General features: G+C 37.2%; 6 protein-coding genes across 12 annotated transcripts in view; 3 read left to right on the top strand and 3 right to left on the bottom strand.

The window, feature by feature from the left end:
• LOC106095678 (uncharacterized) overlaps positions 1–2384 on the bottom strand; it is an 8723-nt gene extending 6339 nt beyond the window's left edge. The window contains exons 1-2 of the mRNA XM_013262970.2: positions 2209–2384; positions 1803–2011 (exon numbers count right to left, since the gene is read on the bottom strand). Of these exons, the coding sequence (XP_013118424.1) occupies positions 1803–2011; positions 2209–2287 (288 nt within the window). The 5' untranslated portion in view covers positions 2288–2384. The remainder of the gene's footprint in view (positions 1–1802; positions 2012–2208) is intronic.
• A 5155-nt stretch (positions 2385–7539) lies between these two features.
• On the top strand, positions 7540–12275 carry LOC106095643 (membrane metallo-endopeptidase-like 1). Its single transcript, XM_059367293.1, has 3 exons — positions 7540–8646; positions 11283–11428; positions 11510–12275. The coding sequence occupies exons 1-3, from the start codon at positions 7540–7542 to the stop codon at positions 12273–12275; spliced, it is 2019 nt and encodes a 672-aa protein (XP_059223276.1).
• Positions 12276–14702: 2427 nt separating this feature from the next.
• LOC106095674 (mpv17-like protein) lies at positions 14703–51572 on the bottom strand. Of its 6 annotated transcripts, none has more exons than XM_013262962.2 (5): positions 42989–44021; positions 17359–17506; positions 17218–17300; positions 14998–15180; positions 14703–14934 (listed from the first exon to the last, which is right to left on the bottom strand). In XM_013262962.2, the coding sequence occupies exons 1-5, from the start codon at positions 43181–43183 to the stop codon at positions 14740–14742; spliced, it is 804 nt and encodes a 267-aa protein (XP_013118416.2). In that variant the 5' UTR covers positions 43184–44021; the 3' UTR covers positions 14703–14739. The 6 variants fall into 6 exon arrangements, with proteins under 6 accessions (XP_013118416.2, XP_013118419.2, XP_013118418.2 ...); XM_013262965.2 differs by having other exon boundaries at positions 17359–17493; positions 42989–43076; XM_013262964.2 differs by having other exon boundaries at positions 17359–17530; positions 42989–43075.
• LOC106095640 (trypsin-1) lies at positions 17477–21670 on the top strand. Its single transcript, XM_013262919.2, has 4 exons — positions 17477–17779; positions 17851–18030; positions 18094–18447; positions 21226–21670. Exons 2-4 carry the CDS (start codon positions 17908–17910, stop codon positions 21634–21636), a joined length of 888 nt encoding a protein of 295 aa, XP_013118373.2. The 5' UTR covers positions 17477–17779; positions 17851–17907; the 3' UTR covers positions 21637–21670.
• LOC106095676 (mpv17-like protein) lies at positions 24234–28615 on the bottom strand. Of its 2 annotated transcripts, XM_059367621.1 has the most exons (5): positions 28562–28615; positions 26637–26801; positions 26446–26579; positions 26255–26386; positions 24234–24517 (listed from the first exon to the last, which is right to left on the bottom strand). In XM_059367621.1, the coding sequence occupies exons 2-5, from the start codon at positions 26779–26781 to the stop codon at positions 24311–24313; spliced, it is 618 nt and encodes a 205-aa protein (XP_059223604.1). In that variant the 5' UTR covers positions 26782–26801; positions 28562–28615; the 3' UTR covers positions 24234–24310. The 2 variants fall into 2 exon arrangements, with proteins under 2 accessions (XP_059223604.1, XP_013118422.2); XM_013262968.2 differs by lacking the exon at positions 28562–28615 and having other exon boundaries at positions 26637–26881.
• A 317-nt stretch (positions 51573–51889) lies between the features above and the next one.
• Positions 51890–52657, top strand: LOC106095650 (uncharacterized). Its single transcript, XM_013262932.2, has one exon. The coding sequence runs from the start codon at positions 52000–52002 to the stop codon at positions 52597–52599; it is 600 nt and encodes a 199-aa protein (XP_013118386.2). The 5' UTR covers positions 51890–51999; the 3' UTR covers positions 52600–52657.
• The last annotated feature ends 19044 nt before the right edge of the window (positions 52658–71701 follow it).

Raw genomic sequence — 71701 nt, 5'->3', positions numbered from 1 at the left:
TATCGCAGAAGCCATCCAAGTCATCATCTTGTGGATAGATATCCACCGCCCAGAAGCCTTAAGGTATATCTACATGATCTAGAGCGTGAGGTTCAGCGCTACAAGAGAGAACCTCTAGATCAAGCGGCATATCAAGCGGGTCTGAACAACATTCACGCAGACACGGTAGCAGACGCGGTAATTGGCTTCCGGGTGAACGTAGTCCTTGGAGAACGACCTCCACCCATTGCACCCGAAGAAATCGACCTCCCCCGGCAAACCAGAGTAGTTCTGGCTCAATTACGTTCCGGCAGCCGCCTCAATTCCCACAGAGCTAGGATTGATGCCGACGTGCAAGATGTATGTCCCGATTGTAACCAGGGACCGCACGATACACGTCACCTGTTTAACTGCCCGGCCAGACCCACTCGACTCAGACCCAGATCCCTGTGGACGCACCCCATCTTAGTCGCGGAGTTCCTGGGTCTTGACACTCAACAGAATCAAGCAGACGAAAGATAGAACACAATAAACTGCTACAACAACAACAACTAGGGGTGCTGACAAAGAAACCTTGATGACCAAAGCAATTGGCCGGTCTGTGATAAGTTTTGCAGCGCCAATGTCGTCTCTGTGACAAGCAGTGAAATAATATTAAAATCTGTCAGAATGCCGCTCTTCGAACTGCGACGAGATGTCTCCTCAGTTCTCAGGTTGACCACCTCCATCAGGAGACAAAGATCCTATCCGTGCGAAGACATAATTACATGCTGTCTAAGCAATATCTTTTGAGCAGTTATCACAGAGACCATCCTTATCATCATTTTGTAGATAGGAATCCATCGCCCAGAAGCCTTAAGGTAGATCTACATGATCTAGAGCGCTACAAAAGAGAACCTCTAGATCAAGCGGCATATCAAGTGGGTCTAGACAATATTCATGCCGATGCGGTAAATAGCTACGGGGTGAATGTGGTCCTTGGAGATCGCCCGCCTCTCATGCACTTGAAGAAATTGACACAACAAACTGCTACAACAACAACATCATAAACCACAGCCAAGAGTTTGCAATACTTGGAGGTTATCCAGCAACCATTACATGTCTGTAATAAGAGTTAGGATACACGTCAACTCCAACAAAACCTAGTCAACTCATAATCAGATGGCTAAGTTATTACAGTGTTCTTAGAACTGGATAAACATTTCTAGACCAGATAGCCACATTGTAATAACAAAAAGATGTTTGGTTGGTATACATTTTTAGTCAGTTGGGTGAATCTTATTTTAATGAAATTTTTAAAAGAAATCGTATTTGAAATTTATTAGAAGCTTTGAGCTTTCCTTTAGCTTTTTAGGCAACGAAAAGCACCCATTTTAGCCTCGAAACAGTAGTATTATTCCCAATTGGGGGAATACATACGCAAGGACTATGACCCATATCCACTTTAAAGCATTGTATGTATGTGCCAACAACTTATGGTGGTAGTATTTATTATCACAAACTAATTTCATTCTAACAAAACTTCACATATACCCTCCCCTAAAATGAACTAACACTTCAGCTCTACTACTAGCCATTAGAAATAGAGAGACAAAACTACGTCACACTTTAACTTAATAAGTAAGGGGTGTATCTAAATTTCCTTTCCCAAATATATGTCATGTATGTTAGATATTAAGCTTCTCTTGGAATAATAAAAACCATTAATTAGGAATTTTAAAATCCTATTAATTAATGCCAACACACATATGTGTATCTCCATTAATGCACTATGTAAATAAGATGTGGCGAAAGGTTGGGTGTGTGAGAGATCAACTACTTACATGACTGAAGATATTATGACAACCGGTAAACTTGCGTGGAAATTGATAATTTGGATAGGTAAAATCTTTAAAACAATATTGCCACAAGCCCATATTCTTGAAACTGCTACGCGACTCCTCATACGATTCTATCCAATAGGGAGAACAAAAAGACATCATCATAAAAAAATAACCCACAAAGGTTATGATTGCACCAAAGACCACTCCATCTAGAAGAAAATAAAGCAAAGATTTAATAAAAACAAAGGAATTTTAATTGAATTCCATTATAAAGGCCATGATCTCCACATCTCTGTAAAGGTGTCAGTCTTCCATCAATTGTTTTGTTTTGCCTCTGTTGCTGTTCCAACAACAATTTCTCCAGACTTTTGACTCACGGCCCAGGCATTTGTTTATTTGGACTTACTTGTGGCTCTAGGATAATCATTCTTTTCAACTCCAGTATCTGTAGTGTCCGTGGACTGCTGCTTTCGAAAATTATGCATTTTTTTGTAAATAAGCTTTTATTTCTTGCTCTAATTTTATTTAAATAATTCTAAGCAGCAGAAAAGCGTCGTGAAATGTGGAATGAAAGAAAAAAACAACACCCTAAAACAACGTTGCACAAACATGGAGGAGTTTTAGTACTTTTTTGTTTTAAGACAATACAACGCTGTTTTCAAATGGTATGGTGAAATCAGTACTTCTCAAACTGTAGAGATTATCGTTAATTGAAAATTAAACTGTTAAGAATTGCAATTCAAAACATAAGGGAAATAAAAGATCTTTTTTTTTTATAAAAATGAGAAGCTATGATTTTTCTGAAAGATTTCAATTCTAAAATGAATTGCATTTAAGTTAAGTTGCGCAATATAACCACAACACATTCTAAAAATAAAATTTTAACAAAATTTTCAAACGTAATAAATTTTTGTCGAAATTTTCATTAGAAATAATATGCACAAAATCCGCTAATGAATATAATTTTGACAAAATTTTCATTCAAACTAAAATTTTGACACAAGTTCACCTATAGAACGATAAATATTGGGTTGCCCAAAATGTAATTGCGGATTTTTCATATAGTCGGCGTTGACAAATTTTTTCACAGCTTGTGACTCTGTAATTGCATTCTTTCTTTTGTCAGTTATCAGCTGTTACTTTTAGCTTGCTTTAGAATAAAAGTGTAAAAAAGTATACTTGATTAAAGTTCATTCTAAGTTTTATTAAAAATGCATTTACTTTCTTTTAAAAAATCCGAAATTACTTTTTGGGCAACCCAATATATAGGTTGGAGCGTCGGGTTAGTAACCCATCACCCGGAAAACTTAAAGAAAATGCTTTGAAAAAACGGATTCTCCCTATGTTAACGATTCCCGCAAACATTTTAGGGACCATGATTTGCGTATATGCACCTGGAATGTTTGCTCTCTTTTTATATAGAGGTCACAGTAAACGCATTTGGCTGTGGATTTTGGGTTAGTCGGAGACTGAAACACATTGTCTCTAGGATTACTGAGAGGATGAGAGGCTAGCTACAATCCGTATAAAGGCCAAATTCTTCAACATCAGCCTTATTTGCGCCCATGCCCCGACAGAAGACATTGACGAACAAAACAAGGATATTTTCTACGAGCGTCTAGAAAGAGAATATAACCGCTGTCCCGACCTTGACATAAAAATCGATCTGGGAGATTTTAATGCGAATATAGGTAAGGAAAACACGGAAGTCAGCAGCACCAGATTCTAACATCGAAGGAATTACACGGCCCCATAGTTGACACCCAATCAAAATACAAGAAACCATATAGATCATGTTGTGATAGATGGAGGCAATTCAACCAGGGCGAACATCGATTCGGATCATTACCTTGATATAGCAAAGGTTCGTACTCGTCTTAAAGCCAAAACAGAATGCGCGTTAAGCGCGTTGTGCTCCGTTTTCGAGTGTTGCGTTGGAAAATGCAACTTTGCAAACATAATCCACAAAAGCAACTCTACGTCTACAGAATGACGCTCGATTTCAGTCGCAATAGTTGAAATTTCTTTAACTTGCGCGTTTATATGTGGTATTTGTTTGCAGAGTTGCATTTTTCAACGCTACGCTTAAAAAAAGCACAACGCGCTGATCCTGTTTTGGCCTTTAGTGTGGAGAGAAACGTACGATCTGAGAAAGCTTGGAAAGCTGAAAACGCAACAGGTGGCAACGATACGCTCCACTCGGCTGACCCAATTGGTTGAAGAAAGCACTCCCTGTCTCGATAGCATAGCAGCGCAATGGCAAACCGTTGCCCACTCCATGGAAAGGATCGCAACATCTAGACTTGGGTACCAAAAGCCTCCCCAAAAACCCATGGTACGACCATTAGTGCCAAATATGGGAGCCATATCAGGTTAAAGACCGGTTCGGACCGTACTTGTCACAGTTGTTGAAAGTCATAATAAAACACTATATGCTCAATTTCAGCCAAATCGTACAAAAATTACGGCTTGTAAGAAGTCAAGAAGTCAAATCGGGAGATAGGTTTATATGGAAGCTGTATCAGGTTATAGACCGATTTGGACTGTATGTGCACAGTTTTTAAAAGTCATAACAGTACACAAAATTACGGTTTCCAGGGGCTCTAGAAGTTAAATCTGGAGATCGATTTATATGGAAGCTATATCTAAATCTAAACCGATATGGCCCATTTGCAATTTTCGATGACCTACATCAATAAGAAGTATCTGTGCAAAATTTCAAGCGGCTAGCTTTACGCGTTCGACTGCTATCGTGATTTCAACAGACGGGCTGACGGACGGAGAATGCTTGATCAACTCAGAACGTCGAGACGATTAGGAATATAGTACTTTATGGGGTCTTAGGTCAATATTTCGGGGTGTTACAAATGGAATGACTAGATGAGTATGTCCCCATCCTATGGGGTGGGTATAAAAATGAAAAATCGTATAGCAAAAACGTAACCTACATACATTTCTAAGAAGTTTCTCCGAAGAAACCATGTATCTTAAATAAAATCCTAGTCCGCGCCTCTGGACTTCAACATTTTTATACCCTGCACCAAAGGATGGGGATATACTGATTTCGTCATTCCGTTTGTAACCACTCTAAATAGGGGTCTTAGACAAACCCCTTGACATTTTAAGTCCATCTAGCCATGTCCGTCCATCTGTCCGATCGTCTGTCGAAAGCACTCTAACTTGCGAAGGAGAAAAGCTAGGCGGGTTGGGGTTGTAAATGTGCCATATCGGTCCATGTTTTGGTACAACCGATCTGGGATATTGATTCTAAAGCCTCTAGAGGGCGCAAATCTTATCCGCTTTGGCTGGAATTTAGCATGAGGTGTTTTGTGCTGACTTCCAACAACTGTACCAAATATGGTTGAAATCGGTTCATAACATGATATAGCTGCCATATAAACCTTGATTTTCTTATGCCTCTAGAGGGCGCAATTCTCATCCTATTTAACTAAAATTCTGCGTGAAATGTTTTGTTATGACTTCCAACAACTGTGCTAAGCATGGTTCAAGTCGCTACATAACCTGATATAACTGTCATATAAACCGATCTTGGTCCTTGATTTTCTTAGGCCTCTAGAGGGCGCAATTCTTATCAGATTTGGCTGAAATTTAGCATGAACTGTTTTGTATCAAGTATGGTTCAAATCGGCACATATCAAAAGGTAGTTTTCCTGGCAAATCAAGTATGGTTCAAATCGGCACATAACCTATGGATCAAATCGGTTCCTAACATGATATAGCCACTATATAAACCGATCTGGGATCTTGATTTCTTGAGGCTCTAGAGGGCGTAATTCTCATCCGATTTGGCTAAAATTTAGCATGAAGTGTTTTGTTATGGCTTCCAACAACTGTGCCAAGTATGGTTCTTAACCTGATATAACTGTCATATAAACCGATCTGGGATCTTGATTTTCTTAGGCCTCTAGAGGACGCAATTCTTATCCGATTTAGCCTAAATTTTGCATGAGCTGTTTTGTTATGACTTTCAATAACTGTCTCAAGTATGGTTCACATCGGCACATAACCTGATATAGCTGTCATATAAACCGATCAGGGACCTGATTTTCTTGGGCCTCTAGTGGGCGTAATTCTTATCCGATTTAGCTGAAATTTTCCATGAAGTGTTTTGTTATGACTTCCAATAGCTGTGCTTAGTATGGATCAAATCCACACATAACTTGATATAGATGTCATATAAACCGATCTGGGGCCTTGATTTTCTTAGGCCTCTAGAGGGCGTAATTCTTATCCGATTTGGCGGAAATTTTGCATGAAGTGTTTTGTTATGACTTCCAACAACTGCGCCAAGTATGGTTTAAATCAGTTCATAACATGATATAGCCGCCACATAAACCGATCTTGGATCTTGATTTCTTGAGCCACTAGAGGCCGTAATTATCATCCGATTTGGTTAAAATTTTGCATTAAGTGTTTTGTTATGATTTTCAATAACTGTGCCAAGTATGGTTTAAATGGACACATAACCTGACATAGCTGTCATATAAACCGATCTGGCGCCTTGATTTTCTTAGGCCTCTAGAGGGCGCAATTTTTATCCGATTTGGCTGAAATTTAGCATGAAGTGTTTTGTTATGACTTCCAACAAATGTGCAAAGTATATTTCAAATCGGCGCATAACCTGATATAGCTGCCATATAAAGCAATCTTGGATCTTGATTTTCTAGAGGGTGTAATTCTTATCCGATTTGGCAAAAATTTTGTAGAGATCAGACCAAAATTATATATATGGGAACTATATCTAAATCTGAGCCGATTTTGTTCAAAATTAATTGCGTTCGTCCTTGGACCAAAAAAGTGACTTGTGCTAAATTTTACGATAATCGAACAACAAATGCGAACTGTACCCTGACCACAAAAATATCAAATATCAAAAGAACAGAGAAAATTTTGAAGTTGAGAGGCCCAGATTAGGATTTTATGTTAGATAGATGGTTTCTTCGGTCAAACTTCTTAGAATTGTATGTAGATTACGTTTTTGCTATACGATTTGTTTCGACCCGGCCTACTGTACCAACTTTACTTGAATGATGAATGCATGAACACCCACCCATTCATTGGTGATGGGTATAAAAAGTTCAACAATTTATTATTAAAAAATTTAAAATTTTCTATAGAAAAAAGTTTGATATGCTCTAAAAATTACTTTTACATAATGTGCGAATTACCCACATACGTTTTTTTGGTAGTTGGTAGTCAAATACTGGTCAAACATCCCCCATCTCTGCTGCTGCTCATCTTTGATATTTTAAATCGCTGTCATCTTTTTTCAAACGTTCTAGCCGATTAAAAAAAAATGCTGCGAAGTCTAGGGAGGTGCTTCGCTGGCTGATGGTAAAGTTTTTAAATTCCTCAATGGTTGAATATTTGAAGACAAGTTTTTATTTCTTTATAATGTGATAGCAACTTTAATGTTTATTTATGAGGAACATATAATTTCGTTAGCATTGGCAAATGCAAGTCTCATCCGCAGTTCAATTTGAACTTTAAAATGCGACAGATCAAATCTTAAGAAGTACGGGTGAAGAGACAATTTGCATTTTATGATAGGCAATTACAATGTGATAAAAGCTAAGCCACAAAAAAAAAACCAAGAATAATTAAATTGCATAGCTATTATGGAATTTTCAAAACAAATCAAGGGTATTGTGTAAAAAAATACCCAGAGTGCACAAATGTGAATATCTATTTAACAGTTTACTGATCGTGTTGTATTATGGAGCAATTTGTACTCTCTTTACTGATCCTTCATTGTGCTTGTTCGCCGCGTACTACGTCTGCCATCCCTAAATCATTGCCTCTCACCATACCAGTTAGGGATGCCAACTATAGATTTAAATACGCCCAGCAAATGGTGTCATATATGAATCTAACGGTAAATCCCTGTGAAGATTTTTACGAATATGCCTGTGGCAATTGGAAGAACACTATCCCCGAAAGGCATAGCGAAAGCAAACGAGTCAATGTTTTGGATATTGGATTTGAATTAAATAAAATAATTGAAATTATACTCCAAAAGAAAGCCATAGTGCAACTTGTACCCGAATATGCTGAGGAGCTGAAATTGGCCAGAAAATTTTATGAAAATTGTCGGCAAACTCAGCTATACCCCATGCGTAAAACATCTAAACATTTGGAAATTCTGCAAAAAATTGGAGGATTTCCGGCTTGGGATGATAAATGGAATGCAGCCCAATTTAATTGGTTAACCATGAGTTCCCATATGAGTGAATTCGGCATAGAGACTTTGATAAAAGAAGACATTTTTTCCGAATATCCTTTCATGCCTTACTTTTTAATGCCCAGCTTTGGTTTCGACATCAAGCTGAGTTACGACAATCTTCACAATAAATCCTCAATGGCATATCTAACAAATCGACAATGCATGTATGAAATTTTAACACTATATGGCATTGGTGCAAATAAAAGTGAGATGGTCCTGGAAAAAATCTTTGACTTCCTAGCCGAAGTCCTTGTGGTTGTGAATGGTTTCAAAGAAGATGAGTATAGCTGTGAAAAACTCTCCGAAACCCTCAAGCCCTTTGAAGTGGATGCTATTATCCAGCAATGGTCTCAATATTTTGATATTGTCTGGCATGGAAAATTCCGAAATTTAACCGAAGACAACAGACCTTGTTTATATTTTTATAGAGAGCTTAATAAAATTGTTGCAAGACACCGGGATGCGGTGGCAAATTATTTATCATTGAAGTTCTTATATCACATGGATGCTCGCCTAAAGAATTCCAAGTTACAAGGAGATTATTGCACGTGGAGTGTGAGAAATGGAATGCGATTCCTTTTCGATAATATTTTCATGAAGGTGAGTAAATATTACAACTTAGAAGTATGGAGTATGCCAATCAATTAGTCAAGTCCTTCACTGAAGTTAGTGATAATCCATTCTGTAGAAAATAAGTAATAGGGTATCAAGTTCGGCCGGTGGAAAATATATCATAGTAGCTATATCGAAATGTGGTCCTATGTGGACCAAGATTGGTAAGGACATCGAGAGGTCAACAACAAGTCATTGTTTCAAATGTCGGCGAAATTGGCGAAATTAATAGAAGGATCAAGAAGTAGAAGGGCATTAAGTTCGGCACGGCCGAGGTGGTTGATACCCACACCCGACCGAACATAATGCCTTAAGGGCAAAAAAATTATTTTAATAAATGTCGAAATCTTATTTGTTAATGATATTCTAAGGATTTTCGCAGAGAAAAGGGTGAAGGTCGTTGTCTACGCGGATGACGTAGTCCTTATGGTGGGTAGCCAATTTCTCTCTACCATTACGTCGAAAACCAAAGAGTGAGTTGGTACTTTTCATCAGGGGGCATAAGTTGGATGTTTTTGGGTATGACATCCCTAGATGGGGTGGAGACGCTGCTCTCTTCGGAGGCTAGGTTGGGTTGAAAAGAGGGTGCGGGTATTAAAAAAGTCTTAGACAATACTAAAAAATGTCTAAGAAATTTTTTCTAAAAACAAAATTTCTAAGAAATTTTTCCTAAAAACAAAATTTCTATGAAATTTCCTATAAGGCAAAATTTTCATGAAATTTTCTCTAAAGACAAAATTTTCATAAAATTTTCTCCAAACACAAAATTCCCATGAAATTTTTTCCAAAGAAAAAATTTCCATGAAATTTTCTCTAAAAAAAAATTTTCATGAAGACAAAAACTCCATGAAATTTTCTCCAAAGGCAAAATCTCCATGAGGTTTTCTCTAAAGTCAAAATTGCTATGAAATTTTGCTAACGAACAAATCTTCATTACACGAACACATGATGCGTTGGGAAAAGTACAACTAATAGACAGGGTTGTCGAGCGTGATTAATGGGGTATTTTATATCATAGAGACTTTATCGAAATAAATATGATACAAATGCAACATATCAACGTACGGCCCTTGAAGCCATCACACCTAATATGATTGAAAAGTCTTCTAACCAAAGACAAAACGAATCGCATAGTGGTTTGTGTGTGTTGCGATCTCTGGCTTTCCTTTTCCATTTGCAAAGAAAATCTTCGATCATTGAGCTCGTCTCGAAAGAGAAACAAACCAAAAATTGGAAAAAAATGTTTCCCAAAGTATCATAACCTGATATAGCTGCCGTATAAACCGATCTCCCGATTAGACTTCTTGATCTTCTAGAGGGCGCAATTCTTATCCGATTTGGCTGAAAGTTGGAATGACTTCCAACAACCCGATTAGGCTTCTTGAGCTTCTAAAGGGCTTCTAAATGGGTTGATAACCTGATATTGCTGATATATAAACCGATCTCCTAATTTGACACTCTGAGCCACTAGAGGGCGCAATTTTTACTTGATTTCTCTGAAATTTTGGAGGTGGCATTTTTCTATACTTCTAACAGCCTTGACAAATACGGTCCATATCGGTTAATAACTTGATGTAGCTCATAGATGTATTGAAAAAGTTATTGAAAGAACTTGACAAATGTGATCCATGGTGGGGGGTATATAAGAATCGCCTGGCCGAACTTAGCCACCAAAGGATGGGGATATATTCATTTTATCATTCCGTTTGCAACACATAGAAGTATCCATTTCCGACCCTATAAAATTTTTGTATTCTTGATCGTCGTTAACATCTAAGACGATCTAGCCATGTCCGTCCGTCTTTCCGTCTGTCTGTTGAAATCGCGCTACAATCTTTAAAACTAGAGATATTGAGCTGAAACTTTGCACAGATTCTTTTTTGACCATAGGCAGGTTAAGTGCGAAGATGGGCTTTACCGGACTATATGTTGATATATCCCCCATATAGACCAATCCGCCGTTTTAGGGTCTTAGGCCCATCAAAGTCGCATTTATTATCCCATTTCGCCGAAATTTGGGACAGTGAGTTGTGTTAGACCCTTCAACATCCTTCTTCAATTTGGCCCAGATCGCTCAAGATTTGGATATAGCTACCATGTAGACCGATCTCTCGATTGAAGGTCTTGGGTCCATAAAAGGCGCATTTGTTGTCTGATTTCGCCGAAATTTTGGATAGTGAGTTGTGGTAGGTCACTCGACATTTTTCTTCAATTGGGCTCTGATCGGTCCATATTTGGATATAGCTACAGTATAGACGGATCCTGGATTTAAAGTCTTGGTAACATAAAAGACGCATTTATAATCCGATTTCGCTGAAATTTGAAACAGTGACTTATGTTAGGCTTTTGACATCCGTGTCGCACATGGTTCAGATCGACCAATATTTTGTTATACAAAATTGAAGAATGACTTGTACTTATCAGACCACTCAATGTCTGCCGAATTTGATGCAAATCGGACCATATTTTGATATAGCTGCTATGGGGGCATAAGTCGTGCATTTTTCACCGGACTATGACGAAAGGTGATTTACATATATACTCAAGGTGGTGGGTATCCAAAGTCGAATTTAACGCCTTTTTACTTGTCTTCCTTTTCTTTCCGTTTTAATCGAAATTTTTAGCTTTTCTTCAATAGGCAAACTGCCAAAGATGTTAAACGTATGGCGATAAGAATACAAAAGGAACTGAGACAATCTCTGCTCGAAGCAACATGGATGGATGCAAAAACTCGAAAGGCAGCCCTCCTTAAAGAATCATCTATGAAGCTGTATATTGGCAGATATGAAGATCAACTAACAAACCAAATATTTTTTAAAGAGTTGAAGAAATTAAAATTTTCCAATAACAGCTACGAGGTCAACAGGATAAACCTACTGCTATTCGAAAATCATATAAGACGACTGCATGGCCTCTACTCAGAGCAATTTAATAACCAAACAAAACCCTTGCAAATGATGTTGGGCATGGAGGTGAATGCCTTCTATTATCCCCTAGATAACAGCCTTCATATAGCTGCTGGTGTGCTACAACCTCCCACATATCATCCTGCTTGGCCTATCTCATTGAAATATGGTACTCTGGGCTATATCTTGGGCCATGAATTTAGCCATGGCTTTGATGTGCAGGGTGCCAATTATGATTATACCGGTCGAAATTCCTACTGGTGGTCGGAGGAGGCGTCTCAACAATTCGAAGCGCAAGCCCAATGTTTTGTGCAATCGTATGGCAATTATTGTGTACCGGAAATAAACCGTCGCATTAATGGCCTATTGACTTTGAATGAAAATATTGCTGATGCGGGCGGTTTAAACTTGGCTTTTAGGGCATATCGTCGTTTAGCAAATGAGCAGAGCAAAAAAGTTGGCAGCCCAAGGCAGGCACATGGCAAGCAGGAAACAATGCCTGGTCTGAATTTAACAGCGGAACAGTTATTTTTTGTGGGAGCTGCCCAGATATGGTGCTCCTCGTACCGAGAAATGGACTATTGGCAGGAACTAACGAACACTCACACCATAGAGAAATATCGTGTGTTGGGCTTGATGACAAATAGCAGAGATTTTGCAAATACCTACAATTGTCCAAATAAGAATGGTGATAAGTGTGAGGTTTGGTAAAGTGAGAGTAAAGACATCATAACTCATGGTCCAAAGTTTTATGCTTTTAATCATGCCTTTCCCAGACTAGTAATAAATCAAATGGAATTAAAGGGTGAGTTTTTAAGAGTTAAACTTTCTGTTGTGGCAGCACTGTTTGTCAATTGAGTCTTAACGACATCAGTGAAAATGAAAAGTGTTCAGTATACTCTGCCATTTCATCACACAACGACTACAAATCGTTAACATTTATGGTCATACTTCGTGCTCTGTAACGTATATCGATTTTTGAAATATTGTTTTCAGCGATGAGCCTCATTTATGTTGCATTTGGGGGGAAGAATAGCCACATTCGGTTCAAGAGTTATAGATGTATTCCGAATAAACTACAGTTCGGTGTGGTTTATGGGCTGGTGGCATCATCATTTAATTTTTTTGTATACCCTACACCACTACTGTGGTACAGGATATTATAACTTAGTGAATTAGTTTGTAACACCCAAAAGGAAGAGAGATAGACCCATTGATAAGTATACCGATCGAATCGGAATCATTTTCTGATTCGATTTAGCTATGTCCGTCTGTCTGTCTGTCCGTCTGTCCATGTTAATTTGTGTACAAACTACAGGTCGCAATTTCCATCTGATCCTCTTCAAATTTGGTATGGACATGTTTTTCGGCCTAGAGACAAAGCCTTGTGAAATTAGAAAAAATCGGTTCAGATTTGGATATATCTTCAATAAATATGTTCGTCAGATTTGCAGTAATAATGCAATAAAATAGTCATTTATTAACCGATTCTCTCAAAATTTGGCAGGAAGAATTTTCTTATGACTCTCGATATTACTAGCGAATTTCATAAAAATCGGTTCAGATTTGGATATAGCTCCCATATACATTTTCGGCCGATTTGGAGTAATACAGCAATAAAATGGTCATTTGTCAACCGATTCTCTCGAAATTTGGCAGGTAGGATTTTCTTATGACTCTCAATATTATTGGTGAATTTGACAAAAATCGGTTCAGATTTGTATATAGCTCCCATATATATTTTCGTCCGATTTGCAGTAATACAGCAATAAAATGGTCATTTGTCAACCGATTCTCTTGAAATTCGACAGGCAGGATTTTCTTATGACTCTCGATATTACTGGTAAATTTAAAATACATCGGTTCAGATTTGGATATAGCTCCCATATATATTTTCGTCCGATTTGGAGTAATACATCAATAAAATGGTCATTTGTCAACCGATTCTCTCGTAATTCGACAGGAAGGATTTTCTTATGACTCTCGATAACAGTGGTAAATTTCAAAGAAATCGGTTCAGATTTGGATATAGCTCCCATATATATTTTCGTCCGATTTGCAGTAATACAGCAATAAAATGATCATTTGTCAACCGATTCTTTTGAAATTCGACAGGAAGGATTTTCTTATGACCCTCGATATTACTGGTAAATTTAAAATAAATCGGTTTAGATTTCGATATAGCTCCCATATATATGTTCGTCCGATTTGGAGTAATACAGCAGTTAAATGGTCATTTGTTGACCGATTCTCTTGAAATTTGTTGGGAAGGATTTTCTTGTGACTCTTATTATTATTGGTGAATTTCATAGAAATCGCTTCAGATTTGGATATAGCCCCCATATATATGTTTTTCCGATTTGCAGTAATACAACAATAAAATGGTCATTTGTTAACCGATTCTCTCGAAATTCGACAGGAAGGATTTTCTTATGACTCTCGATAATACCGGTGAATTTCATAGAAATCTGTTCAGATATATATATATCGCCCGATTTTCACTCCTAGACCCACTGCAAGCGCATTTATTGACCAATTTTCCCAAAATTTTGTACAACGGTTTCCTCGATGAATTCTACAATATCCATAAAGTTTGGTCTAAATCGGTTCAGATTTAGATATAGTTTCCATATATTTGTTCGTCAGATTTTGGATAATTTGTTGTCATTTGTCAACCGTAGTTACTACATATTGAACATATTTGCTTTGCTCGAAATTTGATACAGGAATTTAATAATCTATCTGGATACATCAAATTTGTTTCAGAATTAGATGTAGCCCCCCCCCCCCCCCCTCCCCCCTTTTGTGTTTATAGGGTAGGTGTAGGGTATTATAAAGTCGGCACCGCCCGACTTTTGCCTTTCCTTATTGGTTTTTCAAACGCTAACGTGGAAGAAACTTTAACGATGCAAATTTGTTTTGTTGTTTTTAAAAAAAATATATACTCTTAAAAAATCACCCTTTACATTATTATTTTTAAAATAATTTTATTATTCTACTTCTTAAAAATTATATTAATAAATATTTTCTAAAACCTATCAACAATATATGACACTAAGAATAATTTCATAATTTTTGTTATTTGGACTCTAGAGAATGGTACATTTCATGATAGATTGATCTCTCATTCTTTGAAAAAAAAAAAAAACAAAAAATATCTTTTCGTCGGGGACAATCATGAATTTTCCTTTGTTTTCTTTGTTACTATAAATCCATCCTCTTCATTCATTTCATGATGCTGCAGATGTTTCATGTAGGCCAAAAAGCAGGTCCATATTAAACTACAAACACTTATGAATAGCACACGATTTTTCTCTGGGATAACAGAAAAGTTGATAGTGGCCACAACAGGCCACACTGAAGCGCCAACCTGTTTGAGGGACGAATTTTTTATTAAAATCTAAATTTCGGACCAACAATATTTTGCATTTACCTTATAGGTGGGTAGAAATTTCTTACGAACTTCAGAAGCTGCCTCTTCTATGGTTTTCATCTCCAACAAACTCATGATGAAGTAGAAACAAGTCATGGCTCCTGGTGTATAGGATATTGTCTCGACAGCTGCCTTAGCTAAAGCCGTTCGAATTGATGTCTGAGGCCACATGGCTGAAGAAACCTGAAATTGAGTTATTCGAAGTAATATGTCAAAAGAGAAATATAGAAAATATAGATGGCATGTAGTGTTACTGAGTTCACATTGGTATATCTGTTCAGCTAGAAATGACAGCTACATGATTTTTTTGGCAGCAAAATACAATTAAAAGTGTGCTGAGTTCGGCCGGGTCGAATCTTATATACCCTCCACGATGGATCAAATTTGTCGATTTCTTTTCCCGGTATCTCTGTTGTACTGTTTCAGGCTATAGACCGATCCTGTTTCAGGCCGAAAGACCGATTCAAACCATATTTGACACGTTTCTTGAAGGTCATGGGAAAACTCGTTATACAAAATTTCAGCGAAATCGAATTATAATTGCGCCCTCTAGAGGCTCAAGAAGTCAAGATCCCAGATCGGTTTATATGACAGCCATATCAGGTTATGGGCCGATTTGAACCATACTTAGTAGAGTTATTGAAAGTCATAACAAAACACGTCATGGCAAATGTCAGCCAAATCGGATATGAATTGGGCCCTCTAGAAGCTCAAAAAGTCAAGACCTAAGATCGGTTTATATGGCAGCTATATCAGGTTATGGGCTGATGTAGACTATACCTTGCACAGTTGTTGGATGTGATACCAAAACACCACGTGCAAAATTTCAGCCATATCGGATAAGAATTGCGCCCTCTAGAAGCTCAAGAAGTCAAGACCCTAGATCAGTTTATATGGCAGCTATATCAAAACATGGACCAATTTGGTCCATTTGCAATCCCAATCGCTTTCAACAGCTGTGCTAAGTATGGTCTAAATCGGTTCATAACCCGATATAGCTGCCATATAAACAGATCTTGGGTCTTGACTTCTTCAGCTTTTAGAGGGCGCAATTCTTATCCGATTTGGCTGTAATTTTCTCGTCCGATTTGACTGAAATTTTGCACCTGTTGTTTTGGTATCACTTCCAATAACTGTGCTAAGTGTGATTCAAATCGGTTCATAATCTAGTATAGCTGTCATATAAACCAATCTTGGAACTTGACTTCTTGAGCCAATAGAGCGGGCAATTCTCATCCGATTTGAAATTTTGCACGAGGTGTTTTGTTATGACTTCCAATAACTGTGCTAAGTATGACGCAAATCGGTACATAACCTGATATAGATGCCATATAAACCGATCTTGGATCTTGACTTCTTGAGCCTCTAGATGGCGCAATTCTTATCCGATTTGGCTGTAATTTTCTCGTCAAATTTGACTGAAATTTTGCATCTGGTGTTTTGGTATCACTTCCAACAACTATGCCAAGTATGATTCGGATCTGTTCATAACCTGGTATTGCTGCCATATAAACCGATCCTGGATCTTGACTTCTTGAGCCGCTGGAGGGCGCAATTGTCATCCGATTTCGCTGAAATTTTTCATGAGGTGTTTTGTTATGACTTCCAATAATTGTGGTAAGTATGACACAAATAGGTACATAACCTGATATAGATGCCATATAAACCGATCTTGGATCTTGACTTCTTGAGCCTCTAGAGGGCGCAATTCTTATCCGATTTGGCTGTAATTTTCTCGTCCAATTTGACTGAAATTTTGCACCTGGTTTTTTGGCCAAGTATGATTCGGATCTGTTCATAACCTGGTATTGCTGCCATATAAACCGATCCTGGATCTTGACTTCTTGAGCCGCTGGAGGGCGCAATTATTATCCGCAATTCTCACTGTGCTATGTATGACGCAAATCGGTACATAACCTGACATAGCTGCCATATAAACCGATCTGGGATCTTGACTTCTTGAGCCTCTAGAGGGCGCATCTTTAACATTCAATTCATTAATGGTCCGAATCGGGCTATGACTTGATAAATAGCATAACAATACTTATCCATTATTCTTTGTTTACCTAAAAAGAGATACCGTGCAAAGAACTCGACAAATGCGATCCATGGTTTCGGCCCGGCCGAACTTAGCACGCTCTTACTTGTTCTTATTTCCATGTTTTCCTGCTTTTTTCCTAAAAAATTTTTTAAATTACCAAATTCATTGGTAATATTCACCTTAATCCAACCATACAGCGTAGGGGCGACAAAGAGACCTCCATACAAACTGAAACGTAAACAACGCCACCAGTCATAATTACCTAAAAAGAGAAATTTGACAAGAAGAAAACATTTGAATTTCAAATTGTAGAAACTTACCCCAAGTTTTGCCCTCAAATGTCTGTTGGACCAGACTACTTACGGGCCATATCAGACTGTATGAAATCATGCCTCTTGTGATGGGATATTTGGTGATTAATACTTTGAAATTTTGCAAAAGTGTAGACATGGCGGCTATTTGGAGCTTCTAATAAAACAAAATGTAACGAGGCTATAGAAAATAGGAAATAGTTTCAATTACAGACCCCTATAAAATGTTTGCCAATTTTCGTGGGCAAATTGTCGGTGTTTTGTCACAAACATTAAACAAACATTGACCTTGATTGGGAAGCGTAATAATACCGGGATGGTTTTTTATTGTGGCTGGGAAAATAGTGTGAAAGTGTTACTTAACGCTTTTATTGTGAGCAATGCAACGAAATAAAAAAGGTTCTTATCAATTTAACCCACCTACCCAATGGTAATGAAAACAGCATGTGTTGGAAACCTAGTTTCGGTTAAGACCAAACACTTTTATATTTAAAATGATAGGTGGAGTATTGACAAACCATCAGACATCAGACAGCTGTAGAAGAAACAACCAACGACATGTTGCATTGCAAGGATTGGCTTTTAGTATTTTGCGCATGTGCAACCCTCAACGGCGCTCTAGGATTCGATAGTAAGATTGTTAATGGCACTTTGGCTTTGCCTGGAGAATTTCCTTATATGGTGAGTGGTTGTTTTTATAACTTCGACAATGTACTGCCTTATTGAAATATCCTTCTTTGTAAGGTCTCCTTGAGAAATTCTTTTTCGGGACGCCACTCATGTGGTGGCTCTTTATTAAATCGTGTTTGGGTCTTAACTGCCGCCCATTGTGTTAATAAACGGGATGCCCATAAAATAAATGTACAATATGGCAGCAATGAATTGGATCGAAATTCAACAAATGTGGCCAATTTGGCAAAAATATTCGTGCATGAGGGCTACGATCCCTCCAATAGATATATACATGATATTGCATTGCTAAGACTCGATAAACCGGCTAAAGTGGAAAAAGATTTCATGGGAGTGCGTTTGCCGGAATATAAAATGCAGACAGCTGAGGAAACACCAGCCATTTTAATTGGTTGGGGCCTTAATGAGGTAAGTACTGTGTAACATAGGAAAAAGAAAATATTCGAAAATTTCAAAAAAAAAAAAAAAATGGAAAAAATTAGAAGATAAAACCAAAAAATAAAATAAAATAAAATAAAATAAGAAAAATAAAAGTAAAAATAAAATAAAATAAAATGAAAGTAAAATAGAATAAAATAAAATAAAATAAAATAAAATAAAATAAAATAAAATAAAATAAAATAAAATAAAATAAAATAAAATAAAATAAAATAAAATAAAATAAAATAAAATAAAATAAAATAAAATAAAATAAAATAAAATAAAATAAAATAAAATAAAATAAAATAAAATAAAATAAAATAAACTAAAATAAAATAAAATAAAATTAAAAAAAAATAAAACAAAATAAAATAAAATAAAATAAAATAAAATAAAATAAAATAAAATAAAATAAAATAAAATAAATTAAAATAATATAAAATAAAATAAAATAAACTAAAATAAAATAAAATAAAATTAAAAAAAAAATAAAACAAAATAAAATAAAATAAAATAAAATAAAATAAACTAAAATAAAATAAAATTAAAAAAAATAAAACAAAATAAAATAAAATCAAATTAAAGACAAAGCAAAACCTAACAAAACAGAATAGAAAAAGGTAAATACATTTTTTATATGGGGCATTCTCCCAAAAAAGCCACTCTAAAAAAAGTGCTAATATTTTTTTGGCAACTATATAAGTTTTAGTACATGTAGAAACTAAAAGAAAGGGTATGAATTTAGGTCCGTGTGATGCAGGGTTGTCACCTTGCCAGGGTTCAAACTTTTTTAGCAGAAAAATGGTCAAACAGCTATAACTTGAAAACTTATAATGAATGGATTAAAAAATGCCTAAAGAGTTTTTTGTGCAGAATTTCCTACATTTTAAAACTATGTACAACAAAATTTTAAACAAGTAAAAGCGTGCAAAGTTCGGCCGGGCCGAATCTTATATACCCTCCACCATGGATCACACTTGTCGAGTTCTTTTCCCGTCATCTCTTCTTAGGCAAAACAAGAAGTAAAATAGAGAGATCGATTTATGGGAGCTGTAGCAGGCTATAGACAGATTCAGACCATAATAAACATATGTTGATGGTCATGAGAGGATCCGTCGTACAAAATTTCACGCAAATCGGATAACAATTGCGTCTTCTAGAGACTCAAGAAATCAAGACCCAAGATCAGTTTATATGGCAGCTTTATCAGGTTATTGACCGATTCGAACCATACTTGGCACAGTTGTTGGATATCATAGCAAAACACGTCGTGCAAAATTTCATTCCAATCGGATAAGAATTGCGCCCTCCAGCGGCTCAAGAAGTCAAGACCCAAGATCGGTTTATATGGCAGCTATATCAGGTTATGGACCGATTTGAATTTGGATATCATAACAAAACACGTCGTGCAAAATTTCATTCCAATCGGATAAGAATTGCGCCCTCTAGAGGCTCAAGAAGTCAAGACCCAAGATCGGTTTATATGGCAGCTATATAAGGTTTTTGACCGATTTGAACCATACTTGGCACAGTTGTTGCATATCATAACAAAACACGTCGTGCAAAATTTCATTCCAATCGGATAAGAATTGCGCCCTCTAGAGGCTCAAGAAGTCAAGACCCACGATCGGTTTATATGGCAGCTATGTCAAAACATGGACCCATATAGCCCATTTACAATCTAACCGTCCTACACTAATAAGAAGAAGCTTTACTCTATCGAAAGTTAGCGTGCTTTCGACAGACAGACGGACGGACGGACAGATGGATGGACATGGCTAGATCGACATAAAATATCACGACGATCAAGAATATATATACTTAATGGGGTCTCAGACGAATATTTCGAGTAGTTACAAACAGAATGACGAAATTAGCATACCCCCATCCTATGGTGGAGGGTATAAAAATATATATTTTTTTTTTAATTTTTAACGATTTTTTTCAATTATGCCTTAAAATGTTCCTTATTTCGTCACCTTTCTACCCTACCAAGGAAATTTTGAGACAGCCATATTTGTAAGTGATACAAATTAATTAATCTGGTCACCCCAACTCCCTCAATGTTCATCCGGTTGTAATAACATCGTCATCTGTTTACCGATTCTCATAAAATGTTGCACGAGAAATTTTTTTACTTCTCCCCACATAGAAATCGGTTCAGATTTGGATATAGCTCCCATATATATGTTTCGCCCGATTTGTACTAATGCGTCGATAACTCCGCAACTTCTTAACCGATTATCACGAAATTTTGCATGAGAGATATCCTTTTGTTTCTTCACATAACTGGCGAATTTCATAGAAATCGGTTCAGATTTGGCTATAGCTCCCATATATATGTTTTGCCCGATTTGGACTAATACGTCGATAACTCGGTAATTTCTTAACCGATTCTCACGAAATTTTGGAAAGGCGATTCTCTTATGATTCCCTATATTACTTGTGAATTTTATAGAAATCAGTCCAGATTTGAATATAGCTCCTATGTATATGTATCGCCTGATTTGGACTAATACGTCGATAATTCGGTAATTTCTGAACCGATTCTCATAGAAATCGGTCCAGATTTGGATAAAGCTCCAATGCCCGATTTGGACTTATACGGCAATAATTTAGTAAAAAAGTGGATTTTTTTGTGAGAATGCCTCATATGCGAAATTGTGTTTCTTTGAAACCGTTGACAATTTTTTTGAAATTTTTGAGTATTTTTCTCAGTGTATTTGTTTGTTTGTTTCCCTATAATTTCAATTCACTTTCTTTCAGACTGGTGGCTACATACAAAATCATTTGCAAAAAGTGGATTTGGATGTATTCAGCGATGCCGAATGTAGTCGCCGTCATGGTATTCCAATGCATGCTTCGAATATTTGTGCTGGGGTTCCTGAGGGTGGCAAAGGACAATGTAGCGGTGATTCTGGAGGACCCCTCCTTGTTAATGATACTCAGATTGGTATTGTCTCATGGTCTCGCAAACCCTGCACCGTTCCCCCCTATCCTGGTGTGTTTACTGAAGTTTCTGCCTATGTTGGTTGGATTTTAGAGACAATCCTCGATGCCGAGGATGAAGAGGAATTTGGCGATAGTGAAGAGGGTACCAATGGCATTGAGGGCATATTGAGTGGAAATTTAATTGTTGTTCGTTCGCCAAAGCATTTTCAATTGAAAAAGAATTAAAGGAAATAAATGTGAATGCTTTATGATACTTAAATTACCTTTGCTATTATTTGCTGTAGAATAAAAGACTCAAAAAATTTTGTCTTAAAAAAAATTAGAGAAAATTTCATAGAAATTTTGTCTTTAGAGAAAATTTCATAGAAATTTTGTCTTTAGAGAAAATTTCATAGAAATTTTGTCTTTAGAGAAAATTCCATAGAAATTTTGTCTTTAGAGAAAATTCCATAGAAATTTTGTCTTTAGAGAAAATTTCATAGAAATTTTGTCTTTAGAGAAAATTTCATAGAAATTTTGTCTTTAGAGAAAATTTCATGGAAATTTTGTCTTTAGAGAAAATTTCATGGAAATTTTGTCTTTAGAGAAAATTTCATGGAAATTTTGTCTTTAGAGAAAATTTCATGGAAATTTTGTCTTTAGAGAAAATTTCATGGAAATTTTGTCTTTAGAGAAAATTTCATGGAAATTTTGTCTTTAGAGAAAATTTCATGGAAATTTTGTCTTTAGAGAAAATTTCATAGAAATTTTGTCTTTAGAGAAAATTTAATAGAAATTTTGTCTTTAGAGAAAATTTCATAGAAATTTTGTCTTTAGAGAAAATTTCATAGAAATTTTGTCTTTAGATAAAATTTCATAGAAATTTTGTCTTTAGAGAAAATTTCATAGAAATTTTGTCTATAGAGAAAATTTCATAGAAATTTTGTCTTTAGAGAAAATTTCATAGAAATTTTGTCCTTAGAGAAAATTTCATAGAAATTTTGTCTTTAGAGAAAATTTCATGGAAATTTTGTCTTTAGAGAAAATTTTATGGAAATTTTGTCTTTAGAGAAAATTTTCATGGAAATTTTGTCTTTAGAGAAAATTTCATAGAAATTTTGTCTTTAGAGAAAATTTCATAGAAATTTTGTCTTTAGAGAAAATTTCATAGAAATTTTGTCTTTAGAGAAAATTTCATAGAAATTTTGTCTTTAGAGAAAATTTTATGGAAATTTTGTCTTTCGAGAAAATTTCATAGAAATTTTGTCTTTAGAGAAAATTTCATAGAAATTTTGTCTTTAGAGAAAATTTCATAGAAATTTTGTCTTTAGAGAAAATTTAATAGAAATTTTGTCTTTAGAGAAAATTTCATACAAATTTTGTCTTTAGAGAAAATTTCATAGAAATTTTGTCTTTAGAGAAAATTTCATAGAAATTTTGTCTTTAGAGAAAATTTCATAGAAATTTTGTCTTTAGAGAAAATTTCATGGAAATTTTGTCTTTCGAGAAAATTTCATGGAAATTTTGCCTTTAGAGAAAATTTCATGGAAATTTTGTCTTTAGAGAAAATTTCATGGAAATTTTGTCTTTAGAGAAAATTTCATTGAAATTTTGTCTTTAGAGAAAATTTCATGGAAATTTTGTCTTTAGAGAAAATTTCATGGAAATTTTGTCTTTAGAGAAAATTTCATGGAAATTTTGTCTTTAGAGAAAATTTCATGGAAATTTTGTCTTTAGAGAAAATTTCATGGAAATTTTGTCTTTAGAGAAAATTTCATGGAAATTTTGTCTTTAGAGAAAATTTCATGGAAATTTTGTCTTTAGAGAAAATTTCATGGAAATTTTGTCTTTAGAGAAAATTTCATGGAAATTTTATCTTTAGAGAAATATTCACTGACATTTTTTCTTTAGAGAGAATTTCATATAAATTTTGTCTTTCCAGGCAATTTCTTTAAAATGTTTTAGAAAAATTTTATAAATGTTTTCGGAATTTTTACTTCTGTGTGTTTTGTAGGTTTCATTACGTATGGGTAATTCCAAGAGACATTTTTGTGCTGGAACAATTCTAAACTCCCAATGGATACTTACGGCAGCTCATTGTTTCACCTTTATAAGGGCTCCCGAAGAGATGGTCTTACAATATGGATCGCACGAACTTGAACCAAAAGAACCTAAATACAAGGAAGTGCAAGCCATTTATATACATGAGGGTTATAGTGCCACTATAGCCATACATGATATAGCTTTGGTAAAATTAAAACATATTCTGACATTTGATGAGGATACTCAAAAAGTCAGGTTGATAGAGAATGCGAAACTAAGTTATGAAAATGTGGAGGTCACTTTAATAGGCTGGGGTTTGAATGAGGTGAAGGCTACCGGTCTTATTCTCAAAAATTAATATAGATTTGAAATAGGTTAATGTGAGAGGTTTCCTTTATAGAACTGTCAAATAAACCTATTTTAAGGCTTTATTAAGTTTTGTGAATAAGTCTATACAAATTAAAAAAAAAATTAACTAATTTTAAATAATTTTTTTTAGACTTCAGCCCAGGCTCTTCCTCATTATCTTCATCAAGTACCATTAAGAACCTTAACTTTGAACGCATGTCGAGATCATTTAAAATCTGTGATACATAAAACCAATATCTGTGCTGGTGGCAATGGCCGAGGTCAATGCTCAGGAGATTCCGGAAGTCCCTTAATGTTGGGCCATGAACAAGTTGCTTTGGTTTCTTGGAGTATTAAACCATGTGGCCAGAAGCCAGGCATATTTACGAACATTTCATACTATTTGAAATGGATTGTGGAAATTATGGAGACAAAATAAACCAAAACAAATATAAAAATAAATAAATACAATTTTATTATCACCTTCAGTTTAATAAGATATTTAAATTTAAAAAATATTGGAAATTAGCTACAACGTCGCCAAGTTTGGTTTTCTGCTCCATGTTATTTTCTCCTCTATTCTAAATGGTGTTTCTTCTGTTATACTCGTTTTCTTCATGTAGGCCAAAAATATTGTCCACATAAGACTGCATAGGCTTAAATATACCAAACGATGCCTTTCGGGGACCATGGAAAAATTTATTGTCTGTAAAATGGGCCAAAAATACAGGCCCACCTATAGAAAAATCCATATTTAAAACAAGTAAAAGCGTGCTCAGTTCGGCCGGACTGAATCTTGAATACCCTCCACCATGGATCGCATTTGTCGAGTTCTTTGTGCGGTATCTCTTTGTAGGCAAACAAAGAATAATGAATGAGAACTTTAATGCTATTGAAGCTATATCATGTTATAGTTCGATTCGGACCATAAACGAATTAAATGCTGAACATTGTAGAAGTCATTGTGTAATACTTCAGTCCATTCGGATTTGATTTGCACCTAGTAGAGGCTCAAGAAGCAAAATCGGGAGATCGGTTTATATGGGAGCTGTATCAATAGATCGATTCATACCATATTGAACAAGTATGTTGAAGGTCATGAGAGAAGCTGTTGTACAAAATTTCAGCAAAATTGGATGAGAATTGCGCCCTCTAGAGGCTCAAGAAGTCACGATCCAAGATCGGTTTATATGGCAGCTATACCAGGTTATCAACCGATTTGAGCCATACTTAGCACAGTTGTTGGAAGTGATACCAAAATGCCGCGTACAAAAACGGACGAGAATTGCGCCCTCTAGCGGCTCAAGAAAACAAGACTCAAGTCGGTTTATATGGCAGCTATACCAGGTTATGTACCGATTTGTGCCATACTAAGAACAGTTTTTGGAAGTCATAACAAAACACCTCATGCAAAATTACAGTCAAATCAGATAAGAATTGCGCCCTATATTGGATCAAGAAGTCATGGTCCAAGATCGGTTTATATGGCAGCTATATCAGGTTATGGACCGATTCGAACCATACTTAGCACAGTTGTTGGAAGTGATACCAAAACACCGCGTGTCATTTGAGTCAAATCGGACGAGAATTGCACCCTCAAGAGGCTCAAGAAGTCAAGACCCAAGATCGGATTATAAGGCATCTATATCAAAACATGGACCGATTCGGCCCATTTACAATACCAACCGACCTACACTAATAAAAAGTATTTGTGCAAAATTTCAAGCGCCTAGCTTTACTCCTTCGAAAGTTAGCGTGCTTTCGACAGACAGACGGACGAACGAACAGATGGACGGACATGGCTAGATCGACTTAGAATGACATGACGATCGAGTATATATTGGATTGCCCAAAAAGTAATTGCGGATTTTTTAAAAGAAAGTAAATGCATTTTTAATAAAACTTAGAATGAACTTTAATCAAATATACCTTTGTTTGATTAAAGCAAGCTAAAAGTAACAGCTGTAACACAAGCTGTGAAAAAATTTGTCAACGCCGACTATATGAAAAATCCGCAATTACTTTTTGGGCAACCCAATACATTCTTTATGTGGTCTTAGACACATATTTCGAAGTATTACAAACCGAATGACGAAATTATTATAACCCCATCCTATGGTTGGAGGCCACCGTAGCGCAGAGGTTAGCATGTCCGCCTATGACGCTGAACGCCTGGGTTCGAATCCTGGCGAGACCATCAGAAAAAGTTTTCAGCGGTGGTTTTCCCCTCCTAATGCTGGCGACATTTTCGAGGTACTATGCCATGTAAAACTTCTCTCCAAAGAGGTGTCGTGGACTCGGCTATAAAAAGGGGCCTCTTATCATTGAGCTTAAAACTTGAATCGGACTGCACTCATTGATATGTGAGAAGTTTGCCCCTGTGCCTTAATGGAATGTTCATGGGCAAAATTTGCAATTTGCATCCTATGGTGGAGTGTATAAAAACTTAATTTATATTTATAATATATCACACCTTATATGTAGGTATAAATTTATTTTTCACCTCCTCCATAGCAGTTCGTATGGGTTTGCCTTCGAGCAAAGTCATACCCGCAAAAAAACTACCATAGATAAAGGGTGCAAAGGACACTTGTTCGACAGCAGCCTGTAATTATAGTACTGTATATCATTGACTCTTCACAATAGTGGCATATATTAACAAACCTTTAACAAACCAATTCTTAATGACATTTGTGGCCACATAGCTGACGATACCCTTACCCAAACATATAAGGCAGGAGCTACGTATAAGGAACCAAGTATACCGAATCTTAAGGCACTGGTATATTCGTAGGTTCCTGTAATTTACAGATTTTAAATTCTGTATAAAGCTGTTTAAAAAAAATGCTACTTACCAAAATTTTTACCCTCAAATGATTGTTGAACAAGACTACTCGTTGGCCATAGCAGAGCATAGGCTATGGATCCCCTTTTCAGGGGGTGAGTGGTTCTAAAAGCTTTCCACTGTGTTCTTATGATATTTGATACTAAAGGCATCATTTGTATGTCTTAGAAAAAAACTATTTTTGTCGGGACAGAGTTAAAATAAATAAAAGCGTGCCAAGTTCGGGCGGGCCGAATCTTGGGAACCCACCACCACGGATTCAGCTAAAATATGGGAGGTAAAGGACATTACGGTCTGTAGCCGGACAATATCCGATTGTAGGAACCATTGAATTTTCTATCAAATTTCAACCAAATCGTGTTTAAAACGGGCTTTTATTGTCCCAAGAAATTAAATCGGGATATCGGTATATATGACAGCTATACCCAAATATGGACCGAGCTGAGTGAAATTAAACAAGAATGTCGGGGAACCTTACATAACTTACTGCTCTAAGTTTTAACGAAATCGGACGATAAGGGCGCCTTTTATGGGCCCAAGAACTTTTTTTGTCCATAAGCAGGTTAAGTTCGAAGATGGGCTATATCGGCCTATATCTTGATATAGCCCCCATATAGACCGATCCGCCGATTTAGGGTCTTAGGCCCATAAAAGCCACATTTATTATCCGATTTTGTTGAAATTTGGGACAGTGAGTTGTGTTAGGCCCTTCGACATCCTTTCTCAATTTGGCTCAGATCGGTCTAGATTTGGATATAGCTGCCATATAGACCGATCCTCCGATTTATGGTCTAAGGCCTATAAAAGCCGCATTTATGGTCCGATTTCGCTGAAATTTGGAACAGTGAGTTGTCTTAGGCCCTTTGACATGTTTCTTTAATTTGGTCCAGATCGGTTTAGATTTGGATATAGCTGCCATATAGACCGATCCTCCGGTTTAGGGTCTTAGGCCCACAAAAGCCACATTTATTATCCGATTTTGATGAAATTCGGGACAGTGAATTGTGTAAGGCCCATCGACATCCTTCGTTAATTTGGCTCAGATCGGTCCAGATTGGGATATAGCTGCCATATAAATCGATCCTCCGATTTATGGTGTAAGGCCCATAATAGCCACATTCATTATCCGATTTTGTTGAAATTTGGGACAGGGAGATGTGTTAGGCCCTTTGACATATTTCTTCAATTTGGTCCAGATCGGTTCAAATTTGGATATAGCTGCTATATAGACCGATTTCTTGATATATGGTTTTGGGCCCATAAAATGCTCGTTTATTGCCCGATGTCCCCGAAATTTGGAACAGTGAGTTAATTTAAGCCCCTTGACATACTTCCGCAATATCGCACAGATCGGCCCAGATTTGGATATAGCTGCCATATAGACCGATATCTAGGTTTTAGGTTTTGGGGCCATAAAAGACGCATTTATTGTCCGATGTCGCTGAAATTTGAGACAGTGAGTTTGGTAAGGCTCTTCGACGTCCTTCTTCAATTTTGCCCAGATCGGTCCAGATTTGAATATAGCTGCCATATAGACCGATCTCTGGATTAAAGGTTTAGGGCCCATAAAAGAGGCATTTATTGTCCAATTTCGCCGAAATTTGGGACAGTGCTTAGTGTTAGGCTCTTCGACATGTTTATGCAACTCGGCCCAAATCGGTCCAGATTTGGATATAGCTGTCATGTAGACCGATATCTCGATTTAAAGTCTTGGCCCCATAAAAGGCGCATTTATAATCCGATTTCACTGAAATTTGACACAGTGCCTTATGTTCGGCTTTTCGACATCCGTGTCGTATATAGTTAAGTTCGGTATGAGGTATAGGAGTATAAGGTATGAAATTTTCACCGAATTTTGATGAAAGGTGGTTTACATATATACCCGAGGTGGTGGGTATCCAAAGTTCGGCCCGGCCGAACTTAACGCCTTTTTACTTGTTTTTTATTAGTTTTCTTGTTAGAGATTAACAAAGTTTGCTTTTAAATGATATAAACGAACTAAATTAGGATGACAAATTTACCTTTAAATATATTGGTGATGATTAATTTAATACTTCCCTTTTTTGCTTTTAACTTAAAAACCTTAATAATTAGCCAACAATAAAATTTCCTGTGTTTTCTGCATTTGTTATTGTGTGGGCTATGAATAATAATACTATCGCTTTTTTATACCCTCCACCATAGAATTGGGGTATACTAATTTCGTCATTCTATTTGTAACACCTCGAAGTAAGCGTCTGAGACCCCATAAAGTATATATATTTTTGATCGTCATGTCATTTCAAGTTGATCTAGCCATGTCCGTCCGTCTGTCCGTCCGTCTGTCCGTCCGTCTGTTCGTCCGTCTGTCTGTCAAAAGCACGCTAACTTTCGAAGGAGTAAAGCTAGCCGCTTGATATTTTGCACAAATACTTTTAATTAGTGTAGGTCTTTTGGTATTGTAAATGGACCAAATCGGTCCATGTTTTGATATAGCTGCCATATAAACCGATCTTGGATCATGACTTCTTGAGCCTCTAGAGCGCGCACTTTTCGTCCGATTTAACTGAAATTTTACAGGTAGTGTTTCGGTATCACTTCCAACAACTGTGTTCGGTATGGTTCAGATCGGTCCATGTTTTGATATTGCTGCCATATAAACCGATTGTGGCTCTTGAGTTCTTGAGCCTCTAGAGGGCGCAATTTTCGTCCGATTTAACTGACATTTAACACTTAGTGTTTTGGTATCAGTTCCAACAACTGTGCTAAGTATGATTCAAATCGGTTAATAATCTGTTATAGCTGCCATATAAACCGATCTTGGATCTTGACTTCTTGAGTCACTGGAGGGCGCAATTCTCATCCGATTCGGCTGAAATTTTGCATGAGGTATTTTGTTATGTCTTCCAATAACTATGCTAAGTATGGCGTAAATCGGTTTAGAACCTAATATAACAGCCATATTAACCGATCTTGGGTCTTGACTTCTTGAGCCTCTAGAGGGCGCAATTCTAGTCCGAATTGGCAAAAATTTTGTGCAACGGCTTCTCTTATGACCTTCAACATACGTGTCTATGGTCTGAATCGATCAATAGCTTGATACAGCTCCCATATAAACCTATCTCCCGATTTGGCTTCTTGAGCCCCTACAAGGCGCAATTCTTATCCCAATGAACTGAAATATTACACAATGACTTCTACAATTTTCAGCATTCATTTATGGTCCGAATCGGACTATAACATGATATAGCTGCAATAGCATAACAGTTCTTATTCAATATTCTTTGTTTGCTTAAAAAGAGATACCGCGCATAGAACTCGACAACTGCGATCGATGGTGGAGGGTATATAACATTCGACCCGGCCGAACTTAGCGCGCTCTTACTTGTTTTATATACACATATGTAATTATCTTTGTCTAATAGGAAACTTAACTTTCACTTCTAATAACACAATTTGCATTTACTTTTATGCAGGGTATGAATAATTTGTCTCAAATACTATTTCCCCTTTTTATTGTTTCAACAATATAAAAAGTATTAGTTCATATATTTAAAGAGTATCTGAAAGGTAAACTGTGCTACAGATGTATACACAAAATAAAGATTAACAAGTAAACGAGTGCTAAGTTTGGCCGGGCCGAAACTTGAATACCCACCACCATAGATTCTGCTACAAATGTATACAAAATAAATGTAGTTAAAGGGCATAATTGTATTCTACATACCAAACTTCTTCCAAACCAGCAAAAAATTAAAGCTTCTAGGAACCGCATAAGGATGATCCGGAGACCGGTTTATATGAGAGCTATATCCATATCTGAACCGATATGGCCCATTAGCTATCCCCAACGACCTACATTAATAGTGAGTATCTGTGCAAAATTTCAAGCGCTTTACCTCGGATATGGGTGGACCCAATTAAAGTGAAATTTTGTATGCCACCTTATGGTACCCCAAAAACACCGAATTGGTAAAAAATTTTGGAGTCAAATAAACTAGGGGGACACCCCATCCCAAAACCCGCCCGAACGGGCATGTTTACCGATCGAGGCAATATGGGTATCAAATGAAAGGTATTTAACGGTAGAGTACGAGTAAATTTTACCCTAAGTGTTCAGGCAGGTCTCCCATCCCCAAAAACCGCCCAACAAGACACTTTCACCACTTTGGGCAATATGGGTATCAAACGAAAGGTATTTAAAAGTATTGACACAGTTGTTGGAAGTCTTAACAGAACACTACATGCACAATTTTAGCCAAATCGGATAAAAACTGCGTCATCCAGGGGTTCAAGAAGTCAAATCAGGAGATCGCTTTATATGGGAGCTACATCTAAATCTGAACCGATATTGGCCATTTGCAATCCCCAACGACCTACATCGATATTTAGTATCTGTGCACAATTTCAAGTGGCTAGCTTTACGTGTTCCACCTCTATCGTGATTTCGATAGACGGACGGAGGGACGGACATGGCTAGATCGACTCAGAACGTTGAGAGGATCAAGAATATATATACTTTATGGGGTCCTAGATCAATATTTCAAGGTGTTACAAACGGAATGAGTATACCCCCATCCTGTCGTGGTGGGTATAATAAAAAAAAATGTGTATACCCGTCACCATAGGATTGGGGGTATATTCATTTAGTCATGACGTTTGCAACACATCGAAATATCCATTTCCGACCCCACAAATTATATATATATTTTGGATCGTCGAAAAATTCTAAGGCGACTTAACGGTGTCCGTGTGTCTGTCCGTCCGTGTGTCTGTCAGTTGTAATCACACTACAGTCTTCAACAATTGAGATATTGAATTGAAATTTTGCAAAGACTCGTATTTCTTCTATACGCAGGTTAGGTTTTTGAATGAACAAAATCGGACTATATATATAGCTGCCATATAGACCGATCAGGCGGTATAGGGTCTTGAGTCCATAAAAGCCGCTTTTGTTGTCCGATTACGCTGAAATTTGAAAATGGAAGTTGTACTAGAGGCCCCCATATTCGAACTGTATATGGAACATATCGGACCATATTTACATAAAGCTGCCATATAGACCGATATGCCAGTTGGGAGTCTTAAGCCCGTAACAGGCGCATTTATTATCCGATTTTAATGAAATTAGAAACAGTAAGTTGTTTTAGACATTTCGTCGTCATACTTAAATGTGGTCAAGGTCGGACAATATTTAGATATGTATTTAGATATAGCTGCCATATAGACCGATCTGCCGATTATGGGTCTTGAGCCAATAAAAGCTAAATTTTTAGCCCGGTTTCGCTGAAACTTGGAACAGTGAGTTGTTTTAAGCCTTCCGTCATCACTCCTAAAAATGACTCAGAAGATATAGCTGCCATATAGACCGATCTGCTGATTGAGAACTCTGAGGCCCATAAAAGCCTCAATTGTTATCCGATTTCATTGAAATTTGAAATAGTGAGTTGTCCTAAGCCACCCGACATCCAATCCGATTATGGTTCAGATCGGAATATATTTAAATAAAGCTGCCATATAAACCGATCGGTGGATTAAGGGACTTAATCCAATAAAAGCTGCATATAGACCGATTTACCGATGGAGGGTCTAAGCCCATAAAAGCAGCAATTATTATCCGATTTCGCTGAAGTTTAAAAAAAGTATGTTGTTTTAAGCTTCCCAACATCCGACTCAAGTATGGTTCAGATCGGACTATATTTAGATACAGCTGCCATATAGACCGATCTGCCGATTTAGGGCCTTGAGCCAATAAAAGCTACATCTATAACCCGATTTCGCTGAAACTTGGAACAGTGAGTTGGTTTAAGCCTTCCGTCATCACACCTAAATATAGTTCAGATCGGACAATATTAAGATATAGCTGCCATATAGTCCGATCTGTCGATTAAGGGTCTTGAGCCATTTAAAGCTACAGCTATAACCCGATTTCGCTGAAACTTGGAACAGTGAGTTGTTTTAAGCCTTCCGTCATCACTCCTAAAAATGACTCAGATCGGACAATGTTTAGATATAGCTGCCATATAGACCGATCTGAGGATTAAGGGTCTTAGGCCAATAAAAGCCGCAATTATTAACCGATTTCTCTGAAATTTGAAACAGTGAGTTGTTTTAAGCCTCCCGGCATCCGATCTGAATACAGTTCAGATCGGACAGATTAAGGGTTTTGAGAAAATAAAAGCTACATTTATAACCCGATTTCGCTGAAACTTGGAACCGTGAGTTGTTTTAAGCCTTCCGTCATCACACCTAAATATGGTTCAGATCGGACAATATTTAGATATAGCTGTCATATAGACCGGTCTGCCGATTAAGTGTCTTAGGCCCATAAAAGCAGCAATTATTATCCGATTTCGCTGAAATTTGAAGTATTAAGTTGTTTTATGCTTACCGACATCCAATCCCAATATGGTTTAGATCGAACTATATTTAGACATAGCTGTCATATAAACCGATCTGCCGATTAAGAGTCTTGAGATAATAAAAGCTGCATTTACTACCCGATTACACTGAAACTTGAAACAGTGAGCTGGTTTAAGCCTTTCGTCATCACACCTAGATATGGTTCAGATCGGACAATATTTAGATATAGCTGCCATATAGACCGATCTGCCGATTAAGGGTCTTTAGCCCATAAAAGCCCGAATTACTATCCGATTTCGCTAAAATTAGAAACAGTGAGTTGTTGTAAGCCACCCAATATCCGAGTCAAATATGGTTCAGATCGCACTATATTTCGATATAGCTGCCATATAAACCGATCTGCCGATTGATGGCCTTCAGACTATAAAGGGTGCAATTATTATCCGATTTCGCTGACATTTTAAATAGTGAGTAGATCAAAGCCTCCCCATATCCGACTCTATTAAGGATTAAATCGGTCTTCCGTCATCCGACCAGCATATGGTGCAGATCAGACTGTACTTAGATATAGCTGCCATATAGACCGATCTTTCAATTTAGGGCCCGTTAATAGCGGATTTTTTGCCCGATTTCGCTGAAACTGTGACTTGTTAAAGAGTTCTCGAGACCTGTGATCAAATGTGATCCAAAACAGCCCCGATTTACATATTACTATGGATGTGGTGGTGTAACTGTTATAAAAGAGGATGTTAATTTATCCATGGTAATGGGTATCCAAATTTCGTCACCAACGTACTTAACTCGTTTTTACTTGTTTTTCTTTGGTTCAAGGATTTTGGAAGTGTTTTCGAGCCAACGATGATCTTATTTTAAAAATTTAAGTCACTATGTTTAATGGTCATAATCTTTCACTTCGAATTTCGTTCCTGTACCAGGAAGAGAGTATACCAATCATTCCCTTTGAAACCCCCTCTAATTTCTTCCTTAGGAATTTAACCACACACCACTGTGCATTGCAGCATATACACATATTTCAAAATAAAGTAACCATTTTCTTTTGAACAAATAAATAAATGCATTTATATACAAATTTTTAATTCAACATACTATTGGGTTGCCCAAAAAGTAACTGCGGATTTTTCATATAGTCGGCGTTGACAAATTTTTTCACAGCTTGTGACTCTGTAATTGCATTCTTTCTTCTGTCAGTTATCAGCTGTTACTTTTAGCTTGCTTTAGAAAAAAAGTGTAAAAAAAGTATATTTGATTAAAGTTCATTCTAGGTTTTATTAAAAATGCATTTACTTTCTTTTAAAAAATCCGCAATTACTTTTTGGGCAACTCAATATAAAGCTACATAGTACATACATATGTACATATTAACATTAAGGTTGCTTATACTAAAAACAAAAACAATTGCACTAGGGTTTATATGCTAAAATTAATAAAAGAAAAATTTACATCGGCAAGTAGGGTTTCCCCCGTATTATTTCGGCATTTTTATGAGGTGTGACTTCTGTGTTTGTTTTAAGAGCTTCGTCCTCTTGCATATCCATCATTTTCATGAAGGCCAAAAAGGTGGTCCACATGAGACTGCAAATGCTGGTAAATACTAAACGATTACGTTCGGGAACCATGGAAAAGTTGATGGTCTGTAAAATGGGCCAGATGCAAATGCCAACCTAAAACAAAAAATTCACAAATTTTTGATAAGTTTTATAAAGGATACATTTGATAATGAAAATCTTATGAATATAAGCCACTAGCTGGCACGGTGCGCTTCGCTACACCATAAAATGTCGTTGGAAGGATTTTCCTTTAACCATTTTTAAGCTGGTGATCAAGACATCCAAGGCTACGAGCCTTGTTCAGATCCACACTAATTAATTTTTTATTTATATTGGTTATCTACTTTAAAAATCACATTTCAAAGCTACCACTTAGGATGACACATTTTTAAAGATCCGCAGGTCCTTCCTGTGTCTATCCCATTTGATGGCAAAAAGTATACTCTACTACCATAAACCTTTTATTGCTGTCCTATTCTATTCTGATCGGCCTTCATATATTATTTTTAATTCCTTTTTGTTTTGGGTAGGATGGCAGGTGGATTGCCCTCTGATACGTCCTTTCACTTGTGTACAATATTTTCTATGTCGTCCTACATGACAGTTTGGTGTTGTTTGGAGGAGGAGGATCAGTCCCCCATGCGCTAAAACCTAAAACACCATTTATTTGAATCCTTTATTTTCGCGATCTACATGTTCTGCTGAACAACAGGACGTGACCTAGATACTTGGATCCTTATATCAACATTAGATTCGAACTTTTCTGTCATATACCTTCCTTTTAATTCCCATATTATCCCGATCGAACTATTGAAGGGTTTTTAGTGGGTGGGTCGGTCCTAGACTCTGACAAATGTGTATACCAGATTCAGAGTCAACTACCAAAGAACTTTCATTTGATACACATTTTGTGACGTTGGACATTCATAACCGTTTTGGGGGTTGGGTAGGTCCCGCAGTTACATTGGATTAAATTCTTATAAGTGATGTATACGGAGGCCATCGTAGCGCAGAGGTTAGCATGTCCGCCTATGATGCTGAACGCCTGGGTTCGAATCCTGGCGAGCGGTGGTTTTCCCCTCCTAATGCTGGCAACATTTGTGAGGTACTATGCCATGTAAAGCTTCTCTCCAAAGACGTGTCGCACTGCGGCACACCGTTCGGACTCGGCTATAAAATGGAGGCCCCTTATCATTGAGCTTAAACTTGAGTGGGACTGCACTCATTGATATGTGAGAAATTTGCCTCTGTTCCTTAGTGGAATGTTCATGGGCAAAATTTGGAAATTTGCAATTTTGATGTATACCCATTTGTCCCAATCGGTATATATGTCATATTGAGGAGTTTTGGGGTTGGGGAGGCGCCTCAAACACCAAGGAGTAAATTTTATGTCAGATTCTTACTCTACTTTTAAATACCTTTCATTTGATATCCATATAGTCCTAATTTGTAAATATGCCCTGCAGGGGGGTTTTGGTGAGGAGGCCCTCCGACACCATTTTACAAAAATTTTTATATCTGATTTATAATCTACTTTTAAATAACTTTCGTTTAATACCCATATTGTCCAAAGTGGTGAAAGTGTCTCGTTGGGCGGTTTTTTGGGGTGGGAGACCCGCCTGAACACTTAGGGTGAAATTTGTTTACCAAGTTCGTACTCTACTCTTAAATACCTTTCATTTGATACCCACATTGCCCCGATCGGTAAACATGCCCGTTCGGGCGGGTTGTGGGATGGGGCGTCCCCCCAGTTTATTTGACTCCAAAATTTTATGGCAATTCGGTGTTTTTGGGGTACCATAAGGTGGCATACAAAATTTCATTTAAATCGTTGCACCCATATCCGAGATCTGGCGTTTTTGAAAATGGGGTAAAGTTAGCCTCATGAAATTTTGCACAGATACTTACTAGTAATGTGGGTCGTTGGGGATAGCAAATGGGCCATATTGGGTCAGATTTGGATATGGCTACCATATAAACCGATCTCCCGATTTGACTCTTAAGCCACTGGAGACCATAATTTTTGTCCAATTTGGCTAAAATTTTGCAGATAGTGTTCTGTTATGATTTCAAACAGCTATGCCAAGACCAGTCCAAATCGGTTTATAACCTAATATAGCTCCAATATAAGCCGATCTCTCGATTTTACATCTTTAGCCCCCGGAAGCCCGGGGGTTTTGGGATGGGGCGTTCCCCTCAGTTAATTTGACTCCAAAATGTTATACCAATTTCGGTTTTTTGGGTACCATAAGGTGGCACACAAAATTTCACTGAAATCGGTGCACCTATCTCCGAGATCTGGCATTTAGAAAATGGGGTAAAGGGGAGGGTAAAGCTAGCCGCTTGAAATTTTGCACAGATGCTTACTATCAATGCAGGTTGTTGGGGATAGCAAATGGGCCATATGGGTTCAGATATGGATATAGCTCCCATATAAACCGATCTCCTGATTGGCTTCTTAAGCTGGAGATCACAATTGTTATCGGATTTGGCTGAAATTTTGCATATAGTGTTTTGCTATGATTTCAAACAGCTGTGCCAAGACCAATCCAAATCGGTCCATAACCTAATATAGCTCCCGTAAAAACCGATCTCCCGATTTTACATCTTTAGCCCGAATTTTTGTCGAATTTAGCTTAAATTATGCACATAGTGTTCTGTTCTAACTTCGAACAACTGTGCCAAGTACAGTCGAAATCGGTCTATAACCTGATATAGCTCCCATGTAAACCCATCTTCCAATTTGGCTTCTTGAGCCCTTACAAGCTGCAAATTTTTGTCCGATTTCGCTGAAATTTGGCACTAGGGTTCTGGTATGACTTTCAACCTCTGTACTAAGTAAAGTCCTGGTATAGCTCCCATAAAAACCGATCTGCCGATTTGACTTCTTGAGCCCCTGGGAGCGGCAATTATTGTCCGATTTTGCTGAAATTTTGCATGCTGTGTTCTGTTATGACTTCCAACAACTGTGCTAAAAACGGTTCAAATCAGTCTATAACCTGATATGGCTCCCATGTAAACCGGTCTCTAGATTATTCTTATTCGGTTCCTAAAAACTTGAACTAAATTTTTGTTTGTATACAGTTTTAGCAGATTCCATGGTAATGGGTTCTCAAGATTCGGCCCGGCTGAACTTAGCACGCTTTACTTTTTTTATGATAGATGGATGTTGAATAACTTTAGAGACTTACCTTAAATGTGGGAAAGAATTTTTTCTCCACTTCCTGTACAGCTTCTTGCATAGTCTTTCCCTCCAACAAAGACATGCCGGCAAAGAAGCTGGCACAGGCAAATGGTCCATAGGATAATTGTTCGATAGCCGCCTGTAAGCATAAAAATACCCCATAAGTTAAAGTTTCTAATAAAATTGTTTGCAATTTCCCAACATACCTTAACCAGGCCTATGCGCAACGACATTTGGGGCCACATGGCTGAGGTTAACTTTACCCATCCATATAAACTGGGCGCCACATACAGCGAGCCAAATATTCCAAATCTTAAGGCACGCATGTAATCATAGGTACCTGTCCCATAGAAGTTCTTAATTACTTTTTTGAATATTTGATTGATTTTAAAAATGCCTGTACTTACGCAAATTTTTACCCTCCATGGTTTGTTGTATCAGACTACTTGTGGGCCATAGTACGCCATAGGTTATACAACCTCTTAACAAGGGATGGGTGTTTGTGAATGCTCTCCACTGGGTTCTTACAAAATTTATTACTACAGGCATCTTATACACATAAATGACAGGTATTTTCTGCAAAAAATGTTTTCTTGGTTTTTATCTGTCGTAGTGATTTCACTTTTAAACAAATGCAATTTTTACTCGTTTTGTTACCGAAAAGAAGTATCGATCAAAACTTTTAATAAGAACAAAACTTCAATAAAGTTGTTCTTAAGAAAAAGTTGAAAAAATTTTGCTCTAAGGACGACAATTTTAAACTAAATACTTAAATTTAAGGAAATTTTTACTTAAGTCAAGTTCCAATAAAATTTTAACTAAGAAAATTTCCAAATTACAATGAAATCTTTACTAAAGACAAATAATGATAGAATTTTCATTGAAGACAAGTTTCAATAAAAGTTAATAAAAACAAAATATCAATAAAATTTTACTTAAAAAAATTCTTTTCGTGATTTTTCGAACATTCCAGCTCGGGATCATATTTCGATCAAAAGTTTTAATAAGAAGAAAATTTCAATAAAGTTGTTCTTAAGATAAAGTTGTTGTTCTAAGGTCTAAGGACGACAATTTTAAACTAAATACTTTAATTTAAGGAAACTTTTACTTAAGTCAAGTTTCAATAAAATTTGAACTAAGAAATTTTCTAAATTTCAGTGAAATTTTTACTAAAGACAAATAATGATGGAATTTTCATTGAAGACAAGTTTCAATAAAAGTTAATAAAAGCAAAATTTCAAAAAAATTTTACTTAAAAAAAATCTTTTCATGATTTTTCGAACATTTGCAGCTCGGCATCATATTTAATGCTTTCTATTCATAGAATAAATGGATAAGCAAAGAACTTATAAAAGTTGGGCAAGTGTGTTGTTATATAAAACACTTTGACTGGCATGGTGAAACATGTATGTATCTTCATCAACATCTATGTCTAATTGATTAAGGTGCCGTATATACCCAACGATTACCGAGTACGGTAAAGTAGAGCACGCTTTTGTTTTGAAACAGGGCTCAATAAGATCTATAACTCAACTTAGCGCTATAAGAGAGAAGTAGCCTTACTTTCCACTATATTGATACATACTAATCATCAATATTAAGAACAACAAACACATCAACATTGTCAAACTCTTTTTGATGTGCAAACTCTGGTTTTTGAGCTTAGGCCTTATTGACCTACAGCTCAGCGACGGCCCGGTTCGTTTGGTTTGTCTGTTTGCGCTCTTTTATTTCGATCTTTAAAATCTTTTCGTGGTTTTTCGAACATATTCCAGCTCGTGATCAAAAAATTTACTTTCTATTCACAGATTTTTTATACCCACCACCATAGCATAGAAGGTATATTTACGTCCGTCTGTTGTAATCACTCTACAGTCTTCAAAAACTGAGCTATTGAATTGAAATTTGGCATAGATAAGTCATTTGATGCACGCAGGTTAAGTTCTTGAAAGGGCCATATCGGACCATATTTGGATATAGCAGCCATATAGACCGATCTACCGATTAAGGGTCTGAAGCCCATAAAAGCAGCATTTATTAACGATTTCGCTGAAATTTGAAGCAGTAAGTAGTTTTAATCCTCTCGACATCCGACCCAAATATGGTTCAGATTGGCAGATATAGCTGCCATACAGACCGATCTGCCGGTTAAAGTTCTGAAATTCGAAACAATGAGTTGTTTACATCGGGCTACACTCATAGAAAAAAGTTTGCTGAAAATATCAAACACCGTCTGCTGAATATTAGTAGTTAATTTTGCTGCTATTGTAGCAGTACTTTTGCTATTGCAGCAGTAGTACTGCAATTTAAGAGCAACAGTCTTACTGCTGAAAAGTCTGTTGTTTGCTGAAAATGACTGCTGCTTAATTATAAAGGGGATGTTAAAAGAAATAAGTAAAAAGGCGTTAAGTTCGGCCGGGTCGAACTTTGGATACCAACCACCTCGGGTATATACGTAAACCACTTTACGTCAAAATTCGGTGAAAAGCGCATACCTTATGCCCCATAGCAGCTATATGAAAATATGTTCCGATTTGAACCAAATACAAAAAAGTTCAATTATGTATAACAAACTATTGATCTTTTTAGTAGCTGTATCTAAAAATAAACCGATCTGAACCATATACGACATGGATGTCGAAAAGCCTAACACAACTCACTGTCTCAAATTTCGGCGAACTCGGGCAATAAATGCGCCTTTTATGGGCCCAGCACTTAAATCGGGAGATCGGTCTATATGGCAGCTATATCCAAATCTGGACCGATCTGGGTCAAATTGTAAAAGAATGTCAAAGGGCCCAACACAACTCACTGTCCGAAATTTCGGCGACATCGAAAAATAAATGCTCCTTTTATGGGGCCAAAACCTTAAATCGAGAGATCGGTCTATATAGCAGCTATAGTCAACTCTGGACCGATCTGGGCCAAATTGAGGAATGATGTCGAAGGGCCTAACACAATTAACTGCCCCAAATTTCGGCCACATCGGAAAATAAATGCGCCTTTAATTGCCCCAAAACCTTAAATTGAGAGATCGGTCTATATGACAACTACATTTAAATCTGAACCGATCGGGGCCAAATTGAAGAAGAATGTCAAAGGGCCTAACACAACTCATTGTCCCAAAATTTCGGCGATATCGGACAATAAATGCGCCTTTTATGAGGCCAAGACGAGAGATCGGTCTATATGGCAGCTATATCCAAATCTGGACCGATCTGGGCCAAATTGAAGAAGAATGTCGAGGGGCTTAACTTAACTAACTGTCCCAAATTTCGGCGACATCGGACAATAAATGCGCCTTTTATGGGCCCAAAACCTTAAATCGAGAGATCGGTCTATATGGCAGCTATATCCAAATCTGGACTGATCTGGACAAGATTGTAGGAGGATATCGACTGGCCTAACAAAACTCACTGTCCCAAATTTCAGCAAAATCGGATAATAAATGTTGCTTTTATGGGTCTAAGACCCTAAATCCGCAGATCGGTCTACATCTTAAGATATAGTCCATCTTCGAATTTAACCTGTTTATGAACAAAAAAAGAGTCATAGGATGGGGGTATACTAATCTAGTCATTTCGTTTGCAACACTTCGAAATATTGATTTGCGACCCCATAAAGTATATATATTCTTGATCGTCTCTGCATTCTGAGTCGATTTAGCCATGACCATTCGTCTGTCGAAACCATGTTAGCGGTCGAACGCGTAAAGCTAGCCGCTTGAAATTTTGCACAGGTACTTTTAGCTGGTTTGGTCATTGTGGATTGCAAATGGGCCATATCGGTTTAGATTTGGATATAGCCCGCATATAAACCGATCCCCGGATTTGATTCCTTGAGCTCCTCGAAGCCTCAATTTTCATTCGATTTGGCTGAAATTTGGAACAAAGGCTTGAGTTATGACTTCCAACATCCATGCTTAGGTTAGGTTGAAAAGAGGGTGCAGATATTACCCGTCCCATGCCACTATGGACATACACCTAAGCCAGTAATTGGCTTGTTGTGCGCTCTAAAAACTATTGTTTAAAGTAACCTCTAAAAAGAAAACATCCATGTTTAGTACGAAAACATCCGTGCTTAGTATGATCCGAATCGATCTATAAACAGATATAGCCCCCATATAAACCGATCCCCGGATTTGACTTCTTGAGCCCCTGGGAGCCTCAATTTTCATCCGATTTGGCTGAAATTTGGATAAAAAGGCTTAAGTTATGACTTCCAACATCCATGTCAAATATGATCCGAATCATTTCATAAACAGATATAGCACCCATATATTGGGTTGCCAAAAAGTAATTGCGGATTTTTCGTTGACAAATTTTTTCACAGCTTGTGACTCTGTAATTGCATTCTTTCTTCTGTCAGTTATCAGCTGTTACTTTTAGCTTGCTTTAGAAAAAAAAAGTGTAAAAAAAGTATATTTGATTAAAGTTCATTCTAAGTTTTATTAAAAATGCATTTACTTTCTTTTAAAAAATCCGCAATTACTTTTTGGGCAACCCAATAAATAAACAAATCCGGGATTTAACTTTGTCAGCACTTAGAAACCTAAATTTTCACTTGATTTGGCAGAAATTTGGCCCAAAAACCTACTTTAGGACTTACAACATGAGTGCCATGTTTTATACGAATCAGTATCCGATATTCCGATATGATTTTCTGAGACCAAACTAATTCAAATATAAACTCAGCTTATAAGGGAAAATTTTTAGCCGAATCCATGGTGGTGGGCTCCCAAGATTCAATCCAGCCGACCTAAGTACTCTTTTACTTGTTTACTATTAAAAACTTAATGTTAGTGAAATTATTAATAAAGAAATTTTTACAAGAAGAGATTCTTTGAATTACAGTTGAATATGTTTTGTTCACAAAATTTAAATATAATGTATATTGAAGACAAAAAACATTTCGCAAACCTTTGTTTTGGTTTTATTATTTTTTTTTTATATAAAAAAAAAAAAAATGCACACACCTTTTGTTTTAGACTTGGAGACGCCACGTTTTTTTTTATTTTCTTAATGTTTATGTGTGCATTATAAAATGCGACAAAAACGTTTTTGATTCAACGCCAAGTGATAACGTAAAAAAAACGTCTAATTTCATATGTACTAAAATAGAAAAACACACGAGGTAGTGGAATAAACCGTTGACCACGCATAACACACAAGTTCAAGGTCGGGATGCATTTTAAAACGCGATCAAGGTCAATGTTTGCCATACATCGTCTACATTACTTTACATAATTTCTGAGAGATGTTTAGTTACCTTACAAAGATGTTTTTGCTTGATTGATATTTTGTTCACTTTTGACTTTTTGATCACTATGTTTTTATTTTCAAAGGTGATTTGTAGAAAGTCTTTTTGTTTTGCCGATCTTATATCCCGAATAGTTGAGAGTACACTAATTTGTATTTTGTAAAAAATCTTTTGAAATCCCAGAAGAAACCACCTCAGCTGCATGGTATGTGGTGTAATTCTTGTGAAACGTCATCAATTCGATGGCGTTGGATGATTTAAAATTGTAAACAAAAACAGAATGTGGATACTGCGGTATATAAGCCACATAATCGTAGACGATGATCTATTAGTCATTTCAGTTTAGAGAGCCCGACAATGTGTAAGAGCTTACGAGCAGTTATTTGTAAAGGGGATTTTTGAGAAAATTTCTTAAAAAAAAAAAAATAAATAAAAGTGCTAAATAAAATTCGTCGAAGCCCGGCCAGAATTCGATCCTGGTCACTCCGCCCTTTAGCGAGAGCAGTTGCCTTTGTCTAGCATTCGAAGCTGTTTGCACAACTTTCGAATGCACAGAATGAATGTAATTGTAGTTGTGTGGACAACAAATCCATCACTACAACACAAACGTTAGAAAATAGCTGCTAGTGGACAGGTTGTCGAGCTTGATTAGTGTCGTACTTACATCATAAAGGCGTATGCGTTAGTGGTGCGATTTCCAAATTTTTTGACCAAAAAATGCAAAAAGACTCTTTTTTCACATTTGTATACCCACACCGAAGGATGGGAGTATATTCATGTTGTCATTTAGTTTGCAACACATCGAAATATCCATTTCCGACCCTATAAAGTTTATAGGGTCCATCTGTCTGTTGAAATCACGCTACAGTCTTTAACAAGTAAGAACGTGCTAAGTTCGACCTGGCCGAATCTTATATACCCTCCACCATGGATCGCATTTGTCGAGTTCTATGCGCAGTATCTCTTTTTAGGCAAACAAAGAATATTGAATATGAAGTGTTATGCTATTGGAGCTATATCAAGTTATAGTCCGATTCGGACCATAAATTAATGCTGAACGTTGTAGAAGTCATTGTGTAATATTTCAGTTCATTCGGATAAGAATTGAGCCTTGTAGAGGCTCGAGAAGTAAAATCGGGAGATAGGTTTATATGGGAGCTGTATCAAGCTATTGATCGATTCAGACGTATGTTGAAAGTCATGAGAGAAGCCGTTGTACAAAATTTCTGCCAAATCGGATGAGAATTGCTCCCTCTAGAGGCTCAAGAAGTCAAGATCCCAGATCGCTTTATATGGCAGCTATATCAGGTTATCTACCGATTTGCGATGCACATAGCACAGTTATTGAAAGTCATAACAAAACACCTCATGCAAAATTTCAGCCTAATCGGGTGAGAATTGAGCGCTCTGTTGGCTCAAGAATTCAAGGCCCCAGATCGGTTTTTATGACTGTTATACCAAATTATGAACCGATTTGAATCATACTTAACAAATTTGTTAGAAGTGATACAAAAACAACAGGAGCAAAATTTCAGTCAATCGGACGAGAAATGCTCCCTCTAGAGGCTCAAGAATTAAAGATCCAAGATCGGTTTATATGGCAGCTATACCAGATTATAAACCGATACTAAGCGCAGTTGTTGAAAGTGGTACCAAAACACCACGTGCAAAATTTAAGTCAAATCGGACCAGAATTGCTCCCTCTAGAGGCTCAAGAAGTCAAGAGCCAAGATCGTTTTATATGGTAGCTATATCAAAACATGGACCGATTTTAAACATACTTAGCGCAGTTGTTGAAAGTGATAGCAAAACACCACGTGCAAAATTTAAGTCATATCGGACGAGAATTGCTCCCTCTAGAGGCCCAAGAAATCAAGACCCACGATCGGTTTTCATGGCAGCTATATCAAAACATGGACCGATTTGGCCGATTTACAATCCCAAACGACCTACACTAATAAAAAGTATTTGTGCAAAATTTCAAGCGGCTAGCTTAACTCCTTCGAAAGTTAGCGTGCTTTCGACAGACAGACGGACGGACATGGCTGGATCGACATAAAATACCGACCTTTTATCATTCGTTGTCCTTCGGGCCTGGTCCTGAAAACTTAGGCCACATGTCGCTAGAGGCATACCCACAGATTCCACATTCTCTGCAATGTGTAAGGTAGTTCCTAGTCTCGCAAGCTTATCCACATACCAATTCCCTGGGATATCTCTGTTGGCCGGGACCCACAACAGGTGAATTTTGAACTGTTCAGTAATCTCGTTGAGAGATCTGCGACATTAGAGGCCGGTTTTTGCGTTTAGAAATACGTTCTCCAGGGATATAATGGCTGCCTGGCTGTCTGAGAAGATATTTATGTCAATCGTCGTTACGACATTATATCTAAGCCACTTCCTTAATTGCAAAGATCTGCGCTTGATAAAAACTGCAGTGGTCGGGTACCAGTTGTAGATCTTAAGGGTTCACCCCAAAGCCCACCTGGTCGTCTAGTTTGGAACCATCCATATAGAAGTCTATGTAACTTCTATTACCAGGGATAACGTAACTTCAATCGGTTTTATCAGGAATAGTGGTACAGTATTTTTTTTATCAAAAAGCGGCTCTAGTAGGGTGTAATCCACACTGTCTGGAACCAAAGAGAAAGCTCCCTGAACGTCACGGCAGTGGTCGCAGCCACTTGTCTACAGGCATTAGATTGAGCAATAAATTCAAATGGTGTCATTCTCAGTGCGGTATATTATTGAACTGTAGGTGGACTTTTGAAGGGCTGTCCACCATAGCGCTAACCATTCCAAATTTCAAAGAGATATCTCTACCAGTTCTCACACGGCATATTTATACCCTACACCACTACTGTGGTACAGCGTATTATAACTTAGTGGATTCGTTTGTAACACCAAAAAGATAGACCCATTGATAAATATACCGATCGACTCAGTATCACTTTCTGATTCGATTTAGCTATGTCCATCTGTCTGTCCATGTTAATGTGTGTACAAACTACAGGTCGCAATTTTTTTCTGATCGTCTTCAAATTTGGTATGGGCATGTTTTTCGGCCTAGTGACGGAGCCTTTTGAAATTGGAAAAAATCGGTTCAGATTTGGATATAGCTCCCACATATATGTTCGTCCGATTTGCAGTAATAAAGCAACAAGATGGTAATTTGTTGACCGATTCTCTCGAAATTTGGCAGGAAGGATTTTCGTGTGACTCTTGACAATACAGAATTGGATATAGCTCCCATATATATGTTCGTCCGATTTGCAGTAATAAGGCAATAAAATGGTTATTTGTTGACCGATTGTCTCGACATTTAGCAGAAAAGATTTTCTTATGACTCTCGACATTACTGGTGAATTTCATAGAAATAGGTTCATTTGGATATAGCTCCCATATATATGTTCGTCCGATTTTCACTCCTAGAACCACTGTAAGCGCATTTTTGTAACATTTGTATAACGGTTTCCTCGACAACTTCCACAATATCCATAAAGTTTGGTCGAAATCGGTTCAGATTTAAATTTAGCTCCCATGTATATGTTCGCCCGATTTTGAGAAATATTGCAATAAAGTGCTCGTTTGTAAACCGAATCTCTCGAAATTTGGCAGAAAGGATTTTCTTCAGACTCCTAATATTACCGGAGAGTTTCATAGAAATCGGTTCAGCTTTAGATATAGCTGCCATATATGCATATCGCTCGATTTTTATTCCTAGAACCACTGCAAGCGCATTTATTGACCAATCTTGCCAAAATTGTGCACAACGCTTTCCACGACAACTACCATAATATCTATAAAGTTTTTTCGAAATCGGGTCAGATTTATATGTATCTCCCATAACGCTTATAGTTACCACAGTGTACGTTAGTACCAACATTTTAAGTTTTTCTGTGAAGAAAGTTTTAAATAGTGACAAATGCGGTACAAAACGTACGTTTTCTTCCATCTCCGGTACGAGAGATGATATATAAATGTTGCCACATTACACGAAAGTAATTTATCCATCACCTTAACTAATTATAGGACCACGTAGAGATACGGATGTACTATGCTGGTGGTTATCATAATATTTCAAATGACCGGTACTAAATCTTTTTCCAATTATAGAATATTTGGCCAAAAGCCATAATACCATAAACTCATAGATGAATATTTGTCAGCAGTGCAATGCAATAATTGTATATTTTTTTATTTTTAATATCCCTTCCTATACGAGTGCTTCATTTCGTTCTGCACTTTTATGTTTTAACACAAAACAAATGAAATAGTTTTGGGTGGTTGGTTCCGCTTTTGTGTGTTGCTTTCGTCACAAGATTAGGCGTCATAAACGCTGTCTGCTGATAGAACGAATGAATGAATGACTGACTAGCTATTTGGCATATCTTCAAGGTCGAAGATACATTTTGCACAAAAAGATAGAAGAGAAAAATGTGCACTAAAACTGCGTAGATGTAAATTTTGTATTTTGAAATATTTTTAAAATCAAATCCTTTTGTCGGACAATATGGTAACGCCCAACAAGGAAATTAACAAACTTGGCAACATGATTGACTGAGTGCTGTGGACGAAACGGAAGCTTTGTGCATCAGCGGCTATAACTAAATCGTTGTGTGTTAAATGTGTGGGTGAGAGTATTTGTAATACCCATCATCATTAGAGATATCCAACGTTTGCGTATTTATTGGGTAAGTACCCAATAAATATCTCTTTTGGGTATTTACAATATAATTTTGCCGATATCTTGGACATACAAATATTTTCCAAACAATTTTTGATGATTTCGTATTCTTTGTATATAAACCTGATCTTCTGATCTCATAAAATCGTATTTTAGTTGTATATAGCCGCTATATAGACCGATCCCCAGACTTAAAGTCTTGAGGCAATAAATGGTCATTTTTCATCCGATTTCGATGAAATTTTGCACAGCTAGTTCTGGTAGGGGTAGGGGTCTACCCATTTCTGTGAAGTGTGGTTCAGACCGCCCGATATCCCGATATATGGTATTTAGGCCATAAAAGATCAATTTTTTATCCGAATTCGATGAAATTTGGCACAGTATGTTCTGGTAGACCCTTACCCATTCCTGTTAAATGTAGTCCAGATCGGACCATGTTTGGATATAGCTGCCATATAGACCGATCTCCCGATATTGTGTAATGAGCCTATAAAAGGAACATTTTTCAACCGATCAATGAAATTTGAAAACGTGCGTTTTGGTTTCCCTCTAAACCTTTTTGTTGAATATCGTCTAGATCGGAACATATTAGGATATAGATGCCATATAGATCTATCTCCCGATATAGAGTATTGAGCTCATAAAAGGAGCAATTTTCATTCGATTTTGATAAAATTTGAAATCGGATGAAAAATGTTCCTTTTATAGGCTCATTATACTATATCGGGAGATCGGTCTAAATGACAGCTATACCCAAATATGGTCCGATCTGGACCATTTCAGCGAAATCGGATGAAAAATAAAGCATTTATGGGCATTAGAACATTTATCGGAAAATCGGTCCATATAGCAGCTATATCCAAATATGGTCCGATTTGACCCGTTCAAGAACTTAACCAGCATCAAAAAGGCGTATCTGTGTCAAATTTCAGCTCAATATCTCAATTTTTGAAGGCTCTAGAGTGATTACAACAGACGGACGGACAGACACACGGACATCCTTAAATCGTCTTAGAATTTTACGACGATCCGAAATATATATACTTTGTAGGGTCGGAAATTGATATTTCGATGTGTTACAAACGGAATTACTAAATGAATGTACCCCCTATCCTACGGTTGTGAGTACAAAAATATCTGTTTTTGGAATGTATCCTTATATGGGAGCTTCATAAATATATTGATCCATTATATGGGAGCTTCATAAATATATTGATCCATGAGTTGGAATATACCTTTTCCATGCCAAGAAAATGTCGCATGCCAATAATGTGCTTCCACACCAAAAATAGCAAAAATCGAGGGTACATTTGTTGGGGGCCTATGCATTCGAAATCGGTTAATATGTGTGCTATTGTATATCAGGTTATGAACCGTTTTGGACCATACTTGGTACAGCTGTTGATATTCGAACCATTACACTTCAAGAAATGTTTCGGTCAAATAGGATAATATTGGGTTGCCCAAAAAGTAATTGCGGATTTTTCATATAGTCGGCGTTGACAAATTTTTTCACAGCTTGTGACTCTGTAATTGGATTCTTTCTTCTGTCAGTTATCAGCTGTTACTTTTAGCTTGCTTTAGAAAAAAAGCGTAAAAAAGTATATTTGATTAAAGTTCATTCTAAGTTTTATTAAAAATGCATTTACTTTCTTTTAAAAAATCCGCAATTACTTTTTGGGCAACCCAATAATTGATCCCTCTAGAGGCCCAAAATGTCCAGATACGATATACGATACTATATCAGGTTATGAACCGATTTAGACCATACCTGACACAGTTGTTGGAAGTCAAAATAAAATACCTGGTGTGAAATTGCATCCAAATCGGATAACAATTGCGCCCTTTAGACACTCGAGAATTCAAGATCCAAGATTCGTTTAAATGGCAGCTGTATCAAAACATGGACCGATATAGCCCATTTACAATCCCAACTGACTCACACTAATGGAAAAGTTCAACGCCTAGTTTTATTCCTTCGAAAGTTAGTGTGCTTTCGACAGACGGACGGACAGGGCTAAATCGACTTAGCCCTTACTATGTTGGGTCTAAGATCAATATTTGAAAGTCAAATAAAAAATTTGATATTTTAAAACTAAACAATCCATGCTTCGTTAACGGTATACATGGAACTGTACGTTATGCTTTTTTAGATCTCGCTCTTTCTTTAGAGTCCTCAATCATGCAAATCAGTTCAATAGATCAAAAGTTATGGCGCCCAGAAAGTTGTAGAATTGGAAATTGGCCAACTTTGACACCCTGTATTAAATATGTGGACCTTCAGCAAGAATTTCCTGAAAGATTCCTCTACAAATGTCTAGAACATTTTGTACCGCTAAGACCCACAGATAGAAAGTTGTTGACATTTGACCCACTGTGCATGGTCCAAATCGGTCTATAAGCTGATATAGCTCCCATATAAACGGATCTCCCGATTATTATTTTATGGCTCCGAGGAACTTTTTTTTTTGATGATTGGACAATAAGTTTGTTGTTGTTATTTTGGCACATTTGCATGTGGCTATCCTTGCTACTATAGGTGAGCAAGCACGTTCTGGTTCGTAAGACCGATCGCTGCGGGAACGTTATGGACATTGGTTTTTTAAATGTGCTAATTTTCGTATCGAGTATCACAGACACTCGGTATTTAAGCAAGAGCCGGTGCAGGAGCCCGCCTCGCACTGAGACCTGTAGACGCGCCAGGTAGCTTCCAGCTCAGCTTCTCATGATAACGATGAACACCACACAGATCGGAGCTCAAAGGTCCACACCGTTTGGGGTTCATGATTATGCCGTTTTTGTAAATTTTAATAGCATCCATGGCATAGAGTTCCCAAGATTCGGCCTGGTCGAACTTATCACGTTTTAACTTGTTGTTTTTCTATCCGGTCTGTTCTGGTTTTCCAGAACATACCCAAACCAAACGAAAAATTGAATGATATCAACAGTATTGATGGTAAAGTAATACCAAAACAATGCCGTATGGTATGGATGATGTAAAGCATTAGAAATACCATAAGATATCGTTTTTGTATTAATCCACGGTGTTGCTTTACTATCAATACTATTGATATCATACGGTGTAACTTTTTTCCCCTTGGACATCATTCATAAAAACTTAGTTTTGCCTTTCAAATTACTTCAAACTCCATAAAATCAAGTTTAAAATTAACGCCACATTCCATATACACCAAACCACGCAGCGTATTCGTATCACGCGCTTAAAAAGCGCTAATTGGCATCACTGTTTCACTACGTCACTAGCCCGGTTGTATATACTTATTTGCGTTGAGCACATGTGACATCAGCTGTTTTACGATACGATTAGTGGGAAGCAAAAACAAAAAAAAAATTTGAAATTTCCGCATTTTACTACATCAAAGATTCATATGGGGAAACCACAGTTGTTGGAACTTTTGCTGTTGCTATTCTGATGTATGTGTGTGTGTGTGTATTTGTGCAAACAAAGTGAATAACAACAGCAATAATCCACCATCATTTTATTGATTACAAATCGTTTTTTTTTCTCTGAAATACTTATTTATGAATTGTTGTTTTTCTTGTTTTTGTTTTTCTTCTTAACACACTCTAATGATGTTAGATAATAACAAAGAATTATGAGATTACCAGGAATTATCTTTTTGGTAAACACTTTGCGAATAAAAATTGCATTTGTTTTTTCCTTACTTTCTTCTGAATTTTTTTGCTGTAACTTACATTTTAATTAAATTCGCAACGACAGGTAATATTTATTATTAAAATACTTTGTACTTCTATTTGGTTTAGTTGAATAATATCGATGGTTTGTTTCTTATTGTCACATTATTACAAAGACCAATTTTGTTGAAACCGGGAGAGCACAAACACGCATCCCGCGTTTGTCGTATGACAGACAAATTTGCACTAAAAGCTATACCAAAGGAATACAATGAACTTGAAAACAAAAATTCATAACAATTATTAATCAGAAAAAAGCTTTGTGAAAAACTTGACTGAAAGTATAGTTGAAGCTTTAGCGTTAAGAAATTCACTTACGAATCAGTGATTCTTAAACTTTTGGTTTGAGAAGCATTGGTGATTTCAACTAACCGTTATATTCAAACTTTCGAAACCAAAGCAATGTGAACGGCAATCACAAGAATTGAAACTGTGACAACAAGTTCTATAGTTTCTCATAGATTTGGAATATTGAAAATTTACCATATTGTTGTTAAATAATATCAACTTTACTCTTTCATCTTATAACTTTAAAAATATTAACATTAATATAATTTGGTTTTTATGTCATAATAAAATACATAATTCATTCAAAAAGAGAAAAGCAAACTACAAAATGGGAGCCAGAAACTCAACTCCGCAAACTGCCAACATTGACAATCCCAAAAGGGTTGTGCCCATTGAAATCACGGCTGAAGTAATGACCAGATTGGAAGCGAAAACAAAGCAACAGGAAAAACCCATAGAGCTCAATGAATTTGAAGACCACAAAAAGGAACTAGAATTTGGAAAAACACAGCGTCCAAAGGTACAAAGAGAAACTTCAAATGATTTTCGTCCTACAGGAAAATATCCACATGAGCACAGCCATTGGTTCGAGGAACAAACGGCAGACCGTCGTAGCAACTATAATGAGCATGAGGAATATCAATTTGAAAGGACCCTTAGCATGTTAGAAAATGTCCTTGGCAAACCTGTAGACATTATGTCCGATAATAAGCAAGAAATTCAAGCTCTGCGCCGGGATTTAATTGAATGCTATAAAGAATATCCGGGAAAAACCTTATATTGTGCTGATATAGCTAAACGTTATCAGGATTTCATATTCCGTCAACAGTATGAAAGAATTTTAGAACATGTGGAATCGAATGAAGATTTTGCGGAACAGGCAAAACAGCCTCCACCACCTTTTGAACATTTTCCACCATATTTCTAATCAATGTTAATTTTATTTGAGTTTGTTGAATAAATTTCAAAAAATGTTAACTTCACAATTTTTGAAAAACTTTATTTTAGAGAAAATTTTGTGAAGATTTTATTTTATAGAAAACAAGCCGAACCGGGCCCGCTCCGCTGCGCCTTCTGTAACTCTCTAATATCTTTTTAGGAATTCGAATTCGATATCCGCATTGTAGCCTATGACGCTGAACGCTTTCGGCTGGGTACTTGAACCCAAATTTTAATACCATATTCGAGTTCCGATCTCCAATACCTTTCATTGGTACCCTTACTGTTCCCGCGGACCACTTTCGGATATGGATGGGGTTTTTGCGGTAAAGGGGCTTCCGATACCTAAAAATTATATAGCCTATGTTTCCTTCCAGACAAACGTACACAATCTATTAAAATGTTAAGAAAATCGATTCAGCCAGGTATCATATCGTCATAATGGGTCTAATGGCGATTTTGAGGAGTGGCATGACCCCCTATACTTCGATCTGATTTTGTATGCCAGATTCGAAATCAACTCCCGAATACCTTTTATTTGAGCCCCATATTGAAATGAACGTCCAATATGTCTGTTTGGGGAAGTTTTAAGGTTGGGGCGGTCCGATGGGTACTTAGACTCAAATTTTATAACCATATTCGTATTCTACTCTCCAATACCTTTCATTTTATACCTATATTGTCCCGATCGGTGCACTTTGATTTTGGGTTGTGTTTTTGGCATTAGGGGGAGGGTCCGTCCCCCTTCCCATACCGAAAAATTTTATATAGCCTATGTTTCCTTTTAGAACATTCTACAACAATATGCGAAAATTTCGAGAAAATCGGTTCTGACGTTTTTCAGTCTATACGAAACAAACAAACCGAGTTCCATATATCGGTGATTGGCGAAAGAGCCCATTTTGGGCGTTTTTGTGGCGTTGGGGGTAACCCCCTTTACTTTGGCATCAATTTTTATGCCAGATTCGTTATCTACTCCCGCATACTTTTCATTTGATACCCATACTGTCCCAATCGGTCCACTTTTGATTTTGAGTGGTGTATTTGGGGTAACGGGGAAGGTTCCGCCCCCTTCCGTTATCAATAAATTATAAAGCCTGTTCCTACTTCCTGACCATATTCGTAATCTACTCCCGAATACATTTCATTTGAGTCCCATATTGTCATGATCGTCAAATAAACCTATTTTAAGGGGTTTTGGGGCTGGGGCGGCCCCCAGGTACTTGGACCCAACTTTTTTTTTAGAAATTCGAAATCTACTCTTGAATATCTTTCATTTGAATCCCATATTGTCCCGATCGGTCCACTTTTATTTTTGGGAAGTACATTCGCGGTAAGGGGGAGGGTCCGTCCCCCTTCCGCTATCAAAAAATTATATAACCTTTGTTTCCTTCCAGATCAATCTACACAATCTGTGAAAGTTTCAAGGTAATCGGTCCAGCCGTTTTTGAGTCTATACGGAACAAACAAACAAACACAAATTAATTTTTATATATAAGATACCACTCAATGTCCTTGCCGAATTTGGGTGCATATGTTATCCAATTTTCACTGGATTGTGACGAAAAGGGGTTTACATATATACCCGTGGTGGTGGATATCCAAAGTTCGGCTCGGTCGAACTTACCTTACCTTTTTACTTGTTTTATTTTATGGTTTTTTTTTTATAGCCAACACCATAGGATGGGGTATACTTATATAGCCATTCTGCTTGTAACACCTCGAAATATTGATCTAAGACCCCATAAAGTGCATATATTCTTGATCGTCTCAACGTTCTAAGTCGATCTAGCCATGTCCGTCTGTCAGTTGAAATCACGATAGCGGTCGAACGCGTAAAGCTAGTCGCTTGAAATTTTGCACAGATACTTACTATTGATGTAGGTTGTTGGGGATTTGGATATAGCTCCCGTATAGACCGATCTCCCGATTTGACATATTTAGCCCCTGGAAGCCAAAATTTTTATCTGATTTGGCTAAAATTTTGCATATGGTGTTCTGTTATGACTTCTAGCAACTCTGTCAAGTATGGTCCAAATCGGTTTATAACCCGATATAGCTCTCATACAACCCGATCTCCCAATTTGACATCTTGAGCCCCATATAAACCGATCTCCCGATTTGACTTCTTGAGCCGTTACTACCCGCAATTATTGTCCAATTTAGCTAAAGTTTTGCACTTAGTGTTTTGTTATGACTTCCAACAACTATGCCAAGTACAGACCAAAACGGTCTATAACCTAATATAGCTCCCATATAAACCGATATCCGGATTTGAGTTCTGGAGCCCTTACAAGCCGCAATTTTTGTCCGATTTGGCTGAAATTTTGCATGTGGTGTTCTGTTACGACTTCCAACAATTGTGCCAAGTACAGACCAAAACGGTCTTTAACCTCATATAGCTCCCATATAAACCGATATCCGGATTTGAGTTCTGGAGCCCTTACAAGCCGCAATTTTTGTCCGATTTGGCTTCCAACAATTGTGCCAAGTACAGACCAAAATGGTCTTTAACCTCATATAGCTCCCATATAAACCGATATCCGGATTTGAGTTCTGGAGCCCTTACAAGCCGCAATTTTTGTCCGATTTGGCTGAAATTTTGCATGTGGTGTTCTGTTATGACTTCCAACAACTGTGCCAAGTACGGACCCAATTGGTCTAAATCCTGATTTAGCTCCCATGTAAACCGCTCTATCGATTATCCTTGTTTGGTTCCTAGAATCTTTCATTTTTGCCTGGTTTGACAAAAATTTGGTACGTAGGGTAAAATAATGCCTTTCAACTAATTTTATTTTGTGCCAATTTTATGCACAATCCATGGTGGTGGGTTTTAAATATTCGGCCCGGCCGAACTAAGCACGTTTTTATACCCTACACCACTACTGTGGTACAGGATATTAAAACTTAGGGAATTTGTTTGTAACACCCAAAAAAAAAGAGAGATAGACCCATTGATAAGGCTACAATGGGTCTATCTCTCTTCCTCTGATTCGATTTAGCTATGTCCGTCCGTCCGTCTGTCTGTCCGTCCGTCCGTCCATGTTAATTTGTGTACAAAGTACAGGTCGCAGTTTTCATCCGATCAACTTCAAATTTGGTACAGGCATGTTTTTCGGCATAGAGACGAAGCCTATTGAAATTGGAAAAAATCGGTTTAGATCTGGATATAGCTCCCATATATATGTTCATCCGATTTTCAGTAATAATGCAATAAAATGGTCATTTGTTAACCGATTCTCTCGAAATTTGGCAGGAAGTTTTTTTTACGACTCTCGACATCACTGGTGAATTTCATAGAAATCGGTTCAGAATTAGATATAGCTCTCATATATGTATATCGCCCGATTTTCACTCCTAGAGCCACTGCAAGCACATTTATTGACCAATCTTGCCAAAATATTGCACAACGCCTTCCTCCACGACTACCACAATATACATAGAGTTTGGTCAAAATCGGTTCAGATTTAGATATAGCTCCCATATACATGTTCATCCGATTTGCAGTAATATTGCAATAAAATGGTCTTTTGTTTACCGATTTTCTCGAAATTCGGCAGGAGGGAGTTTCTCTTGACTCTCAATATTACTGGTGAATTTCATGGAAATCGGTTCAGATTTAGATATAGCTCGCATATATATATCACACGATTTTAACTTCTAGAGTCACAGCAAGCGCATTTATTGATCCATCTTGCCAAAATATTGCACAACGCTTTCCTCCACGACTACCACAATATACATAGAGTCTGGTCAAAATCGGTTCAGATTTAGATATAGCTCCCATATATATGTTCATCCGATTTGCAGTAATATTGCAATAAAATGGTCTTTTGTTTACCGATTTTCTCGAAATTCGGCAGGGGGGATTTTCTTTTGACTCTCAATATTACTGGTGAATTTCATGGAAATCGGTTCAGATTTAGACATAGCTCCCATATATATATATATATCACCCGATTTTAACTTCTAGAGTCACAGCAAGCGCATTTATTGATCCATCTTGCCAAAATTTTGCAAAACGCTTTCTCGACGACTGCCACAGTACCTGAGGAGTTTGCTCGAAATCGGTTCAGATTTAGATATAGCTCCCATATATATGTTCATCCGATTTGCAGTAATATTGCAATAAAATGGTCTTTTGTTTACCGATTTTCTCGAAATTCGGCAGGAGGGATTTTCTATTGACTCTCAATATTACTGGTGAATTTCATGGAAATCGGTTCAGATTTAGATATAGCTTCCATATATATATATATATATATATATATATATATATATATATATCACCCGATTTTAACTTCTAGAGTCACAGCTAGCGCATTTATTGATCCATCTTGCCGATATTTTGCAAAACGCTTTCCTCGACGACTGCCACAATATCTGAGGAGTTTGCTCGAAATCGGTTCAGATTTAGATATAGCTCTCATATATATGTTTGTCCGATTTTGAGAAATATTGCAAAAAAGTGATCATTTGTTACCCGATTCTGTCGAAAGGAAGGATTTTCTTATGACTTTTGATATTACTGGCAATTTTCATAGAAATCGGCCCAGATTTAGATATATCTCTCATATATGTATATCGCCAGATGTTCACCCCATGAGCCACTGCAAGCGCATTGTTTGTAACCTTACTGGTTACTTGTTAAGTTTCTGATTACCTCAAGAGAAGATATCGTGGTTTTCCAAACATTCCTTATAGACAAATAATTTGTCTTTCTGGTTGCAGTTTTTCGCCATCCAAGGAAGACGACAGTGTTTAGTTGCATTTTTGGTGAAAAAACAAAATTGAAAACCAAAGATAATCGTGGTAATGACATTGCAGACTGGTCTAGACATGGAGGATATAAATCAATTCCTTGCAGGCAACTTTGAAGGTTTTGCTACTAAGACATCCTATAACCACAACATGGAAAAAGAAGAGCAGTCTTAAAATTTAATGGGGCATGACAAATGATAAGGACAAATAAAGGATGAGGAATACTGCTACAATTCTCTGAGAACAGTAAATAAAAGAAGGAAAATTTCTCTAAAGATGATTTCCTTTATAATAATGGGTAACACATATCAAAGGATTATTACTTGCCAGATATTTCTCACCCTCCTGTTATTAGAAAATTTATACTCAGCTAAGGGAAATTTTTAAATTAGTCTCGCTTCTTTAATACGGCACCAAAAATTTTAGATATTCTAAATTCTTGCCCAAAAATGTTCGGCAAATGTGTGAAAATCTTGTTGGGAAAACAATGCGGGATTCATGTTGCATGTTGCATTTACCACCACTTAAAATCATCAATTAGCACTTTTGTAATCAAACTACCCATTGTAAGCATGTGTGAGTAAGAATGTGGGGGTTTTTAATTTTTGTTGTTCTTCGGAAAATCAATCACAGATTCAAATTTGTTAATAGGCGGCTGGTAAACAAGCCGCATTTTAGTCATAGAGTCGTGGAGTCTGCGCACCGCACATCTCAAGTGGCTGTATTGAATGATTGTTTTTGTATTGACACATAAGTGTGACTGACTATGGTAATCGATAGCACGGCTGAACGAGTGAATAAATTGTGTAGATTCGGTTTGGGTCAATGATTGAATGTGATTTATGGTAATTCTAAAAGCCGCCAACCAAAAACAATGAAAAATCACGTCTATAAACCACAATATAATGTCTCATTACAACATCAATAAAAATCTTTAAAATAGTGGTTTATGGTGGTTACAAAATCTATAATTAGTTATCGATAAGTAGGGTTGCCCAAAAAGTAATTGCGGATTTTTTAAAAGAAAGTAAATGCATTTTTAATAAAACTTAGAATGAACATTAATCAAATATACTTTTTTTACACTTTTTTTCTAAAGCAAGCTAAAAGTAGAAGATGATAACTGATAGAAGAAAGAATGCAATTACAGAGTCACAAGCTGTGAAAAAATTTGTCAACGCCGACTATATGAAAAATCCGCAATAACTTTTTGGTCAACCCAATATAATATCAAGTTACAGTCTGATTCGGACCATAATTGAACTGAATGTTGGGGACTCTACTATGGTCTCCAACATATAGTCGTTGTGTTAAATTTCAGCAAATTCGAATAAAAATTGCGCCATTTAGGGGCTCAAGAAGTAAAATAGGGAGATCGGTTTATAGGGGAGCTGTATCAGGCTTTAGACCGATTCAGACCATAATTGACACGTATGTTGAAGTTCAAGAGAGAAGCCGTTGTACACAATTTCAGCCAAATCGGATGATAATTGCGACCTCTAGATGCTCAAGAAGTCAAGATCCCAGATCGGTTTATATGGCAGTTATATTAGGTTATTGACCGATTTGAACTATATTTGGCACAGTTGTTGGAAATCACAACAAAACACTTCTTGCAAAATTTCAGCCAAATCGGAAAAGAATTGCGGCCTCTAGTTGCTCAAGAAGTCAAGATCCCAGATCTGCTTATATGGCAGCTATACTGGGTTATGAACCAATTAAAACCATATTTGGCACAGTTATTAAAAGTCATAACGAAACACTTCTTGCAAAATTTCAGCCAAATCGGATAAGAATTGCGCTCTCTAGTGGCTCAAGAAGTCAAGACCCAAGATCCGTTAATATGGCAGCTATATGAGATTATGAACCGATTTAAACCATACTTAGCATAGTTGTTGGACGTCATAATAAAATACCTCATGCAAAATTTCAGCCAAATCGGATAAGTATTATGACCTATAAAGGCTGAAGAAGTCAAGACCCCAGACCGGTTTATATGACAGCTATATCAGGTTATGGACCGATTTGAACCACATTTAACACAGTCATTGGAAATCATAACAAAACACCTCACGCGACAATTTCAACCAAATCGTATAAAAATTGCGCCCTCTAGTAACTCAAGAAGTCACGATTCAAGGTCGGTTTATAGGGCAGCTATATCAAAACACGGCCGATACGGGATAACTATACGCACCACACAGGCTGGAACTTTGAGTCCCGACTTGTGTGGTGTCCATCGTTATCACGGGAAGTTTAGCTGAAAGCTACCAGGCGCGTCCACAGGTTGCGGATGGTGGAAAGCTCCGTTTTTATGCGGAGTAGCTGCAAATGCAGCCGCGGACAGTCAGCGATTTTTGAGAGGAGAGTCTCAGTGAGGAGCCAGGTGGCACTGGCTCTTAATTAAATACTGAGTGCCAATGATACTCGAGATGACAGGGCAAGTTATTGGCGCCTTCAAATAACCAATGGCCAACATCAGCGTCTGTTCCCAGGTTAGGGGGGGCTGGCGGGGAGCGTCGGATCTTGGAGCAAGCGGCTCGCCACAACGCTGGGGACGCTGGGGCTGTAACCCGCCCCCGGAAAAGTATGAGAACTACTATGGGAAACAAAGGAATGGTAAAAACGGACCCCCCCAACGTTGACGACCCATGCAAACGAAAAAAGGACCTTGATTTGCGGAACTGCACCTGGAATGTCCGCACTCTTTATAGAGAAGGTGCAGTATACGCGCTGGCGGATGTATTAGAGAAGTACAAGGCAGCTATTACCGCCTTACAGAAAGTGCGATGGACTGGGAATGGCGTCACTTCAACACCAAACGGTGACGAACTATAATAAAGCGGCCATAACACGAGGCATGAATTTGGTTGTGGATTTGTGGTTAGTCGGAGACTAAAACACCTTGTCTCCAGCTTTACCCCGGTGAATGAGAGGCTAGCCACAATCCGCATAAAAGCCAAATTCTTCAACATCAGCCTTATTTGTGCCCATGCCCCGACGGAAGACAAAGACGAGAAGATCAAGGATATTTTCTACGAGCGCTCAGAGAGAGAATATGACCCCATGATATTAAAATCGTTCTGGGAGACTTTAATGCGAAGATAGGAAAGGAAGAAATTTTTGGTCCAACAGTCGGAAAGTTTAGCCTCCACGAAATAACGTCCAGTAATGGGTTGAGGCTGATAGATTTCGCCGCGGCAAAAAACATGATCGTTAGTAGCACCAGATTTCAACATAAAAATATTCTCAAGGCGACATGGCTGTCACCCGATCAAAACACGTTGTGATAAATGGAAGGCATTCATCCAGCGTGTTAGATGTACGATCGATCAATGGAGCGAATATAGATTCGGATCATTACCTTGTTGCAGCAAAGGTTCGCACCCGTTTGAACATGGCGAGGAAAGTACGATCTGAAACTGCACGGAAGCTGGGCATTGAAAAGCTGCAAACGCAACAAATGGCAGCGGCATACTCCACTCGACTGACCCAACTGCTTGATGAAAGCATTCCATGTTCCGATTATATAATGGCGCAGTGGCATACTATTGCCCACTCCATGGAAAATGCTGCGAAATTCGTACTTGGGTACCGGAAGCCTTCTCCAAAAAACCCATGACCAAGGGTGATGAGATGCTACTGAAGCCAAGAATGCGGCATATAGAGTAACCCTGCATTCAGAAGCAACGCGCCAGATGAAGGAGAGGTATCGGGAGAAAAGGAGAGAGGAGAAACGTCTATTCCGCAGTAAGAAAAAGGAAATGGAAAGACGTGCGTGTGAGCGAATTGCGATGTACAGGAGTCAGAATGAAGTCCGGAAATTCTACCAAAGAATTTAACATCAAACCGATAGCTTTGGTGCTGGCACATCCTCCTGCAGAGACAAAGAAGGAAATCTGGTAACTGACATAGTTAACATGCTGAGGATATGGAAAGAACATTTTACCCAACTGCTAGTGTCCGACGTTGGCAGCGAAATGGATACCGCAGAACCAATCCCTGATGATGTTATAGAATGTTTACCTCCTAGTCAGAATGAGGTCCAAGTAGCAGTGACCCGACTAAAGACAAACAAGGCAGCAAGAGCCGACGGGTTACCCGCTGAACTATTTAAGACCGGAGGCGACACGGTGATAAGGCGTATGCATCAGCTTATCTGCGCAATCTGGCTAGAAGAGTGCATACCCGATGATTGGAACCTCAGCATACTATGTCCCGTACACAAGAAAGCAGACAAGACGGAATTTGCCAACTACAGAGGAATAAGTCTGGTCCCCATCGCATGCAAGACGCTCTCGAGCGTACTGTGGGAAAGATTAAAACCTAAAGTCAATGAGATAATTGGGCCCTATCAATGCGGCTTTAGACCTGGTAAATCCATACTAGACCAGATATTCACACTGCGCCAAATCCTGGAAAAGACCAGAGAAGGACAAATCAACATATACCATCTCTTTGTTGACTACAAAGCCGCCTTCGATACTCCTTTACGTTCGAAGGTATTTCAAGCCATGTCTGAGACAACGGCTGCGTTGGCTAGGTCATGTTGTCAGAATGGATGAAGAAGCTCCATCAAAGAAGTCTTTTGAAGGCAAACACGGTAGTACAAGCAAACCGGGAAGACCAACAGCCAGATGGAAAGATCAAGTGGTGGGAAACACCTCGAAACTTGGTGTCAGAGATTTTAGAATGAGCGCAGAAGATCGAGGCGCTTGGAACGCTATTCTACGTTCGGCTAATGGAAGATTCTTTCATAGCCAATTAAGGTAAAGTAATATCAAAACATGGACCGATATGGCCCATTTACAATCCCAACCGACCTACACTAATAAGAAGTATTCGTGCAAAATGTCAAGCGGCTAGCTTTACTCCATCGAAAGTTAGCGTGCTTTCCACAGACAGACGGACGGACAAACGGAAAGACATGGCTAGATCGACTCAAAATGACATGATGATCAAAAATATATATACCTCATGGAGTCTCAAATGAAAATTTCGAAGAGTTACAAACAGATTGACGAAATTAGTATACCCCCATACTATGGTGGAAGCACGATAACTTTAGAAGGAGTAAAGCTACCCGCTTGAAATTTTGCAAAAATTCTTCTTATTAGTATAGATCGGTTGGGATTGTAAATGTGCCATATCGGTCCATGTTTTGATATAGCTGTTATATAAACCGATCTTGGATCTTGACTTACTGAGCCTCTAGAGTGCGCAATTCCTATCCGATTGGAATGAACTTTTGCACAATGTGTTTTGTTATGACTTCCAACAAATGTGCCAAGTATAGTTTAAATCGGTCCATAACCTGATATAGCTGCCATATAAACCGATCTGGGGACTTGGCTTCTTGAGCCACTAGAGATCGCAGTTATTATCCGATTGGAATGAATTTTGTACGACGTGTTTCGCTCCGACTTACAACAACTGTGCTTAATTAGTATCAAATCGGTCTATAAACTGATATAGCTGCCATATAAAACGATCTTGGGTCTTGACTTCTTGAGCTTCTAGAGGGCGCAATTCCTATCCGATTGGAATGAACTTTTGCACAACGTATTTTGTTATGATATCCAACAACTGTGCCAAGTATAGTTCAAATCGGTTCATAACCTGATATAGCTGTCATATAAACCGATCTAGTGACTTGACTTCTTGAGCTTCTAGAGAGCGCAATTCCTATCCGATTTGGCTGAAATTTTGCATGACGTATTTTATTATGACTTCCAACAACTGTGCCAAATAAGGTTCAAATCGATTCATAACCTGATATAGCTGCCATATAAACCGATCTGGGATCTTGACTTCTTGAGCCTCTAGAGGTCGCAATTATTATCCGATTTACCTGAAACTTTGTACGATGGATCCTCTCATGACCATCAACATACGTGTTTATTATGGTCTGAATCGGTCTATAGCCTAATACAGCTCCCATATAAATCAATCTCTCTATTTTACTTCTAGAGCCCCCAAAGGGCGCAATTTTTATTCGAATTGGCTGACATTTTACATAGGTCTGTAACATATAATATAATTGTGGTCCGAACCGGACCATATCTTGATATCGCTCTTATAGTAGAACAAATATTTTCTTTTATCCTTTTTTTTGCCTAAGAAGAGATGCCGGGAAAAGAACTCGACAAATGCGATCCATGGTGGAGGATATATAAGATTCGGCCCGGCCGAAATTAGCACGCTCTTACTTGTATTGGTGCTATATTCAAATCTTTGTTTATCCCCAACGACCTACATCAATAAGAAATACCTATGCCAAATTTCAAGTGCATATCTTGATTCGTTTGACCGCTATCGTGATTTCGGCAGAAGGATGGACGGCCACGTCCTTTCATCTTCCACTCCATTTGCCCTACACAGATAGACATCTGGCTGGAAATCTTCTTGGTAGTTAAGATGAAAAATGGAAGTCTACTATTGTAAAAGGCCTAAAATAGATACAAAAATTTTATGCCTGTCTGGGGCGGGAAAAATAAAGCAAAACAACAAAAGTTACCAATCTTTAACAACAACTACACAACAAGGACATCCGGAACAAATAGCGGAAAACAATGAATAAATTGTGATAAGAGTCATAATCTCAATGCTAGTCGCAGCAAAATGTCCTACCAAGTAAAATCCTAAAATATTGGCATAACCTTCGACAATAGCGAAAGTAGAGATGAAGAGGCGCCAATTGTCCTTCTATGCTTTGCTTCATAGCCTACTTTTTCTAAATTATAACTGACAATGATTCAAACGGCGACAGTAACTTTTTGAGAGAGCAGCAGCACAGCAGGCGGTTTTATGTGTTAGGTCAGCAGCAGCAGACACTTTTGGTATCTTTAGAATCATCCATGAATTTCATGCCTGCTCTTGGCCTTAAATAAGACCAATAACATATGCCCCTTATAGAAAAGTTAGTTTGATTAAGAGAATGGTATTTTAAGGAAATAAGAGATTAACATAAACACAAAGAATCGATAAAATCAAAAAAGATTCTTTTGCCTAAGATGGATGGGTCGGTAATAAAACCTACAGGGTGAATGCACTGCAAGTTATTTTTTATTAATAGCCATAATTTGTACTAATTATGGTCGTCTAGTCCAGATTATCTACAGGGGGCATTAGTTTAATGCCGTATTGGCATTACGGTTGACAGTTTATTGTTTTTCACAGGCTTAAGTTAAAAAATGAGTAGATATCCCACAATGGATATGATTAAAGGTCAAGATGAGTTCATCTTTAGTCATGCACTGGGTTTGATTTTCCAAGGCAGAGCAGCATTGAATGTATTTGCCTTTGGTCTCTGCTTTGTAATTCAAGAAATAAGCACTGTGAGAGGAAGATTCATGGGTTTGTCATGATTTCGAGGGATTTTGTTTTTATAAAAACCGAACTTTGGTATTTATATTTTAACAGACTTAAAATTCTCGAAAATGGAAATATAATTGTTTAACCGTGTTGTTGAAAATTTGCCTATTTCATTTAGTAACATAGAGGTTTGTGGGACCCTCACAAAAACGCCAAAAAAGACTAACCGCTGAAAAAAGAATGAAGAACAGTTTAATGAACGAACTGGGGTAGTGAACTGACTCAAGAAACTAGTTCAATGTGCTTTCAGAGCCAATGTAAGCCAATGAACGAACTCAGCGAAATAGTTCAGTGTGCATATTTGAGCCATTGAACTAACTCAACGAAATAGATCAGTATCAGGCACTTTTGTGAAGGAATTTTTCTGTCATCTTTTTCCAATATTTGAGTGATGCTAGTAAGGTTCACTTAAAGGTTGTAAAGTAGATAAAACTCAGAAAGTAAGGAGTATAGAATACAGGAAAGTGGTTCTATCAAGGAAGGTGGTCCTAAAAGGGTAGGTGGTTTTATCAGGTAATTTGATTCTAACAGGCAAGGTAGTTTAATTAGGAAGGAAGTCCTAATGGCTAAGATGATCCAATTAAAAAAGTTGGCCCTAGCAGGCAAGAAAGCCCCGGCAGAGAAGGTGGTCGGGGCAGGCAAGGTAATTCTATTAGTGAGGAATCTGAAAGTGGAAGATTATCCTATTTAAGAAGACGGAATAGGCCCTAGGTGTCCCTAGTTGAGAAGGTCGACCTCATAAGTGGTCCTATTAGGGAACGTGATCCTGTTAGGAATGGTGATCAGGTCATTAGGTAGTCCAAGCAGGGAAGGTCGTCCTAGAAGGAAAAGTGGTTCCATTAGGGTAGGTGGTCTTAGAAAAATGGGTCCTAGGATAAGTTGTCCTTGGAAAGTTGTCCTAGAGAAGATGGTCGCAGACAAGGCGGTTCTGGGGAAGGTGGTCCTAGGGAAGGTTGTCCTAGGGAAGGTGGTCCTAGGGAAGGTGGTCCTTGGGAAGGGGGTTCTAGGGAACGTGGTCCTAGGGAAGGTGGTTCTAAGGAAGGTGGTCCTAGGGAAGGTTGTCGTAGGGAAGGTGGTGCTACGGAAGGTGGTTCTAGGGAAGGTTATTCCAGAGAATGTGGTCCTAGGGGAGGTCGTCCTAAGGAAGGTGGTGCTAGGAAAGGTGGTCGTCTTAGGGAAGGTGGTTCTAGAGATGGTGGTCCTAGGAAAGGTGGTCCAAAGCAAGCTGGTCGTATTCATAGTGGTCTTAGGGAAGATTTTCCTGGGGAATGTGGTTCTAGGGAAGGTGGTCCTAGGGAAGGTGGTCCTAGGGATGGTGGTCTTAGGAAAGGTGGTCCTAGGGAAGGTTGTCCTAGGCAAGGTGGTCCTAGAGAAGGTGGTCCTAGGGAAGGTGGTCCTTGGGAAGGGGGTTCTGGGGAGTTGGTCCTAGGGAAGGTGGTTCTAAGCAAGGTGGTCCTAGGAAAGGTTGTCGTAGGGAAGGTGGTCCTACGGAAGGTGATTCTAGGGAAGATTATTATAGAGAATGTGGTCCTGGAGGAGGTCGTCCTAATGAAGGTTGTGCTAGGGAAGTGGTGGTATTAGGAAAGGTGGTCTTAGGGATGGTGGTCCTAGGAAAAGTGGTCCAAAGCATGGTGGTTCTATTCAAGGTAGTCTCAGGGAAGATTTTCCCGGGGAAGGTGGTTCTAGGGAAAGTGGTCCTAGGAAGGTGGTCTTAGGGAAGGTGGTTCTGGGGATGATGGTCCTAGGGAAGGTGGTCCTAAGTAAAGTAGTCCTAGGGATGGTGGTTCTAGGGAAGGTGGTCCACGGAAGGTGGTCTTAGGGAAGATGGTCCTAGGGATGGTGGTTCTAGGGTAGATAGAGTATGTGGTCCTAGGGAAGGTGGTTCTAGGGAAGGTGGTCCTAGGGATGGTGGTTGTAGGGTAGATAGAGTATGTGGTCCTAGGGAAGGAGGTTCTAGGGAAGGTGGTCCTAGGGAAGGTGGTCCTAAGTAAGGTAGTCCTAGGGATGGTGTTTCTAGGCAAGGTGGTCTTAGGGAAGATGGTCCTAGGGAAGGTGGTTATAGGGAAGATAGAGAATGTGGTCCTAGGGAAGGTGGTTCCAGGGAAGGTGGTCCTAGGAAGTTGATGTTAGGGAAGGTGGTTCTAGGGATGGTGATCCTAGGGAAGATGGTCTTAGGGAAGATGGTCCTAGGGAAGATGGTTCCACGGAAGATTGGGTATATGGTCCTAGGGAAGGTGGTTTTAGGGAAGGTAGTCCTAGGGAAAGTGGTCCTACGAAGTTGGTCTTGGGGAAGGTGGTCCTAGGGATGGTGGTCCTAGGGAAGGTGGTCCTAGAAAAGGTGGTCCTAAGGTACATGGTCTTAGGGAAGGTAGTCCTAATGTAGATGGTCCTAGAGAAGGTGGCCGTAGGGAAGTTTGTTCCAGGGAAGGTGGTCCTAGGGAAGCTGGTCCTAATGTAGATGTTCCTAGGGAAGGTGGTCCTAGAGAAGGTGGTCCTAGGGAAGGTGGTCGTAGGGTAGGTGATTCTAGAGTATGTGGTTCTAGAGATGGTGGTTCTAGGGAAGATAATTTTAGGGAAGGTGGTTCTAGGGAAGGTATTTCTAAGGAAGGTGGTCCTAGGGACGGTGGTCCTAGAGAAGGTGGTCCTAGGCATGGTTGTTCTAGGAAAGGTTACCCACCCTAGGCAAGGTGGTTGTAGAGAAGGTGGAAGTTATTTCTAGGGAAGGTGGTCCTAGGGATGGTGGAAGTTATTTCCAGAGAAGATGGTCCTAGGGAAGGTGGTCCTAAGGAAGGTGGTCCTAGGAAAGGTTACCCTAGGGAAAATGGTTGTAGAGAAGGTGAAATTTATTTCTAGGGAAGTGAAAGTGGTCCTAGGAAAGGCTACCCTAGGGAAGGTGGTTGTAGAGAAAGTGAAAGTAATTTCTAGGGAAGTTGGTCCTAGGGAAAGTGGTTGTAGAGAAGGTGGAACTTATTTTTAAAGAAGGTGGTCCTTGGGTAGGTGGTGGTAGAGAATGTGGAAGTTATTTCTTGAGAAGGTAGTCCTAGTACTAGTGAAGATGATCCTAGGAAGGAAGGGGTGGTCTCATCAAGGTAAGGAGGTCCTAGAATTAAAGGTCATCTTAGTGAAAGATTTTCGTATTAAGAAAGGAAGTCCCAACGAAAGTAGTTCTTGGGAACGTGGTTCTTGGGAAGATGGTAATAGGGTAGGTTTTCCTAGGAAATAAGGTCCTGTTACGGCAAGGTGGTCCTTGGGAAGGTTGTACTAGCGAAGGTGGTCCAAGGGAAGGTGTACTAGCGAAGGTGGTCCAAGGAATGGAGGTTCTATCAAGGCAAGGTGGTCCTAGAATTCAAGGTCCTATAAGTGCCAGGTTTTCCGATTAAGGAAGGTGATTTTAAGGTTCTTGGAAATGTGGTCCTGCGTAAGAAGGTCCTTTTACGGAAAAGTGGTCCTTGGGAAGATGATACTAGGAAAGGTGGTCCTAGGAAAAATGTTCCTATTTCGGCAAGGTAGTCTTTGGAAAGGTGAAACTAGGCAAGGTGGTATTAGGGAAGACGAGCCTAGAAAAGATAGTCCTATTAGGGCATGATGACCGTAGAAAAGAGTTTCTATTAAGGCAAGATTTTACTATTAAAGAAGAAATATGGTCCTATTAAGGGAAGGTAGACCTATTAAAAAAAGCTGATTCTAACAGGGAAAGAGTTCTTAGCAGTAAAGGTGGTCCTATTGGAGATGGTTGGGCCCATTAAGGAAGCTGGTTCTAAATAGAAGGAAAGTGGTCCTATAAGGGAAGCTAGTCCTAGCAGGACCTAGCGAGGTCGTCTTCCCAGCGAAGGTGGACCTATTACAGAAAGCTGATTCTAGCAGGGAAGGTGTTTTTAGCAGAAATGGTGTTCTATTAGGGAAGGTGGGCCTCTTAAGTAAGCTGGTTCTAGAAGGAAAGTGGTCCTATTAGGGAAGCTGTTTCTAGAAGGAAATTGGTCCTATTAGGCTATTAGGGAAGCTGGTCCTGCCAGTAAAGGCGGTCCCACAAGGGAACATGGTCCCACCAGGGATCATGGTCCCACCAGGGAACGTGATCCCAACAGGGAAAGTGGTCCTATCTGGCAAGGTGGTTCCACTAGGGAAAGTGGTATATATTGCGGTAAGATCATTCGTAGAAGAGACGACGGCATAGAATGAAAACCACTTTCATTAGACATCCTTTAATGAAAGTTGGCCAAAAATTACTGTTTAAGGAGTGTTGACATTTCTAGAGATTGTCAACCTAAAAGAGAAAACAGCATTTATCCGATGTTTTCATTTAAGAGGAGTTGATTTAACTGAAAAATTCCCAGTTAAGGAATAAATTCTTTTTCATATTTAAACTCAGAAAAGTCTCATACGTAAAGATGTTTCTAAAACGAAGGCTAATACTAGGCAACGAGTTGTTCTTAGCGCAAAAGTGTTCCCAGTCTAATTTATGCGTGGGAAAATCATAAACTTTTTATTACCTCTTAGTAATCGGATTGTTTTAATGACCTTTAAAGTAACTAGACATGTAGAATAATTTTCTACATTCAAGTAATTTTTCATCCAACTAAAGAGATTACTACTTTTTATGACTTTGAACAGAAACAGAGAAAACCTTTCTATTTTAAAATATTTCTTTATGATTTACCTCCATTTGTAATAAAATCTGCTGAAATAATTTTTCTCATTGAAACTTTGTCGCAGTCCTAAGTCTTTAGTCAGACGTCAAACAAGTTTCTACATCTTAATAATAAAAGCATCTCCTTTATGCATTCCCCAAAAAACACATAAAAGCCAACCAATTTCATTGTGCGGCAGCTGTTGAGGCTAAAATACCTGGAAAAAGTAAATCGTAGCAACTGAATTGCTTTTCCTAATGATCGTTTAATGTGAATTTTATTGCCAACATGATAGTGTGATGTGGATATTAGGCAACCTCTAATGGCTCAACGTCCTGTCTGTTGTCACTTGTTGCGATGAAATCTTTCTAAATGTCTGTGTCTAAATGTCATGTGAATAGCAATCTGTTAGGTGGTAGATGTTTTCTAATTTGCTATGACAAATCCATTAAATTTATCATTAAACCTAAAATAAAAGGAACTGAAGTTAAATAACATAAAAATTAAAATTAAATGAAAGAAAATAAAATTAAAAAAAAAAAATAAAAAAATTAAATAAAATAAAATTAAAACATGAAATAAAATAAAATGATATAAATTAAAATAAAACAAAAAAAAAATAAAATAAAATAATATAAATTAAAAAATAAAATAAAATAAAATGAAATAAAATAAAATAAAATAAAATAAAATAAAATAAAATAAAATAAAATAAAATAAAATAAAATAAAATAAAATAAAATAAAATAAAATAAAATAAAATAAAATAAAATAAAATAAAATAAAATAAAATAAAATAAAATAAAATAAAATAAAATAAAATAAAATAAAATAAAATAAAATAAAATAAAATAAAATAAAATAAAATAAAATAAAATAAAATAAAATAAAATAAAAATAAATAAATAATAAAATAAAAATAAAATAAATAAAATAAAATGAAATAAAATAAAATAAAATAAAATAAAATAAAATAAAATAAAATAGAATAGAATAGAATAAAATAAAATAAAATAAAATAAAATTAAATTAAATTAAATTAAATTAAATAAAATAAAATAAAATAAAATAAAATAAAATAAAATAAAATAAAATAAAATAAAATAAAATAAAATAAAATAAAATAAAATAAAATAAAATAAAATAAAATAAAATAAAATAAAATAAAATAAAATAAAATAAAATAAAATAAAATAAAATAAAATAAAATAAAATAAAATAAAATAAAATAAAATAAAATAAAATAAAATAAAATAAAATAAAATAAAATAAAATAAAATAAAATAAAATAAAATAAAATAAAATAAAATAAAATAAAATAAAATAAAATAAAATAAAATAAAATAAAATAAAATAAAATAAAATAAAATAAAATAAAATAAAATAAAATAAAATAAAATAAAATAAAATAAAATAAAATTAAATAAAATAAAATAAAATAAAATAAAGTAAAATATTATAAAATTAAATAAAATAATATAATATTAAAAAAAGGAAAACAAAATAAAATAAAATAAATAAAAATATAAATAAAATAAAATAAAATAAAATAAAATAAAATAAAATAAAATTAACAAAACCTAAAAAAAACCTTATCATAATTTGTGTTAGCAAGTTCAAATCTTTTCTAGTTCCTAACCACAATATACATTTTTGTTGTTGTTATTGTTCGAGCCCAAGAAGGTGTGACTTCAAGTTTATTTCAAAAACTTAAAAATTAATTAAATATAAATATATTTTGGTAGCAACATTTGTTGCTGCCGCTCTTTCCTACTGAGGTAGTTTTCATATTTTTGCTTCCTGTAAAAGCCCCTCCTTCTTAAAACCTGTGTAATTTATCAAATACACAAAACTATCACGAAATCTAAAACTTATAGTAACATATGAATTGAGCAAAAAAAAATATTCCCATATGTATTCGGCTATTTATCTTATCTTTGTTATCATATAAAATCCCAGTCTAGCCATATGTTCAGCTGAATTTGGGGCAAACATAAGGCCTGCTGCTAATTGGTGGATATTTATAGGGGAACGTCTACCTATCTAATCTTTACAAATAACTGAGTGTTGTAGTGGACTGTGTGCGCTGAGATTACCAATTTAAGTCTAAGAATCATTAGAAAAATATAAAAAAAACCATTTGAAATAACTTTTTACATACACTGAAAGATATATGGAAAACATCTACCACTGTTACTTCTATTATATATGCACTAAAAGAAAAAAAAAGAACATCATCCAAATAAAACGTTTTGAAAAAAAGTTCTATAAAAGAAAATTTGACCAAGTTTCCTTTAGAAATAAAATAAAAAAAGTAAAAAGGTGTTA

Source organism: Stomoxys calcitrans, chromosome 4 (assembly GCF_963082655.1).
Source record: "Stomoxys calcitrans chromosome 4, idStoCalc2.1, whole genome shotgun sequence".
Lineage (NCBI taxonomy): Eukaryota > Metazoa > Arthropoda > Insecta > Diptera > Muscidae > Stomoxys > Stomoxys calcitrans.
The sequence above is the reverse complement of the archived record's forward strand: the minus strand, read 5'-3'. Positions and strand labels throughout refer to the sequence as shown.

Excerpts from the sequence above, each read along its gene's own strand:
- LOC106095643 (XM_059367293.1), top strand. The coding sequence starts at position 7,540 with ATGGAGCAATTTGTACTCTCTTTACTGATCCTTCATTGTGCTTGTTCG. Across the intron at positions 8,647-11,282 it reads TCGATAATATTTTCATGAAG|CTTTTCTTCAATAGGCAAAC; the intron begins GTGAGTAAATAT and ends CGAAATTTTTAG. Across the intron at positions 11,429-11,509 it reads AAAGAATCATCTATGAAGCT|CTACGAGGTCAACAGGATAA; the intron begins GTATATTGGCAG and ends TTCCAATAACAG.
- LOC106095640 (XM_013262919.2), top strand. The coding sequence starts at position 17,908 with ATGTTGCATTGCAAGGATTGGCTTTTAGTATTTTGCGCATGTGCAACC. Across the intron at positions 18,031-18,093 it reads CTGGAGAATTTCCTTATATG|GTCTCCTTGAGAAATTCTTT; the intron begins GTGAGTGGTTGT and ends CTTCTTTGTAAG. Across the intron at positions 18,448-21,225 it reads TTGGTTGGGGCCTTAATGAG|ACTGGTGGCTACATACAAAA; the intron begins GTAAGTACTGTG and ends ACTTTCTTTCAG.
- LOC106095676 (XM_059367621.1), bottom strand. The coding sequence starts at position 26,781 with ATGATGCCTTTAGTATCAAATATCATAAGAACACAGTGGAAAGCTTTT. Across the intron at positions 26,387-26,445 it reads TAAGAATTGGTTTGTTAAAG|GCTGCTGTCGAACAAGTGTC; the intron begins GTTTGTTAATAT and ends CTATAATTACAG. Across the intron at positions 24,518-26,254 it reads AATTTATACCTACATATAAG|GTGGGCCTGTATTTTTGGCC; the intron begins GTGTGATATATT and ends ATTTTTCTATAG.
- LOC106095674 (XM_059367620.1), bottom strand. The coding sequence starts at position 43,183 with ATGCAGCTGAGGTGGTTTCTTCTGGGATTTCAAAAGATTTTTTACAAA. Across the intron at positions 37,860-37,926 it reads TGCGCATAGGCCTGGTTAAG|GCGGCTATCGAACAATTATC; the intron begins GTATGTTGGGAA and ends TTATGCTTACAG. Across the intron at positions 34,651-37,727 it reads AATTCTTTCCCACATTTAAG|GTTGGCATTTGCATCTGGCC; the intron begins GTAAGTCTCTAA and ends TTTTTGTTTTAG.
- LOC106095650 (XM_013262932.2), top strand. The coding sequence starts at position 52,000 with ATGGGAGCCAGAAACTCAACTCCGCAAACTGCCAACATTGACAATCCC.